The sequence below is a fragment of the Capsicum annuum genome, chromosome 5 (assembly GCF_002878395.1).
Source record: "Capsicum annuum cultivar UCD-10X-F1 chromosome 5, UCD10Xv1.1, whole genome shotgun sequence".
Taxonomy (NCBI): domain Eukaryota; kingdom Viridiplantae; phylum Streptophyta; class Magnoliopsida; order Solanales; family Solanaceae; genus Capsicum; species Capsicum annuum.
In genome coordinates, this window is record NC_061115.1 from 44062365 (window position 1) to 44133621 (window position 71257).

Below are 71257 nucleotides of genomic sequence, written 5' to 3' on the forward strand. Positions count from 1 at the left end.
GAACAAATACTTATTTGTTTCAAATTCTTGAGTGTATTTATTACCAATGGTTTCCATTCCTTGACTAGCAGACATGGTGGAGTATTTAACCCCTTGTCCTTGACCCATCCCTATAGAACATAGACAAATAAATTATATTCGATACTTTATCAGTTGAATTCAAATAAATATATGGCACATAAATTTACCACATGTGTGATCGTTGAATACAACTTTATTTCACAGCTTAGAATATGAATAGCAACCTGATTTCAATCGGTATATAAAATATCTTACTTATTTCAACCTCTTGGAGGTATTGCTTGACAACATTACTAGATTGGGGAAATAAACTCTTAGTTGACATATTATCTTTCTCAGCTAAAGATCTAATCCCTCATCCTCGTCCTTTTTCTATAACACTAGGCGCAATAAATGTATAAATAGTACTCTTTCCAGTTGATCCGACCTTATTTTCAATCTTCAATCCTTTCATCTTGAACTTGTAAAAAAACCAAAAGTGAAAAAAAGAATATGAAAAAATGTGGGATGGTATAGTAATATAGGAAATCATTATGCATGTCATAAGAATGTCTAACAATATAATTATTATTTTAGATAACCAAAACATTACCTTATTAGTTCTTTTTTACCTTTTTTGTGACAAACTTCCCAACTCTACAATATCATCATCCATTTTTTCCAGTTCCTCATAGGAATCACGAGGTTGAGTCTTCCTCACTACTTTCCAACCTTTGTTGGAATTATCATTAACATAAAACACTTGAGATGCTTAGTCCTCTAAAACAAATGGCTTATTTATTTTCAAAAATCTCCCTAGATTAACACTCATGAAGTCATACTCATCTTTTTTTACACCTTTTATTTCATCATACACATCAAACAAGTTACATCGAAATAAGATCACTCTTCTATCTGGTACAAATTACAACTCAATAACCTCTATTAAAACTCCATAGTAATCAACATTCTCACCAGGAGTACTATTATCCCCAACTACAACAACAACACAATTTTGAGTTCTTAACTTTTTATCATAATCTTCTACGTGAAATTTATATCCATTAACAATATAATCATTTCAATGTGTCAAATATTTGGTAGGACCACATGAAAGTGAAAGCAGATCTTCCATGATCCGACTATTATCTCCTTTATAAAATTGTGCGACCTATCAATAAGATTGCACTGAATACTTTAGAACGAGTAATATAATATTAAACTATTAAATTTGATGGTTATGTATTACTTACCCTATCTTTCAACCATTTAATAAATTGACGGCTCCATTCTACATTAGATAATTGTTGAATAGTATCTTTATGAGTTTGTGCAAATTCTCCACAAAATTAAAGTGAATCATAAATCTAATTATAGAAAAGAAATTACCCTAAAGTAAATAATAAAAAGGAGACTACGTGAGTGCTTTCCATACTTGAGATACGGTAAGAATCCATCACAATTCTTTAATATGCATATATGTGCTTGTTCCAATTCATCGGCCTCAATCTCACATAGATCTTTAGCTCCCAAAGTTTTTCCAGGTTGATAAAATATAGATAAACCTCCATCAAATTCTCTTAAACCCCATCATAATTTCTTTCAGGCCGATTGAATTTTATGTCAATTCTATACAAATACCTTGAACACAAGGCCATACACTCATTTGCAATGTAGCCCACTATAATAGAACCTTTTGGGCATACCCTATTACCAATGTGAGATTTCATAAAATACACCCATCGTTCCACAGAATACATCCACCTATAATTAATAGGCCCGACAATCTTAGCTTCAGTAGCTAAATAAATAGGCAACTGCACTATGACATCAAAAAATGAAGGAGGAAAGACCTTTTCTAACTTGCAAAGTGTTATGGGAATTTGCACTTCAATAGGTTCCAAATCATTAGTTCTAAACTCCTTGGATCCAAGAACTATAAGAAAATAAGATAACTCAATAAGTGGTTCACACAGTTCTTTGGACAACATACCACGAAGTGCAAGAGGGGGTAGAAGTTGTAAAAGAACATGACAATCATAACTTTTCAACCCAGATATCTTGCGATCTTTTAAGTTTACACATTGAGAATTATTAGATGAAAAACCATCAGGAACTTTCAAATTCTTTAAGAAAAGAAAAAATTTGTGCTTATTATCAGAAGACAATGTGTAGCATGCAGTTGGAACTTCAACTTTGTCCCCTTTTTGGATGAGGTGTAATTCCGATCTAATGTTCATATCTTGCAAGTCTAATTGAGTGTTAATTGTATCCTTGGTATTTCCTTTAACATTTATGAATGTCCCCATAAAAGCCTCACATTATTTTTTTGATATGCATAACATCCAAATTATGTCCCAATAAGAGATACTCCCAATATGGAAGCTTAAAAAAGATATTTTTCTTGTTCCAATTATCCTTTCTATCTTTATGCGATATCTTCTTCCTTTTCTTTGGATCTATTGGTAATTGTTTCCCTTCAAGTTCTTGTACTTTATTAAGTATTTTAGTACCAGAATAATTTTTTAGTGGTGACCTTTTCTCTTCTGTACCATCAAAGAACTGCTTCTCATATCTCTAATTATGTCTAAGATAAAGGTAACATCGATGAACCATAAAACATTGCTTCTTACTGTTAGCCAATCAAATTGAGAAAGTGTCTTTGTTGCAACATAGACATGCCATTTTTCCTTTGGTACTCTATCCAGATAAATTTTCATATGTTGGAAAGTCATTGATGGTACATAACAAAGATGCATGCAACATGAAATTTTTTTTAGTTGATGCATCATAGGTCTCAATACCAATTTCTCGTAACTCCTTCAATTCCTCTATCAATGGATGAAGATATATATCAATTGCAACTCCTAAACCATTTGGACTAGGAATATGCATTGACAAAATAAAATTTTCTTGTTTCATACACAACCAAGGTGGTAAATTATAAGGAATAAGAACCACAGGCCAAATGCTATGTGAGGTTTTTGAATTTTGAAATGGCTGAAATCTATCACTAGCAAGTCAAAGTCTAACATTACGGGGCTCGACCGCAAATGAAGGATAAAGCTCATAAAATGACTTTCATGACATTGAATCAGCGGGGTGCCTCATTATTCCATCATCAACTCTTTTATCCTTATGACATGTAATTAGAGTAGATGTCTTTGTAGACATAAACAACCTCTGAAGTCTAGGATTTAAAGGAAAATAGCATAAAATTTTTGCTGCTATCTTTTTACCATTTTTGTTCCTTGTTTCCCAACTATGGGTATCTATTTTCCACTTAAATGAACAACAAACTTTGCAAAAATCAAGTAAGTTATCTTTCTTCCATTATAACATGCAATCATTAGTGCAAGAATCTATATTATTATAAGAAAGTCCGAGTTCTTGAATTATTTTCTTTGCCTCATAATATGAGTTTGGCAAATTGGCGCCATCAGGCAACAACTCCTCTTTCAATATTTTCAATAACATTATAAATGATGCATTACTCTAATGGCCCATACTTTTGATGTGAAGCAATTTAATCAAAGAGGAAATCTTTGACGCTTTTGAATTTTGGTACAGTGGTTGCTCGAAATCCTTCAATAGTTTGTAAAAAAAATTTACATCAAGATTTGGTTCCTCCTCAATTAAACCATCACAATTAGTGCGTGTAGGTTCACCATCAAGATTAGGATACATATATCTCAATATTTCTTCCACTTCATCTTCACTCTCACATTCTTCTATTTCATCATCATATTCATCTTCAGATTTAGATTCAGATTTAGATAACAGTTTACCCAAGCGCTCCTTATGGTGAAACAAAAAAGTATAATTCTAAACTATTCCATGTACTTTTAAATGTGTTTCATCTATTTTATGAGTTCTCAAAGTAGTTTTGTAACAGTTGATAATTGGACATCGTAGTTTGTGTTCTTCTCCTATTTTTTGAAAGCATAATTCAAAAACTTTTTCACCCTATTTTTGTAGATTTCATTGGACCGGTCATTAATAAGTTGCATCCATTGCTTACTAGGTGCCATAACCTTGTAAAATACATACAATATTATATTGACAAAAATAACGAATATATTAATAAGATGCATAGACACATAGACACATTTTGAACAAGATAATTCTACATGAGGTTAAGAGGTTAATTCTAAGAAGTACAATGAAAGAAGTTAGTTTGTAATAGCTTTGGAATTTTTTTTGCTATTCTTGAATGTGTCCAATTGATTAGTGTTATATAAATTGAGACGAAATATAAAAAAATATTAGTTTTGTACTTGACTAGAAATAGGAGGACCTTCTTTACAATTGGTGATACTGGGACATGTCAAATACTCCCAAACCCACACCAGGAAGCCCAGACCAGACTTTATTTTCTATCCTTGTAGAAGCAAGTCTTTGGTATTTCATTTTCTTTTTCACCTAAATGTGCAGTAACTTCTCTTGATTTTAGAATAGAAATTTTCTAGGAAGCCTCCAAAGGGAAGTTCTAACATTCTATTGGATTCTTTGAGGTTTTAAGAAACCTATAATTAGTCAAGGTCCCTACATTTCTATGCAATTTATTACAATGATGATTTGAGATAATTTCAATAGTAGAATTAGAAAAATTAGAAAGAAAATGTTGTGAAATTGATATAACATTATTTTTGATTTGCAAATTTTCAGCGAACCATAGAACTTAAATCATGAGGACTAGACGAGAAACTATTAAATCTCAATAATCCATGAGAAAGCTAAAAGGAAGCTATTCTCTTTGCAGGCAACAATTTATCAACATATATTATGCATATAAAAATTACTTTGTATCACACACAGCTGACACAAATTTTACTAGCATCATATGCCATGTCATTAGGAAAGACAATCTATAAAGTTGAAACCAAGGGCGGATCTTGGGGGGAGAGGGTGTTCACCCATACATTTTGTTTTGACTTACATTATATAGAAGTTATTTTGTTGATTCGTAATCTAATCTTTACATTTCATTAGGTTAATACATAATGATAATTGAGGTCAGAATAAAGTTAATAGAGTTACACTAGAGAGCCATGGGTATAATTAAGGGACATCATGAAATTTCCAGTGAATGACAAGTCCTTTGGCCATAAAACTCTAACAAAAATGTGTTCATTTCCAATTTTTTTATACATACTGAACAATCTGTGACCTAGTAATCACTGTGGCACTATATACTAGCAACTTCCTACGATATTTCCCACTACTTCATCATATAATAATCTCATTTTGTTAGCAACTCTCTATTTATATACATCATAAAATTAATCCCATCATCATCAAATCCTATCCGCAAATTCTTAATTTATCTCTCTCTCTAACAATCATCATCTATAGTCTGATCGGCATAGGGATTCTAAAATATATATGGTTGGTCCATCGAAAATGCTTGCCATCACTGGAAATAGCATAACGAAAATACCACTGAAGAAGAAGAATTTTTATGGCCTCTCCGAAAATGCACTAGGCTTGATATTCTCCTACGAGCTACTGATTCGAGGTACAAGCTATTAGCATGGAAAAACTCCCTTTCTTCCTCTCCATAATTTTCACAATTGGTCCAAAAGTGTTGGACGAGGTAAATAACGAGATCCTGATCAAGTATGCTAAGATTCTATCCAATACTGATAAGGAATCAACTCATATAAAAGATCTTGTAAAGGGAGTTATAGAGGGGAAATACGTGTATTTGTTGCTTCAATGACAATGGAACAGATTTTCAAGGGAACAAAGGAATTCAAGCAAGAAGTTTTTATTTAAGTCCAACTTGAATTAAATCAATTTGGTTTATACATTGCTAATGTTAAAAAATTATTAATGTTCTTGGTCAAAAAACTCAGATGGAGACTGCCAACCAAGCCAAGGTACGTAACATTATTTGATAATCATTTAATAGTTGTAAATTCTTGTATATCAACCTAAAATGATTGTATACTATCAATAGTAAATCAAATTTATCAAATATATAGGTTGAACTAAATTTGAGTTAACTAAAATGAGATGCGTTGATAAATGAGAAAGTTAATAATCTGTTACTTAAGTTGGACCAAGTCATAATAGGCTAAACTACTATTAAATTTTAGTTTCTTTTGTTATGTTTATAATTTGTGTAATCACTTGATAAAACTCTTTTTTTTTATTATGACTTTATATAACATGTCAAATGAAAAAAATTTCAAAAATTATTTTCATAATGTTTGTCATGAATCAATTCGGGCTACATTTCAGCCCAACTTTCAGATGGGCTTTATTGTTTGTTTGCAAAAGTTTTGGCTTGAAACTGAACAGGAATTATTCAAAGATACATCCCCATAAACTAATTGATAAATCAAGCATATTTGAACATGGGTCAAAATTTTAACTTTATGTGTTCTAAATTGCAGTGACACTTTCAAACATTAATAGTTGGGTTCTAAATGTAATATATAACATACTTAATAAGTTTCTTAACACAAATACTTTAGTGGAGCAAAAGTTATTAGGTTTCTCTGAGTTGTATCAGCAATCCTTATTACTGTCCTAATTTATTTGAGCTTCCATGTTTTCAATTTATTATTTTGGTTTATGATATCATAGATTGATATGGCAGAGGCAAGTAAAAAAGAAGAAATAGGTGCAAAGCTAAGAGATAGAGAAACAAAGCAAAATTCTTCCAAGATTGATGCAGAAACATTTATCATATCAACTAAAAGGCAAGAAGAAGGAAAGAAGGAAGAATTTGGAATAAGGACTGAAGTGGAAATATTTGAGAACCAAAGAGAAGCTGAGGTTGTTGAAGTAATTATTGAGTTGGAAAATAATAAAGCAAGATGGTCTCAGACAGGATGAGGTGGATACTGAGAACGTGGTGGAGATTAGAGAAGCAAAGCTACAAATGGAAGTGGAGAAGAAGAAAGCTTTTGCTGAGACTGCTAAGATCAAGGATGATCTTTTTAGCAAGGCTAATGTTGAACACGACATTAAGGTACAATACTTCTTATATTTTGAATACTTCAAGTACTAGTAATCATTGTACCTTATGTGTACTTTTATCATGTAGTCAAGCAGAAGAAAATAGATTATTATTGCACCTTATGATACATAGTTCTACAGAAGAAGAAGCTAACTCCCTTTAAGATATTATTGTAACCCCTATAGTTTACCAAGTATGCTTGTTACAGTAATTATTGCTTGGTAGTGGCGGAAGCCAGTCACCCTCTAGTACTTTCTTTGTTAGATCTTGTATTACACATGATTAATATTAACATTTGAGTACCCTTGTGACAGGACCTTTTTCAGACTCCGGACTCCACATTGTAAGTGAATCAAACTGCCTTTTTTAATTACTTAGTAGATTGTTCTATGTCTAAAACTTCTTCATAGGTTTCTAAAATAATTTTATAATCGTAATTCAGTTATAGTTATAAGAATAGTACTTTTTATGTAATTTTTGATCATCTAAGTTTTATCTTGAAAAGATTGTAGTTCGAATTTAAACCTAAAAATTTAACAATTTGACTTAGTATTATGTATTTAAATTACCTTGACCAAACTTCTATATCAAGATTTGAGATTGTCTATTATAGACATTATGTATATAGGAATGATAGAATAAACATTAAAGCACAATGACCTTTTAATTAACATAGGTGCAAGAGGTAAACTCAGAATTATACAAGAGGCAGAAAGATGCAGAAGACACAATATTTGAGATTTAGAAGAAAGCAGAGGCTCAAAAAGTAAATGCAAATGCTGAACTCTATTCTCACCAGTAGGCCATAAATATTGAGTCATACATGAAGTAGAAGGAAGTCAAAGCACTAGAAGCAGTTAGGAAAGAACAAACCATGTATTTAAGATCCCTTTTAGAATTGAATCACAATTACTCGTTCAGACACCAACCAAAATAGAATCTTATTCAGACTTCATTCAGTAAAAAAGAACCTCGAAAAGGATTAACAAAAATTATATGCTATAGACACCAACCGCTTTCTACAGTTCATGCATTTTAAATTTCTCAAACAAGGATCACATCTAAAGAACGAACAAAGGTAGTACTTCTGGACAAACAAACCTAATGCTTAATGATACAATTTTTTTCAAACCTGTCAAACATCTAGAAGCCTAAACTATTGGAATGGAAGCTTGTTGTCATGATCAAGATTGAAGGATCATTATAAACAATACAAAAGTAACACTGAGAAGGATCTTCAGCAATATCCCACGCTCACTACCCAAAAATATTTATCTCTAAATACATCTTATACTTTCCCTGCACAACACGTCATTACTAGGATGGTAATTTCAAAACTCAGGAAATTTCCAAGGGCGAAAACCTAGGGTATTTCAATAATGGAGTAAGAGATGGTGGTGTCAATTGATGGTGCATTCTTACCCCTTATATCTATGGAGGTAATTCAGCAAGTGTTATATTTTTTGAGTGGACTGGCTAGTACTGGAGCCATTCTTTCTCTACCAGTAGTTCAAGCTCTAAGTACTTATCCCGTTATCACTATGGCTCCTAGAATGTAAGGCTTTAGGGATAGATGTTTTTCTTCTTCTGGTTTGGGTTTTGTGATGAATAAAACAAAATATGAGTTGCTTACAAAAATTTTAAAAATGAAACCTCCATTATTCTAGGATACTGAGTTCTGAGATGATTTTGAGTTCATTATTTATTATTATTAGCGGTTAGATAAGATGGGTATTGTGTAGCAGCATAGGGTTCACTTTGTGACCTTTATGTTAGATAAGGCTACAAAATAAAGTGGAGCATGTATGTTGAATGTCGATCACTAGCTTTACCTATGTTGACTTGGGAACAGTTTCATGCCTTGTTCTTAGAGAAGTATGTACTTGGGGCTCTCTATGATTGTACAAAGGATTAGTGCTTAGCTTTGGAGTAGGGTGGCATGTCAGTTATAGCTTATGATTCTAAGTTTCATACCTTATCTTGCCATGCTACTCAGTTGTTGACTACTAAGAAGGAGAGGGGTCAACTTTTTATCAAAGGTTTAAATTATAATCTTTAGGTTTTGTCTGTTCATATGACTTTTGTAGGAAAAGAGTTCAATGAGGTTTTGGATTATGTGAAGAAGTTTGAAGGGGTCACGCAAGCAGGTTAGGCTAAGATGTCAACTAAGAAGTCCCACAATGTAGGAATTTTAGTGGGTCTTACTCCAGGGGCCCCAGTAAGATGGCCCACCAAGCCCGCCTCATTCAGTCAGCTTTGCCAGCTTCTACTGTGGGTCCATCTAAGGTCTCTTCTCAATCCTAAGTTATGAAGAGCTAAGGGGATTTTTATCACATGATGAAATTAATGTATTTACTTTGTGATTGATGAATTTAAGCTAGCTGAAATAATAACAATAATACTAAATGCTCCAAAGATTTTCTAATTAAGTTTTTTGCATTACAAACTAATCTATTAGAAAAAGGCTAAGTAGCTCGTTGGAAAATTATTGTAATTTGTTTGAAACAAAAACCAAGAATAAATTTTTACTGACAACAAACTATAAGGATAGAGAGATCAAGAAGGCAGACGATGACAATGGCACAATGAGAGAATGATACTCTTTTTTGTATAGGAAAGATCATGTGATCCTATTATAGCTCCTACTTTTTGGATTAAACTAGACTTGTTCTAAGTATGTTATGTGATTTTTACTCATGTTAATATATATATATATATATATATATATATATATAAACTTCCACCACTTGATCCAGGAAGAAATTGACTAAAGAAAAAATGGCATTGAGGCGTTAAAATTTTATCTTTCGATTGTCCACCTGTTTTCACCAAAAAATCTCACATGTTATGGTAGCTTTTATATGTAAGAGTATAATTTAATTTTTTCATCTTGATTTTATAGTTATACACTGAATTATCTTCTTTTTTGACCATTATTTATCGACTAGCATAATGGATAAATCATGTTTTAAGAAAAGAGTGAATTCCCCCTCTAATCCCTGTACTTAGCAGATACAAAAAGATGAATAAATGAAAAAAAATAGATTTCTTTAAATGACGAGATACTTTACACATGCTTTACATGAACTACTGTTTAGCTATTTAGAAGTGTTTTCCAATAAGTAAGACATTCTTCAATGGTTGAGGACCTCTATTATCGATTAAATTAAAGTTTATACACCCTACCACTCTATAGGCACGTATGCCTATACCACTCAAAAGACACATATTTGTTCTACAAATTTTTGTATAATTTATAGACTTCATCGGTTCCATCATTCTTTTGTTTTGCTATTGCCAACTTTTTGGGATCATCTGGGAGCAGTACCAAACTACTTCAGTGTAACTTGTTGAGTGAAATAGATTTATCTCATTGATATATTTGGAATCCCACATGTATTAGATTGAATTTGTTTTGATTATTCTCTTTAAATGGTTCCTATATAATACTTCACAAACATCAAATTTCAAAGTTGATAAATGCTTCTTTCAGCATATAATGTTTTAGTTTTCAACTCTGTTACATATATCTTAAAGCAGTGGCTTAATACCCTTCATGTGTAGATCACTATATTTTTACTCACTATATTTTTACTCACTATTGTTATTAAGAAATGTCATTGGTGATTATTTTATAATGTCTCTCAAGGTAACCTTTAGAGTTATTAGAAGATCTTGTATGTTTTCCACACTTACCATGAGGATAAATATCAAACATACCTACAAAGATGCCATGAGAATGTAGATATTTTAAACAACATATATATTGCTTGTGTTGAAGTTTAATAGATCAATTTGTATTATATCATATATATGTTACCACTTGGGATGATTTCTCCTTATGTTGATCTAAATTGTTATAAAGTCATAATGTTGCAATACTTACAACTGAATAGATATTTTTCTGTGACAACTCAATTCTCCTGTGTGTAACATTTGAACCTGCATAATATTTTGGTCTAATGATTAGTTGAGGTCAAATTTTTGTAACAGTGATTTACTATTGGATCTGTGTTGATGTAGGTCATACCCCTCTAGTGGCAGAAAATAGTCTTATTATATATGTGTTATATTTAAATGTCGTATTTATGGTTATTTATTTCTTATTTAAAAATTAAACATATCAATGATGGATTATTTTTTTGTTGTATTACAAGTTTAAAACAATCATTTGGTTAAGATATATAAAATCATGTCGTGGTCCTAACTAACATCCCAAAAGCTAGATTATGGGGGAAGGATTTTCTAAGTATATATAAGCAAACCATCAATTCATTACCCAATCAATGTAGGAATTTTACCCCTCTAACACTCCTTTCATGCTCAATAACCAACTAGCGTATGGACAAAAATTAAATAGGGATGGACCTGACTCTACTACCATATTTAGAAATGGAACCTGGGCCTAACTTAATTACAAAACTTAATTTTACATGGCATCAGAGTTATCTTCATCACTATTTTGTCTCCCAATCCATGCTCCAATTGGACTTAGGTGTGAAGAAGGGGGGGATAAAATAGGTAAATGTCCCACATTAGTTGGGAAATGAACTGGTGGTCTGTTTATATGAACTTGGGAAATCCTAGACTCGTGATCTAGATTTTGGGATTGAGTTAGCGCAGGTGCCATATCCTTACATAGTATTAGAGCCAAGTTTATCCCTACTTTGGGCTCCCAGTCACACGTCGTTTGGGTGTTAGGTGTGAAGGGCGGTGATGGAGTAGGTGAAAGTCTCACATTGATTGAATAATGCATTGGCGATTTGCTTACGTGGACTTGGAAAATCCTCACATCATGGGCTAACTTTTGAGGTTGAGTTAGGCCAAGGATCATATCTTTAAAACATAGAGAAACTTTGCACTATTTCATGTTTAGTTGGGTGGTATGGATTTAGAAAAGAACATAAACATAGAGACACTCCAATGAATGGATAAAAAATTTTCTATGTATTCTAGGAATCTTTGTTTTTTTATTTTATGTTTTAAAAAAACTTTATCAAATAAACAATGTTTATAACACATACCATGTTTAGATATGAAACTTGGGTCAAACAATGAAGGAGAGGTAAAATTATTTTGTTGATTTTCTTACCTCTCCTTTGGAGCTCCCATCTTTTTTACTCCCTCATGACTTGAACCTCAACCTTAGGGTTGGAAGTCATAACGAATGCATACCATCCAAACAACTAACATCTTGTCAAAAAATTTAAGTTTTATGATTTTTTATGTTTCATACCTAAACAATGCTAATCATAATAGAGTATAGGATTGTTACTTTAGCCATCACTTGGTAATCCCTATGCTATATATAGTTAGCATCTACAATTTTGGTGATGACTAGATCTCATAGTTTTGAATGGCCAACTTGGTATTCTTTAATTTTTCTATTGCTATGTATATTTAATAAGAAATTCATTTAATATTTATGAAGTAATAATAGTTATAAACTTCAAATCTTGAATTCACTGTTGAACCAACAATATTAAATGGATGGTCAATTTAAGGAAACTAGGAAGAGATTTACTGAAAGGATTTAAATTTTCAAGGGACCAAAGCATAGTCTTTTCATGTAAAAAAGACTTGATATTTCATTGTCTCCTAAAATTTTATTTTTACTGAGATACAATCAACAATAATTGTATAAGAGTAATGTGTATTTGATAAGCGTTTATGTGGATCCCCTTGTGTCAGCACCCACTACTCTCCTTTATTTTCTTTTCTACTTTCTAGCATAGAAAAGAGATAAAGATGATGACCTCATATAGCCCGAATTCTTCTCTATTCAATTTCAATATATCACATCCATGAGCTAATTTTACATCAAGGTACACTATGTTGTCCTGTCATTAGTAATTGTATCTATTTGAGAAAATGCATAACGACTGAAAGTGGTAAGAGGAGGGGTGAATTATACTTTTTTGATTTGATAGTTGACTCGCTTAGATAGATAGTCAACTATTGAGGCAGTAATGTAAAGTTCAAAAAATAAAGTGGTTAAAATGAATGACAGTATGTATTTTACACAGGTTGGGATATCTAATAAGTCTTACTCCAGTTCTCTTGGGTTGCAAAGGACTCTACTAATTCTTTATTAATCAAATCAAATTACAAGGATTGAGTTAAGATTTTTGTCTATAGGTCACACTCTTTTCTTCTATCTTACTTTTGGTAGAATACCTCACCAACGATGTGTTTTTCTTCTCTCTTTTTGACTATCCATTAAATCTCAGAAGAATACAATGCTTGAATAAAGTAGGGTAAAGAACTAGATAAGGTTGAGACAAAAGTATATCTCTTCCTTAATCTTCCATTGCTTAAATAGTAGTGGTTAGACTACTACTAGCTGTTGGAAAATCTGAATTGGAAGGAAACCCAAGAGATTTGCTCATTGAAAATGTGATATGAGAATCCTATTTTCAAGAATAAGATTGGATCATATTAATGATCCTTAAGTATCCTAAATTCTCTTTCCTTAGAAGTTACAATGCATTTTATGCAAGGTACAAGATTGGGTACTCCTTTACTTTGATGAAGAATGTTGTAATTAATTCTTGAAGGAGGACATATATTTTTTTCCTTTTTGGAAGAATCTTGATTGATCTTTTTTTTTATTTTGTAGTCAAGAATTCTTGATTATTTCTTTTACCATAGTCCTTGAAAGAAGTTATTCATTAAAACCAAACATTATCAATGTCAATATTTCCCTCTCTACTTTATAGAGCAAAAAAGAGATAAAGATGATGACCTCATATAGCCTATATTCTTCTTTATTCAATATCAACATATCGCAGTTTTGAGCCAATTTTACATCAAGGTACATTTTCTTTCCCTGTCATTTGTAATTGTATCCATTTGAGAAAACATATAAAGATATCATAAAGTTATCCCAAATTTTTCAAAATGACACTTAAAATTTGTGGTGGTCCTATTATCCCCTAATAATTTTAAACTGATATTAGTACCCATATGTCCCACACAGCATAAAAAGTGTAATGACCAATTTCGTCATTACTAAATTATCTGTGATAAATTCATGAAAATTATAAATTTTCATTCCTTAATATTAACTTGAGTCTAAAATAGCCAATATTTTATTTATTATGTCACCTCAAGTATTTTGGCAAGGATTTTAGCTTTCTGATGTATCTAGATAGACTCAAGCCCAATGAATTTATTATTAATGAGTAGTCAATACTTTAGTTCAGAAACTCTTTAGGTATGAATTAAGGTCATATAATATCCCCAATATAAAGTTAAGTCAAAAATTTTCCTAGTGACAGAGTTTCAAAATAGGTTTTTATTTGGGACAACTTTAATTGACCATATCTCCTAGAATATAATGATTTAAGGAGCTCAATACCTACAAAATAAAATATCTTTGATTCATCTTTCCAATTCAACAAACGATTCATCAATCCAAGTTTTGACTAAAATGTTATGAACATTTTATTGAGCACTGTCTAAGCTGAAATAGGAATTTTGCTGTAGCGAGAATTCTTATGGTATTTAAATCATTTTTAGCCATGTTTCAAGTCTAAAAACCCCAAACTTTTTCCGACCTAGATAGGTGATTTTCCAAATTTTAGGTTGAAAGTCCTTAGTTGGGGTAAGTTTTTCCATCATCGTCTTCAGCTTTTAATCCTCTAACATCCTAGAATCATTAGAAAGACCTTCAATGGTGGAATTTTGTGTTAGAGAGTTAAATGATGGAGTTTTGATAAAAATTTATGGGGGTTCTTAATATCACCTATAACAAATTCTAGATTATAAATTAATGATGTGCCATGGTTTTATGCCACTTTAAATGCTTACAACCGTAACATATACAAATACTTAGGTCTATTTTGGGAGATATGATGTCTTTTTGTGCCTTGTTTTGTAGAAACCTAGGTTTTGGAGCTTAACATAAAGAAAAGGAGTCAGGATTGCAGAAAATCCTACTTATGAGGCTACCTACACGCCGTAGGTAGCACATACGTGGCATAGGTGGTTGGTCATAGGTTCCAAAAGATTCAAATTCAGAGAACCTGAAATATAAAATTTTGACTAACACTTATGATGGTCCACTTACCTAGGGTAAGTTCCACTTACGATGGTGGCAGAGACTAATGTTTACTACAAATTCCCCCCATTTACTTTCCTGTACTTTTGTCTACTTCATTAAGTTTGAGAGACAAATTCAACCTATTCCCTGTGGTATCAACCCGCATTGTATCTTTTTGGAGGGTATAGTTTGGGCGACATCAAATTTTGGCATCGTTGTTGATGAATGCAGTTGCAGATTTATTGATTAAAGTTGTTGAAGTTTTTAGCTTTTATTTTTCTATTTTTCTTAAGGCCTACATCAGTGTATGCCTAGTACTAGGAGTCAAGGCAATTCCTTGATCCTATTTGATCCAGAGCCAAAAAGAATACTACAACAGAATCCTAGGATATCACAACATGGTCGTGAAGATCATCATGAGCTACCTGAACATGATCCATATGACTTGCCTCCTCCACCTCCTCAGGAGATAGTAGAGCAAACCATTGAGTGGTTACTAGAAAAAACTAATGTAAAAAAGGATAATGAGTTTGCCTAGCGCGTAGCTCAAGAGGCAAAAAAAGCAAGACAAAGACCGATAGTTGATCATCAAGTAGAAATCCACAGAGGTAGAAGAGATAGAGCTCCAATACCCCTAGCTTTTCAGTACTTTCTAGCATATGAATATCCAGATGAAGACTTTGGGTATGTTGAGCCTATTTAGACAGGAGCCATCATTTCTTCTACATTACCCCTGGGGGTGAAGTTCGACATTACTAGTGTTATGATCAAATGTTTAAATCTAAAAGGTGTGCTTGTTGGTTTGCCATTTAATGATGCAAACATGCACCTTATTAATTTGTTGGAATTTTCATTTCATACACTATACCTAGGGTGGATTAGGAAGCTCTCAGACTTAGGTTGTTTCTATTTTCTCTAACTGGTGATGTTATATTATGGTTAGGACCTCGTGGGTCCATTACAACTTGGAATAAGTTGCGAAAGGAGTTTTTAGACTATTTTTTCCCTCCATCAGGATGATATAGTTGAAGAATAAGATATATAATTTTAGGCAATTGCATTCTGAATTAATGTATGAGGCATGGTTTTAGTTTAAGAAAAAGTTGGTGATGGTGTCTAATTATAGAATTTTAGGGAGAAATTTGCAAGAGATTTTCTATCGTGCCCTGAATAAAATTTCTAGAGCTATGGTAGATATTATTACTTGCAGAGTGTTCAACCTGTGGTAGGAATTAACATCAAAAGTCTTAGATTAGATTTCTCTTACCAACTGAGGGTGGCATACTCAGGAGGCAGAAAGAGGTGCAGGCGATTATACTAGTGGTGCTTCTAATGAGCCTATATTGGAAGATAATTTAGTGGATTAAGAGGTTGCACAGCTGAGGACGAAGATTGGGTTACTGATAAAGAAGTTTACAACAATGAATACCGAGAAGGTAAATGTCTTGGGAGTAGTGGGAAAAGCTTTTAGGTCATATAATTCTAATATATATGAAGAGGCAAAGTATCTAGATTGAGAGTTGGCAATTTTTAAGCCAAGGGCCAATAGTCTACTCAAGACAATTGGAACTCTAGTCAAGGGAATTAATGTTAAAACTACTATAGGAATATATATGAGTAGAGAGAGAGATGGTGACTGGATATGTAAGGATGATTATAAGGAGAAAAATATGGTTTACATTCTATCGGGGAACAAAGATGTTGATTCTAGAATGGAGGCTATGTTGTCTAAGCTAGTAAAAGATCATGAGGGTTAAGAAAATTACCTTAAGGATATTAAGGCTGAAATTTCAGGCTTGACCCAGAAAGTGGAATCACATCTAACTGCGATCAAGTAACTTGAACAGTAATTTGGCCAAATATTGGCCATGTTGAATCAGCGTCAATCGAGTATTCTTCCGAGCAATATTATGCAAAATCTATAAAATACAGTGACTATCTAGCCATCACCACTTGGAGTGGTAAGGCTACTATTCATCCCCCTATGTCTGTGATTGATGAGGTAAGGAATGGTGTGGTTGATATCAATGAGGCACCGGAAGCGAAATCTAAAAATTTGATGACTACTGGTGAGTTATCACAAAAATTGATTGGTGTTGATAAACATGTTGAGAAGGATAAAAGAAAAGGGAAAAAAGTAGAGCCTATATTGAAAATAATTCCATGACCTCCCCCACCTTGTCCTTAAAGGTTAAAGCAAAAAAAAGGGAGTATAAAAAGTTTATTGTTATGCTGAAAGAGTTGAGTTTGAATATCCCTCTTCTTAAAGCTCTTGAGTAGATGCTTGGGTATGCAAAATTTATGAAGAATTTGGTAACGAAAAAAAGATCTATCACTTATGAGGATGTTGGTGGGTTGCACCATAGTAGCGTGATTATGTCTCGATCTCTGGCACCAAAAAAAGGTTGATCCCAGTACTTTCACGATTCCTTGCATTATTGGGACATCTAGATTTTCCAGAGCTCTATATGACTTGGGTGCCAGAACAACTTGATTTTGTCGGCAGTGGTCAAATAGTTGGGCTTGATACCTCCCGAACCAACGATGATGTGGTTGTTGATGGCAGATCATACAGTAAAGAAGTCTGTGGGTATATCATTTAATATTTTGGTAAAGGTGGACAACTTTATCTTTCTAGCCCACTTTGTTTTCTTGGATTATGAATTTGATTTTTAGATGCCCATAATTTTGGGAAGATCGTTTTGGCCACTGGTAGTGCGTTAGTGTATATGGAAAAAGGTGAGCTTATGTTCAGGCTTAATGATGAGAAGGTCACATTTAATGTTTGTAGAACCATGAAGCAATCGACTGACATTAGGGTGGTTTCGATAATAAGTTATGTGGATGATTCTAGAGGCCAATCCTTTGTCTACCTTGACAAATTTGGAGTAATGAAGGTACCCGCGTCATGCCGCGATGTTAAATCAAGCGCTGCTTGAGAGGCAACCCAAGGTATATTTTGTGCATTTATGCTAATTCATGTTAGTGTGATTGACGTCGGATCTACACACCTAAGGTGCCACAGGTATATTTCTAGCTCTCTTGTATTGTAGTGACCTAATGAATTGGGGACAATGTATGCCTATTTGATAAGGGTGGGCTACTTGTGGGTCAAGATGTCCTTTTGGGATTTTTGTTTTCGTGTCTCTTTTCCCCAGAGTCTGTTCTTAGTAGAGCTAGCATATTTAGTATGTATTGTGTTTTGTTTCAAAATGTTTTGTGTTGTTTTTGTTTAACTTGGAGAAAAATATTTGCCTAAGACAGTTGATGATGTATTCTAATTGTGCTTAAACAATTTTTGAGAAAAATGATACCACTTTAAGAAATATTTTTTGAACTGTGTGATGTATATATATGTGTGCCCACTGTTAATCTCATTATGGCATTAGGATCAGGGATATGATAATCATAGTTAGCATTTTCATGAACCGGATAAGTAGTAGTTTGTGATGCAACCTTGTGTCATGTGTGTGTGAGATGCTTACATAGTTCCTATTGTGAGTTGAATCCAAAACTTGCCCGATTAATCTTGCCTAGATTGTAGGATAATCAGTTAGGAAAGGATCATAGGTCGTTCTTGAATTAGTCCTCTTTTAGCATAAATGACCTACCAAATGTGATTAAGTATCCCTTGATCCCTAATTTGAGCCTATATAGACTATTTTTTTCACTTTTCACCTTCCTATTTTAATTATAATGAATCTATTTTGTCCTTAGTCCTCCTTAGAAATTGTGCACCTCAATTTAAGCAAATTGCCTAAGTTGAGGGTGGCTATCATAGGGGTGCGTGATTAAAAGTGGGTACGAAGAAGGGCGTAGTAAGAAAAAAAAGTAGGGTTGGGTGTGGTAGAAAAAGAAAAAAATAAAGAATATACGAAATTGCACCCAACCTGAATGAGCATTAAAATAATAAAAAGGGAGAAATAAGGACAGAATAAAAAAAAGTTGGTTGATAAGTAGACCCCTAATGTAATTGTAGTGTCAAGGAGGCTTAAGCACTAACTTCCTAAATATACCATACCAGCCCCCAAGCCTACGTTACAAGCCGAATAAAGTCCTATAGCAATCCTAGTCTGACTGTTCAAAAACTAGGGTAAATAAAATAAGGGCAAGCCTATGGTATTCTATGTACATTGTGGAACTTCTTTTGAGAGTGTGAGTGTCTTGCTATCGTCCCAGCATTAACATGCATTATTCTACTGAGTGAGTAGGACTTCTTTATTGTGAGGGTGCATGGGTTGTGTTGCTAGCTGCTTATTTGTTCGAGTAGTGTGATTTATACATATGTTTGATTATGTGTTGCCACTGTAATGCCATATCTTGATTCCCTTATGTCACATTATTGTGCTACATAGATCCAAACAATTGGTTTTAAAAAGTTAAAATAAGAGGGGGAGATGTGTTTGAGCTGAATTTGAGATTGAATGTCGTAGGTATCCTAGGTTTGTCTTAGTTAAGAATCATTGTGTTATTTTGTTATGCTTTGTTTCCTGAGTACATGCAAAAATGCTAAGTTGGGGGTATTAATATGTCATGGTTTCATGGCACTTTCGATGCTTAAACCCAAAAAATATGCAAGTACTTAGGGCTATTTTAGGAGATATGATGTGTTTTTGAGTCTTGTTTTGCAGAAAACTAGGTTTTCGAGCTTAACATGAAGAAAACGAGTCGATATTGCAGAAAATCCCACTTACGAGGCTACCTACATGGCGTAGGTAGAACTTATGTGGCATAGGTGGTTGGTCGAAGGTTCTAGAAGATTCAAATTCAGAGAACCTGAAAGATAAAATTTTGACTAACATTTATGATGAGTCACTTATCTAGGGTAAGTTCCACTTACGATGGCTACTTACCTAGAGTAAGTGGCAGAGACTGAAGGTTCTGAGAAGTTGAAGATTTCAAACTTTGGACACTTCTGATGGCCACTTACCTGGGGCAAGTGCCACTTACGATGGCCACTTACCTTGGGTAAGTGGCAATCGACCCAAGTTTCTCGGTTAGTTTTGGTTTGTATTTTAGGATTTTTATGTAATCTATAAATAATCCTATGATGTTTTTTAGGTTTTAGAGAGAATTTTATGCACTTTCATGTACATACTATTCACAAATATATATTTGATTCTAAGATTGACCTTTGAGCTTGGAATCTCTTTGTTCTTGGTTTTTGGTTGATTAATTGATTTGAGACTTTGGGTTTTATTATTCATTGTTGTGAGATTAATTTTATGCTTTCTTTACTGAATTTCATGGCATTTCTTGCAACTATGAATGACATCTCATAGCTAAGGTTGTGGGAACCCTAGTAGAATAATAAAGTAGAGGAAGCGTGAGGTCCTTCTAGATCACTGTTTACACTTGCATTGTGATGTTCTTCAGTTTAGTTGCTTTATTAGCGGTGTCCAACACTGAGAACCTACCTGTATTCAAGATCGTCTTCACAAATGAGATTGAGATTGGGAAAAGAGGATTACAACAGTGATTCGAGGCTATCAACTCTCGTCTAATAACTTGATACCCTCAAGGTGATAGTTAAACTGGGATCAAAGACAAGGAATAGTAAAGTGACACCTTGAGACTTACAAGGTAAAGGGTGAGATTTATCAAAGCGATCACAAAATGGTTGGTAATACCTAGCTTGTCAGATTCTGCATGTGAGTGTAACGACATGAACCAGGTCCTGGCCGTGATGGGTATCTCAAGTCTACTGAGGATAGTGGACCACCCCCTTTGCCTAGCAAAATAGAACATAACATACCCAGCAGTGGCTGAATTTCAAACATATAACAAGATAGAAAATAAAAAGCTCAAAGACATCTAAGAGTGTTTACATCAATACACAATCCATAGTAATATCCATAAAGCCTCTACTAATCCAAAAATAATCTAAGTTGGGAAATTCCCCCTGACAATAACCAAAAGAATGCAAAAATAAAATAGTTTAAGACATACTAAACCAAGAAGTAATGGGCCTTCCGGAAAAAAGAGGCTCACCACTTCAAGATGACACACGAACAACTCTGAGATAACCTATCACTGCGCAGGAAAAGTAAAAGTTCCTTTGAACCCTGCACCGTATGGGGATACAGCATCCGGGGACTGTTAGTAGGATGAGCAATAGCATGTAACTCAAGGAATAGGGGTGAAATATTGTCATGATTAAATCAGTCCAAAATTATTCAAAACCAATGCACATAATCATATACATATATATAACATTCTGAGATAGGGAACAATATTTAGCATGATAGTAAAACGTTATTTTGGACAATATAGCTCAACTGTCATAAACAGGCATCCACAGGCTATATGGGTTCATCTCCCCCTACCGAAAGGGCCACAGTGCGTGTTTGCTGCACGAATCGGAGGTATTAAGAAGACTAGGGAATGCCCCGACTCCACGTCAATCCTAGATACAAAATATATCAATAGTGTGAACCATGCACATGGTCATCAAGACCAACCCTAACGTCGGCAAAAATGAGTTTCAATATAAGTTATTTGAGACCCAAACATTCACGGCTTAGCTACATAGCCCCCATTAAACCCAATAAAAATAAGTTTCACATACCCCATTCATTAACCAAGGAATTATACATGAAGGCACACTACAGATATCGTCCAACCATTCGCTTGCAAGCTCATCAGTATGCCATTACAATTCCATCAACTTAGGAGAATGTCTCGACCCCCTTTGTTCATTAAATCAAAACTTAGCTAACAAGGCTTTCAAAATCCATGTTTATTGTTTAACCATTTATACAATGCAATAGGATAGGTGAGTGAGTCAAACCAAGAGAAAAATCCACAATTTAAAGCCATTTATACAAGTGGGTTGAAGGAACACAATTATCAAAGACCAATTTCAAATCCAAAGACATCAATTTGGGAGAATACCTCGACCCTTATTCCAATTTCCACACCTATGCACCCCATTAGTTCAAAACATTCAATTTAAAGCATAAACAACTCATGAAAACCATGGGAAAAACGATTCAAGGGTCAACCATTCCAAAACCCTCTACTCATGTCAAAACCCACATTCAAATCAATATAATTAAACTATTTAAAACACATGCTTCTCATAAAATGATATTTGGGGAAGAGTAACATGCCTGAAAGTATCACAATCGTGGAAAGAAATCACCCTTGAGAACCCTAATTGACCAACTTCTTGAAAATCCTAAGTGTTCTTGACCTTGGAGATTTGACAGGGTTTGAGAAGTTATTTTGATTTGTTTTGGACTGATAATGATACCCTAAAGGGATTTTACTTTGTGGGTCATGATTGGGGAAGAGGGAAAATGTCCAAAGTGCCCTTAATTAAAAGCTGAAAATGGTTGCCAGAGGCTACGCGTCAAGTGACCCTATGACTCGTAGTGTCCGAGTTGTAATTAAGACAGATACCTTTGGGTACACACTAGTCACACTACGACTGGTACTTTATGACTCATATAGATCCATTACGACTCGTTGGGTCTAGTCGTGATCAAGGCAGCAAATTAGGCAAACTTTACTGGTCAGACTACGGTTGGGGACTATATGACTTGTATAGAGTCTTTACGACTCGTAACCCCTAGTCTTAGTTACAGCATAAACTTCAGGCTAGCACATGGTCTGGATATGATTAGGGTACTATGATCCATATAGACACCCTATGACTCGTAGGGAGAGTCATAATTTGAGCAGTGAGCTCAAAGGTCAAGAAATTTTTAAGGACCAAAATCTGAGGTGTTACATTCTCCCCCCGCCCAGGATTATTCATCCCCAAATGATGAAGCAAGGCATCCCTTAGCACGATTTAACACAAAACACAATTACACTTTCCCTTAACAAAGACTAAAAACAAAGATATTAAGGAATACACATACCTCAAGCACGATTATCCAAAGAGATGAACAAGAACGGATATTTGGAATTCATGTCTTCTTTAGCTTCCTAAGTAGCTTTTTCGACTTTATGGTTCCTCCATATAACCTTCACTGAAGCCACATCCCTAGTCTTCAAACGACGAAGTTGCCATCCAAAATCTGAACCGGGACATCCTTGTAAGACAAGGAGTCCGAAACACCCACACTTTTCAAAGAAACAACCAAAGAAGGATCACCCATGCACTTCTTCAACATCGAAACATGGAAGACTGGATGAATGGAACTCAAACTAGGTGGCAATTCCAATTCATAAGCAACATTGCCCACTCGCCTCAAAATATGATATGGACCAACATAATGGGGATTGAGTTTCCCCTTCTTCCAAATCTGCATCACTTCCTTTATGGGAGACACCTTCAAGAATACCAAATTATCCACATCAAACCCAAGTCCCTTTGCCTCTCATCCGCATAGGACTTTTTGCAACTTTGAGCGATCTTAAGCCTATCCCGAATCACCTTTTCCTTCTCTATAGCTTGTTGAACCAAGTTGGGACCATACAACTTATTCTCACCAATCTCAAACCACCCAATAGGATACCTACACCACCTACCATAAAAGGCCTCGAAAGGATCCATATGAATACTTTAGTGATAGCTATTATATGCAAACTCAATGAGAGGCAAATAATTAACCAAACTACTATCGAAATCAAGCACACAAAACCTCAGCATATCTTCCAAAGTTTGAATTATTCTTTCTGCTTGACCGTTTGTTTGAGGATGAAAAGTGGTGCTAAGGTTCACCTTAGGCCCCAAACATCTTTGGAATAAGCGCCAAAAGTGAGACGAGAACTACGTACCCCAGTCAGATAAAATGGAAACTGGAGCACCATGCAACTTCACGATCTCCTGAATGAAGAGCTTAGCACAACCCTCTATCGAATAGTTAGTCTTCACTAGCAGGAAGTGCGCAGACTTGGTCATCCTATCTAAGATGACCCAAATCAAATCAAACTGATGGCGAGACCACGGAAGATCGGTAACAAAATCCATATTAATTACTTCTCATTTCCACACGGGCAACTCAATCTCTTACTACAAACCACCAGGCCTCAAGTACTCCACCTTCGCTTGCTGACAAACCATACACTTGGCCACAAAATTGGCCATATCCATTTTCATGTTATTCCACCAATAAACCTCTTTCAAGTCATGGTACATCTTCGTCAAACTAGGATAAATGGCGTACTTTGAATCATGAACCTCAACCAAAATCCTTCCTCGCATCCCATCAACATCGGGAACACACAGTCTGCCTTGATACCTCAAGATACCATCACCACCAATCTCAAAAGCCATCACCTTCTGGTGACCCACATCATCCTTGATCTGCATCAAAAAAGGGTCAAAAACCTATTTCTCCTTTACCTTTACACCAAGAGACGACTTCGCCACCTCTTAAACAATTATACCACCATCCTTAGAATCCAAGAGACGAATTCCAAGATTAGCCATCCAGTGAATATCTTTTATCAATTCTCGCTTATCCTCATCCACATGAGACAAGCTCCCTATGGACAACCTACTAAGACCATCAGCAACCACGTTAGCTTTACCTGGATGATAATGAAGACTCATGTCATAGTTCTTGAGCAACTCAAGTCATCTCCTATGCCTGAGATTCAACTCCTTCTAGGTGAAAACATACTGCAAACTCTTATGGACTGAGAGGATGTCCACATGAACTCTATACAAATAATTATGCTAGATCTTTAGAGATAAAACCACATCTAACAACTCCAAATCATGAGTTGGGTAGTTCTTCTCATGCACCTTAAGTTGCCTAGAAGCGTACTTAACAACCTTGTCATGTTACATCAACACACAACCCAATCCCACACAAGGCGTATATCAATAAACAACAAAACCATTGGTACCCTCGGGTAGGATAAAAATAGAAGCAGAAGTCAACTTATCCTTCAACTTCTCAAAGCTACCCACACAAGCATCGAACCACAAGAACTTTACCTTTTTTTGTGTCAGTCTAGTGAATCGGAGCAGCAATAGATGAGAAGATCTCCACAAACCTCCTATAATATTCGGACGAACCCAAGAAGCTCCGAATATCGATTTGAGTCGTAGGTCTAGGCCACTTCTTAACCACCACAACTTTTTGTGGATCCACTATGATCCCCTCACTAGAAACAATATAACCCAGAAAAGTAACAGCATTCAACCAAAACTCACACTTCGAGAACTTAGTATATAATTATTGACCCTTAAGAGTCTGCAATACTATACGGAGGTGATTGGTATGATCCTCTTCACTTTTCAAATACACCAAAATGTCATCAATAAACACAAAGATGAATAGGTCTAGAAACTAATAGAATACCGGGTTTATAAGATATATAAACATTTTTGAGTCATTAGTCAATCCAAAAGACATAACCAGAAACTCATAATGGTCATACTGGTATGGAAAGTAGTCGTAGGGATGTCCACCTCCCTAATCATCAACTGATGGTAACCTGAACAAAGATTAATCTTAGGAAAGTACTTAGCACCCTGAAGCTGGTCAAAGAGATCATCAATCCTGGGAAGAAGGTACTTATTTTTCACAGTCCCTTATTTAGCTGATGGTAATCTATACGCATTCGAAGGGACCCATCATTCTTATGCATGGAGAGTATAGGAGCACCCCACCGAGAAACACTAGGGCTAATAAAACCTTATCAAGGAGATTTTTCAACTGCTCCTTAAGTTCTTTCAACTCCATTGGGGCCATTCTATAAGGAAGGATAAAGATAGGATGAGTGTTTGGTAAGAGATCAATCCCAAAATCAATTTCCCAATCGAGAGAAACACCAGGAAGATTATTAGGGAACATTTCAGGAAACTCACAGACCACATGGATAGATTGTAAAGAAGGACCCTCTGAGTTAGAATCTTTAAACCGAACCAAGTGACAAAGAAACCTCTTGGAAATTAACTTTCAAGCTCCAGGATAAGAGATGAACCTTTCCTTAGGCACTAGGGAACTCCCTTCCCACTAAATCATTGGTTCATTCAAGAATTGGAAACTGAACCTTCGGGTCCTATAATCAAGAGATGTGTAGCATGAATCGAGCGAATCCATCCCAAGATAACATCAAAATCTAATATCTACAACTCTATCAAATACACCGACGTCTCCCTATCACAGATAGATACCACACAACCCCTATAGACTCTCCTACCCATAATAGAGTCACCCACAGGGGTTAACATAGAAAAGGGATCGGGACTACACTCAGGAGCAAACTCAAAATGAATAGCCACATAAGGGGTCACATACGAAAGGGTAGACCCAGGATCAAGCAAACAATATAAATCACGAGAGAAAAGTTTTAGTGTACCAGTAATGACATCGGGGGGACACCTCAAAATCCTAATGGGTAGAAAGTGCATACAGATAATTTCAACCAGTGTCAGTACCAAAAGTAGCACCCTTTGGTGTAGGAGCTGAAGAAACAGCATTAGGGACCTTATTAGCCCTAATAGCAACGTGACCTGAAGGACAGTTCCTCTGAATATAGCTAGGCTGGACACACCTGAAACACTTATTCCTCCCTTCAGCGCAAAAGTCACGGTATAACTATCAACAAAATCTGCAAAGAGGATATGATGGAGCTAACTGGACCCCAATGGCTAAGTATTGGGCACTTTGTGCCTTAAACCCATTGTTGTTCTCAAAGTGGAGATCACCGAACGGCTTAGGATATGGAGCACTAGCCGTAGAATAAGAACTAGAATTTCCCCACTTCTTCTTAGACCATTGCCTCCACCTTCACCACTATTCTGCTAACCTTCATCCTGCTCAGAATATCGGGATCTCTTACTTTTGCCTTTCCCCTATTTCGACTTGTTTCTTCTTTTCATCTTCAACCAGCTGAATATACACCAGAATCCTAGAGATATCCATATCACTATTAAACAAGCCTTGTACTCCAGCACCAAGTCCAGAGACAAGCCCGAAGCAAACTTTCTCATTTTAGCCCTCATGTTAGACACTAGCTGAGGAGCATAACAGGAAAACTAGTGAAATTCCAAGGCATACTCTTTCACAGTCATCCTACCCTGTTTCAGATTGATGAACTCCTTTGCTTTAGCATCCCTCAACTCCTAAGGGAAAAAATGATCCAAAAAGGCACCAAAAACTTATCCCATAGTGCCAACTTTGTATCATCACCCCTAGACTGATCCCACTCTTCATACCACTGGTATGTCACATCCTTCAATTGATATGCAGCAAATTCCATGCCCTCGGAGTAAGAAGCATGCATAACTCGAAAGATCTTCTCCATCTCATCTATGAACCCCTGAGGATCCTCCTACACCTTAGAGACAGTAAAGGTCAGGGGATTGAGTCTCATAAACTACCCAACTCGAGTAACTTTAGTAGAATTCATAGCATTACCAACAAGACCCGACTGACATGACTAAGATGTCACCAAGTAGGTCAACATATGAATAAAACGACAAAACTCGACATTACTAATATCTCCTAGAGGTACTGAGCAGGAGCGTCACCAGTGAGAGAAGAATTAGTGGTAACCAATGGAACTCCACGAGGGCAATTAGAAGCAAGGACCCTAGGTAGGGTATGTACCCCAAAGGTAGGATGAGTTCCATCCACATTGTCCTCAGGCAGGACAGAAGAGTATCCAAGGGCATCAGATTTTCTGGAAGGCATGATCCGAAATGTGAACAAATGGGAATTCGAGGAGATATCCTAGACTCTACAGCCCAAAAATATAACACAAGAAAGGGAAACATTCCTAAGTGCCTCGTAGCCTCTCCCATATAAGTGTGACACGCTATACACCCATAAAAGAGACTCTACTTGACATGGCTTTGTGGATAATCAATTGACCATGAACCTAGGCTCTGATACCAACTTTGTAATGACCCAAACTAGGGTCTGTCCATGATGGGTATCTCAAGTCCATCGAAGACTGAAAACCACCCCCTTTGCTAGGAGTGTGCAAAAATCAAACCGACCGATAAATCGAACCGATAAAAATATTATTAGTTCATTGGTATTGGGTTATTGGGTTAACAGTTCTTTAATGATTTTATAAAAAAAAAAATATTAAGTTATTGATTCGATTTGATTTTTTCTTAACCCAATAAGAAATATATATATATATATATATATATATTTGACTTATTACCTTGCTTCAATAAAAGTGGTGAGCCATCATTGTTTATTACTTGTTCCTCAGATCTAGTGGCTTAGACTCAAACTTAATGTTTTTGTATTCTTTAATATGTATAATCTGAACAGAAGCTTGCATTTGTCTCTGTTAGCTAGAAATTTTTGTTCATTGAACTGCAAAAATTTTCCTTGATGGTCGGTCCCTTAACCTCTCGTCATTAGCTCAATAAAGTATTAAAGATATGCCCGAAAACGTACGTAAATCATACATGAACATGAAGTTGCGAATTGGATAAACTACGTGCATAGGTTTATCTAGCAGCGATAACAGCATTGTCTGTTGCATACTTGCATATTGTTACATGCCTGCTGTGAGGTCCACAAGCAATTTAACAAGGGAAAATGCAAAGAAGAAAGCAATGCAAACCGTTGGGAAGACTTAAGAACACTATCCTTTTACTTAAGTACAACCACTAAGTTACCGGGGAAAAAAAATACTCTACTGTAGTAAGTAAACTGGCCCATATTTTTCACCACTAAAGCTTAAGGAACCATCATCAAGCAACTTGAGATTTTTGGCGTTTCATATACTGAAGGATGGGTTCTTTTACCTGTAGATAAAGACGAAAGGAACAGAACAATAATAAGAAATATTTCCAAATACTTCACTTCAGTCACGATTCTTAACTAAGATTTTCTGGAAAGACTGATGGCATACCATGCTTGCTTTCCTATTTCGTTTTTCCTGACTGGACCTGCTACAGAAAATTTCATACTCATCAGGTTTGTTTGGTTTTCCATTAACTCTTCCATTCTCCTTACCAGGAACAAAACTCTCCCGAGAAGCTACAGGCTGCACAAACATCATATCTAATTATTTGTTACTGCAATTTCATTAGGTGATCAACTAATTAATTACCTCCAGATTATTGAGGTAATCCACAAATGAACCAACCTCAGCCTTGCTTGATGGTGTGTTTTCATGCTCCTTTCTCTTGGAGACAGTCTGATCACTCATGACAGATCCATTCCTGTATGCATCAGATTTGCCTCTAGTACGTGTGAGATCCGATCCAATAGAGTGGAGACCACCACAAGTGGATAGATTTCTAACATTGTTGTCTAGTAGCCATAAAGTAATATCAGATTGTGTTCTAATCTTGATGAAAACTATAGCAGTAACTTGACTAAGCGTTATCAAAATTCAGATAGTTAGAATCATTACCTGATTCATGCATGTCAATATCCTAGCCATTTATCATAGTTAAAGCAGAGTTAAAATAGTAGAAGTGCAAGAAACTGTTCTAACTTATATTTAATTCAAGACTATTACCGTACTGTCTTTTGCTAAGACCTTCTTAACTTCAGCCAGCTTTTCTTCAGTCAGATCAGAGTGGATCACACGCTTCCCTGCAATGACAAAATCAGTCCATCATTGGGTAACCGGTACTTAGTCTTTCTGCTCCATACAAAAGCAGGAAATATGATGCCTGAGGCAAAGGCTACCTAGTCTACGGTAGTTCTTAGCCTCAACGAATCCATCTTGTGTCATTTTATCAATTAGCCTCTTCACTGCAGTTTGGTTGGCTTCTCCTTCCAGTTTACTTTGAAGCTTGGCAACAGTTACATAGTTCATTGGAAGAGCATGAAGCAAAGCCTGAAACAAGAGACTGTTTTTGTTAACATGCAATCCAGGAAGTAACATTCAACTTCATGCAAATCAGCATTAGCGAACTATCACAAGATTTTTGTTTAAGCCTTTGAAAGGGAGTTGTTTTTTATACTCCCTCTAAAAGGAAAATTTTTATTCATAGTCCTTGTAAAAGGAAAATCGCTATTCATACTCCTCTTTTAACTTCACCGGACTTCTCTCCTTTGTTTAAGTTGCTAAATGACAATCTGGAACTTCTGTCTCCTCAATCTATAGGACATTATTGGGATATGTACTATTTCCAAAGACCTTAAGAGAGGACAAATATAATACTTCTCTGTACTTTCACAAATGTTATCTTCAAGCTCCCGAATTGTATGATGCTTTAGCTATCAACACCCGAGTAAGCAAGTAGTAAAAACACGCACACATCCCTCAATAAACTAGTCATCATGCAAGAATATATGTTATTTTCTTGAATATAAAGGAGGAAGGGAGAAGGGGCCGTAGAAATTAAGTGACCAATAAGCACTGTATAATAACTTCATATATATTACTGAAATGTGAAGGAGCAGTCACGAGGTAGAGCAGTAGTGTAATCACAATCCCCTGGTAATGAAATTTATTTCAGAGGACCACTTCCCAGACAGAACAATTAGAGAAATAGGAAAAGTAAGTGGGCAAAATTCACAGGCTTGTGTAATCCACAAATACAGTTAATAAATTAAGAAAATATGGATCAACTTTACTGAAGAGGGTAGATGCAATTCAGAAGGTTGTAGCACACATTCACTAGATACTTTTAAGCTCGATTCAAATGATATTAATCAGAGCTCACCTTCATGTACATGTAATCTTCACCCTTGCCATGCTGAGATTGGTTGCCATGGTGGTTTTGTTGGCCCTCTTTTTCTTCTTTCACAACATCAAACTCATAGTCGAATTGCTGCATTTGAGGAATATGAAATTTTGGGTGTTGGAAAATGATATATTATGATTCACGAGAATAAGATGTAAACAATTAATGAATTAAAGAAAACAATAAGAAACCTTTTGCTTCTTAATGATGTAAGTGCCTGTGCCAGCATTTGAAAGAATTCCTTCTTTAACAAGCTTTTCCATAATATCTAAATTAAAAAAAAAAAAAAAAGATTAAGAAACTTTGGACAGCTTAAAAACCAGAAAGAATACCTCTAATCATCTGATTATTTTATTTGGCACAAAAACTTTGGGAATTGGTACGAGGGTATTCTATCACTGCTCTCCTCTACTGGAGATTAGGTTGAGAACACCTTCATCATCTGCTTAAAAGGTCATTTCATTACCTTCAACCAAGGCCTGTAATCAGGATGCAATATTAGGTGTAGGACTGGATAGTATATGATGGATAAACCGGCACTTATAGGAAAGCCAGCAGAAGTATCTTACCACTGAGATGTCTGTGAAATTTGAGAGAACATCTGTCACTTCAACTTTGTCAAGGTGATATGCACTGATCCAGTCCTTAACCCGGCCAAATTGTTGTTCATCTTCTGCAGGATCTTGAGTATCATCTTAAAAACCGATAAACGCATTAGAGTTCTTGACAACCTGGTTCAACCAAAAAGTCGATAGTATTTGCTGCAAATAAAAGTACCTTCATCAACCATATCACCTTTATCCTGAACATTTTGCTTTTCTGTGAAGAAAAAAAAATTGTCACTTTAAATTTATGATATTAAAAATACACCGACAGAATGAATGTATGTACAAGGTGGGTTGAATAGAGGAATATGCATTACCAACTGGTGCAACTATATATTGGTCTTCATCAGAGTCACTGAACTGAAATTGATGGATATTTAAGAAAGTCAGTGCATGAACATACTTAAAAGGATAGCAAACAAATTCAAGCTTTATAAAAATAATTGAGGCAAGGGGAACAATATTCTACCTCACTATCAGATGAACCATCATCTTTCTCGGCAGAATCAGCTCCCAAGCTCATAACATCATCTTGATTGTCATCATTCTCATCCTCACAAGGATCAAGCACACTCTTAACCTGTAGAAGAAAAGATATCATCATCCTGAACTGATTGATTAATGAAACAGTGAGTAGTTAATATTCATTTTCCTGTGATCAGGCCCTCACCTTCAGAGCTAACACGAAATGCTTGCTGTTGACATTTCCAACCTCCAATTTCAGAGGATTTTTCATCCATGAATTAGGAGTGTCCTCGTCAGTGCAGCCTCTAAAGAAAGGAGGCTCATAATCAGCAGGCTGCACAACCAGCAATTCTGTTACAAAAGTTTTATTTGACTAAAATATGACAAGCTGAGTGACTTTTGAAACAAAATGATATATAAACCGTGAACTGGACTTAAGTAAGCTAGGGAAATTCTATGAAATGTATTTAGATATGGCTAAGCATTGTTTTCTATGCATGAGCGGCCCAAGAACACAACTACACGAATAAATTTGTGGCTCAAGCTCAAATTAACGTAAGCTACAAAATTACAGAAGTGAGATGACTTCTAATAAGGAGCAATCTTATTTCCCGGATGTCAAAAAGAGATGATAATAAGTGCAGCTTCTTAAAGGCAATGTGCTTATAGATGCAAATAAATAATTCGCATGGCTACAATATATGAAGGCTTACATTTCCTCGAAACTCAAACATCAAGAGGCAAGATAAAGGAGGAACGGGGGAAGAAAAGACATATAGAAACAAACAAAACCGAGAAAAGGGTATACCGTGACATCGTCATGATAAAGAAGCTTCATCAGTATAGTTCGCTGAGAAAAAACCAAGAGAACTGAACCTTAGCAACAAGATGATAGCAGACAATTCAAATGTCAATAAACATGAAACCATGCTTTTTAGGAACAATAGAAAGCTTTACCTCTTCTGGCATCTTATCGAGAGTTCTCATCAACTGAATCAATGTACGAACCATTTTACAAGCAGAATTCCTGAAACATACTTTCCTTTCAACACAAAAGGTTCTTGTAATCCAAAAAACAACCAGCATGAGACTGATAAAGTGAAAAAAATCATTAGACCAATAGTTACCTCATTTGATTGGGTGTTATATCAGTGGTTGAGTTACACTTGAATGTTCCCCCTTGCTTCGTTCCAATACGATTGATATTCATTGACACTTCTTCAGAGTCGGAACTTGAATAACTGAAAGAAACTGCAAGTAGACAACTAAGTGTATAAGCCATTGTTACTAGCCAGACTACTGAAAGTATCAGCTCTTCTTTTAGCAATTTCTTTGTCTCAGGAAACAGCTAAGTCCTAGATAGTAATCTAGTCAATTGGCTGGTGCAAATATGATACTACAATACAATTGAGGTCATAATTTGACCAACTTATCCTGGATCTTCTTACATGCATATTCCTCAATCATTGGCCCATCAATTGCTTCACACACACAGAACATAAGTGTTTTCAGGTATTTCTTCTGTAATGCATCATAAACACCTAGGAACAGAGAAGAAAGTGGGGGTAAGAAATGAACTGTACGGATCAGTTTTTCAAACTAGCAAAAGATCAACATACCTTTTTCCATCCAATCAATAAGTCTACGTGACTCAGCATCCATTGGCATTAGCTTCTTGATCTTCATCTCTGCTTGTGATGTAAGTATCCAGTAAATTAATTCGGAAAACTGAAATAGACCGATGTTAAAAAAAATTATAGACAAAAGTTACCTAAAGCTGGAACAGATTTATCACTGAAATATTTCTCAGGAAAGAGGCCTCTGATGTAACTAATGTTGAATATAGCAATACGCAGAAGGTTCCTTGTCTGTTTTTGATAACCATGGAGAAACAGTTAATCCAGATAATTTGCATGTCGTATTACTTAATAACTGCATGAATAGGGTCATTTGCTGACTAACTCCCGCAACAGTAAACAGGAAAATTTACAAAGTGACAGACAGAAGTTGGTTTCACATGACTGCAGTAAATTAGCATTAACAGACATACTTAGCAGGCAGTCTGCAATAAATTTACTAGAAAAGCCGTGTGGTGACAGTAGAATATATAGCTGTTCATTTGATTGTAACTAAATCATGCAAAATTTTCAGTCACTAGAATACTTCGGCGTCCTAAAGATACAAAATAAACCAGACACTAGATGATAGCATGCAAAGCAGATTATAACGTTAAAAGCACCGAATTCCAAGAGACAATGCAAATTGAAAAACCAGACGAACTTAAACAACTTATACTTATTAGCTTCTCAGATCACGTTCATTGATCTAGATCATGTCTTACACCTCTCTTTATTTAGTTTTTTTAATTCATACAAACAGATTCAATTAATGATATTCTACAATGACCAAAAGCAAAAACAAATTAACGATCTAGGGAGAAACAAGCGAGGTGAGTCAGTCAGAATTCACCAGCTACAAACAAATATAATTACATTTATATTTGCATCACACATCAATAATTGATTGAATGAAATAAAACTCAACATAGAAGTGGTTACAAGAGCCAGAAAAATCCGAAGAACGAACTCAAATTACACTCACACGAAACTAATTCAATCACAAATAAGTATAAAAAAATCAGTAATCATAAAAATCAAAGTATAATAAACACCAGAATTGTTGTACAAACTATACAACTCTCAAATACTTCTACAGAATGTGTTTCATCAACATTATATAAACACAAACTCTTCCAAAAAAACATAAATATCTGATCGACGCTAAATAGAACAGGGCAAAGATACAACTCTCTTAACGCAAATATGAGATCGATCAATAGTTGGTTGACTGAAATGAAGCTCAAAATAGAACGAACTCAAAATTACACACACAAAACTAACTCAATCACAAATAAGTATAAAACATCATTAATCATAAAACTTGGGAGAATCAAAAAATTCAGAAATGTTATTTAAGTATCATTGTTGCTTTATCAAACAATACAACTCCCAAACACTTCAATATAAAGTGTTATTAAACACAAACTCGTCAAAAAACGTAAAAAAATCTGATCGACACTAAATAGAACAGAGCAAAAAATACAGCTCTCATAAAGAAATCAGAAATGTTATTTAGGTAACAATCGTAGATCTATCAAACTATACAACTCTCAAAAGACTTCGATATAATAAATTTCATCACATTATATCAAACATAAACTCATCAAAGTAGTTAAGAAGAGGTAAAAATCTGATCGAAGCTAAGTAGAGAGCAAAAAATACAGCTGGCGTAACGCAATCAGTAAGATATTGGTCGTTTACTAGGAGTGGTGAATCCTGCTCAGTAATCTCTGAGTCGTTCAATTTATGAAGAACAAACTCAAAATGACAAAACCAATCTAATTCGATCACTAATAAGTACAAAAAAGTCACTAATCATAAAAATCGAAGTATCTAAAACATTAGAAATGTTAATTTAAGCAACAGTCGTAGTTTTATTAAGCTACACAACTCAAAAAAAAATTGGAAATAGTAAATTTCATCACATTATAATCAAACACAAACTCATCAAGGTAGTCAAAATCGCAAAAATCAGATCGCCGCTACATAAAAAAGAGCAAAAAATAGAGCTCTCGTAACACAATCAGTAAGCAAATATGAGATCTATCATTTACTAGTAAGTGTAAAAAATCATCGATTATCCTCTAGATTTGACTCACATGTAGTCCTAGAAATCATAAAAATTGACGCATCGAACGCATCAGAAATGTTATTTTAAGTAACAATCATCACTCTATCAAACTATTCAACTCAAAAAAACTTCAATATAACGCGTTTCATCAATGTTATATGAAACACAAACTAGCTCATCAAGGTAGTCAAAACACGTAAAAATAGAACAGAGCAGGGAAAAAAACGCTCGTAACAAAATCAGTAAGTAAATATGAGATGGATCATTTACTAATAGTAGCGAGTCCTGCTCAGTTATCTCCGATTCCTTCAATTTCTGTGCCACAACCTGGAAAAAAAAAAAAGCACAATATCAACGTGAAAATTAGGCAATAAGTGAAGTAACAAGTGATTAAACTAATTCGAAGACCGAATTGAAATGGCAAAAAGCTTTTGTTCACCATTGTTGGACGAGAGAAACAAGACTTGAGTGGAGAAATTGAATAGAAGAGTGAAAGTTTTGCTGAGCAATGAAGGCGGGAGTAGAGTGAGAGAGTATTTATATAGGCGAGAAAAGTAACTGTGGTTATATAGGGAACTATGGTTAACTGAGCAATGCAGAATGCGTGATGTAGTGGCATGTTGAGTAATTTCAAGAAAAGGTCGGAGTTTATATCTTCAGCTGTAAGAAGTGTTATCAATTTGTTTAACTGAAAAGCATGTGTTTAGCCATGAAAACTAAAAATAATTGAAGTTGAAATTGGCGCTGAAATTGAAATTGGAGATTGGAGTCGTATTTGATCATGAATATAAATTAAGTTATTTTTAAATTTTTGTGAGAGAAGTGAAAGTGAAAATAATTTTCACTTTTTTCCACTATTTCAAATACTAGTTTAGCGTACGTGCTTTACGCATATATCTCACGTCAAACAATATAATTATATATATGAAGAAAAGTATAATCTTGATAAAAACTTTTGTTGTGATATTGATAATATTCCTTAAATGCGACTTATATTTATCCATGTGAAATATTCAAATACTAAATAATTTTCAATACTGTTTGAGTTTCGAAAATAATTTGTCTAACTGCACAAAATATAAATATTTTTGCTTAGAAGAAAAAAAGCTTGAAAATCACAAACCTAGAGACCTATTAGCAAAAGCTACTCTCTAACTTATAAAGTTTTATAACAAAAATAATATTCATAACCTAAAAATAATATGTTTTAATGTATAAAGTGCAAAATCAAATTATGTTAGGACAATTTATCTTTCTATAGTAAAATAGAAAGACATAATTGAAGAGCACCAAAATAATACTAATCAAGTTGCATATTAACAACTAAAATTATTGATTTAAGAGTCAAGGTTTTACAAGTTTCATCAGTACGTGCCTTTATTGTGACATAATTAAAGGCATTCACCTTCGCTATATGGATGAATCCATGTTTTAATTTTAAGGACCTTTTTCAAAAATAAAACATGGCTAATAAGCTTCAGCATAATCTTTTTCATCAAAAATCAATTAAATTTATCTAAGCAATACTACCGAATTCTTGTGTGTATATATATATATATATATATATATTTCTTACCTAAATCAAATAAGGACTTTAATTAATTTTAACATATTATTTTTTATATATATAAGGTAAAATTCTAATTGATTTAGAAGTGTTGTATGATTTCTTACCTAAATCAAATAAGGACTTTAATTAATTTCAACATATTAAATTACGAAAAATTATTAAATGACAATAATTGGAAAAAAGGTGAAAAGATAATTTTATCTATTGCGGAGTATTTTAATGAAGGTCAAAAAGTTCAAATCACTTTTATAAGGGTCTTCACACTTTTAATATATTATAGATAATTTGAAAGTAGTTTAGGCGCGTGTACCTCACTTTAATGAGTTCAAAAATTACATTAAATAGGATATTTGTTTAAATAATAAAGATGAATATAATAATTAAATTTAACATCTTTTGAGTATGTAAAGATGAAGAATTTATTTATTAAATCTAATCTTTACCAAAAATATTTTTAAAAGTCGATCGACATTCATCTACCATCTGTAAATTGCAAGAAAATAATACAATGATAGAGACATCAAAATAATACAATTAAATTTAATCTTTACACACAAATTTTTTTTTCAAAGTCGTCCGACCCTCATCTACCACTTGTAAACAATAAAAAAATAATACGATAATAGAGATATCAAAATAGGAGTCCCATATATTTTAGAAAGTCTAGTTAATATAATAAAAAATAATTAAATAATAAATTAAAAAATAGTGAAAAGACAATTTTATTTAAAGAAGAGTCTTTTAATGAAGGGTAAAAAGTTCAAATCACTTTTCTGTAGAAAAATTAAAATTAACTAATAGTTTAGGGAAAAGTCTGATTACCAAAATTTAGTTGATTTGTCATCTGTAATAATAAAATAACTTAAAATATAATTACAATTTTATTTAATAGTTATATGACTTGGCTAACGTGACTTTATTTTCTTACAATTATAACGTGACTTTGCCGTTTGAAATTTTATTAAATAGTTAATTGATTACAATTTTAAGTTAAAGGAAATCCTAACGTGATGTCGCTATCTTTTTTCCTTACAAATATGGTATATTATTTAGTTTTATGGTATATAATTCAAACAAGGAAAGGTTTAAGGACTAAATTTGAATGAATTCAAACAATGAAAGTTTTGCTATAAATATATTTAATTAATTTTGAACTCTTAAATGTTAAAAAAAAATTGGTGAAAAGACAATTTTGTCTAAAGCGGAGTCTTTTAATGAAGGCAAAAAGTTCAATTTACTTTTCTAAGGTTCTTTACACTTTTAATATATTATAGATATAAATTCTTATGATCAAACATTGTAATTTGCACTAAAGTAAAAAAACTTTTTTTTTTAAAGAAAGTGAAAAATTCTTATAATCAAACAACCTTAACTTCTAATTTTGTAATACTATTTAGGATAAATTACTTAATACCGCAACTTAACTTATGTAAACTACTTAATATCCTTATCCTTTATATTAATTACTAAAACTCCTGGTTTACATTCTTTCTATAAATTTTCGGATACACCATTATCTCCCTACAAAATCGAACAACTAATTGTCTCTCTAAAAATTTGACTAAAAGTTTTCTCTCCACTAATTCAATATCATTAATGTTTAACATCCCTCCTACTATGTATCAATGTTTATTCAAAAACATAAAATAAATTCAAAAATAACACAATAAACTAAATCAAATTACAGAATAAAAGCTACCACAATCAAACTAAACACCTAAATCATAATGTTAGAATCACCAACACCCATTATATGCGGATGATGCACCACTAGAAATTTTTAGAACACCCAAAATCCCAACCTCCATCTCCACAACACTGTTTTCTCTTTGTTTTCTCCATTTTCATCCTTTGTTTTCTCTTAATTTTTTCTTTTCTTTGCTTTAATTTTCGTTCAATTGAATTTTTATCAGAAGACGTCGTAATCAATCATAAAGAAATTGAGTAGCAGAACAAGAAACTTATCACTGTCAACTAATATTGTCGAGAATAGATCTCCGAACGACACACATGGCCATCCCTAAACAAGGTACAATAGTGACATATATGACTGAGATTTAAGGTCCTAATACATAAATATTATGTATCAAAAGACGCAAAAAAAGCAGATGTTCTAACCTAAAGAGAACAAAGGCTTTGAAGATACATTGAGAGATTTTCTTAAGAAGGTAATAAAATTATGTATCGAAAGACACAAAACTTGTGCTTCAAAACAAAAAGATATTGAAGTTACAACAAGAGAACCTCTTATAAGGTAATATTTGTTTGTATCAAAAATAAAATACTCTCAGATACATCAATAATGTATCTCACTCGATTATATTTCAGATACATCTATAAATTATGTATCTCTTAATTTACGTCAGATCTATGTATAAGATACATTTCAGAATTGATTCTATGTACTATTTTTGTTTATAGAGTAATGTATCTAAATCAATGATTGTGAAATATAATGTATCTCAAACATTATAATCTGCAGATATATTTATTAACAAATTGATACATTAATTGATGAGTAACCAAATAGTAATCTAAATTTTCTATATTATAATGCATCTCAACACAGAGTATGAAGTATGAAAGAAGAAGGGGATGCAAAGAACAAAGAAAAGGGAGAAGCTTGTTTCTGCTTGAAAAATGAGGATTCTTGTTTTGAATTTTTAAATTTGGACTGATTACGTTATTCTTGAACTTTGAGAGTACAATACAACAGATGTCGTGTGATTTGCTTCACAAATAATTTTTTTTTGTTATTTATTTTTGTTTAACATCAATTAATTTATTGTTAGATGTATATGTTAGGATGTATCGATTGTCAAATAATGTATTCGAAAAATCAAAATCACAAATATTATGTAATATTGTTTAAAGAAGCGATAGGAAGTAATTAGGGATAGACTTGTTGAAATTTATGTAAATTTTACTATAATTTATGCTTTTACTTTTTGTGGCATAGTTAAAATTATAAGATTTAAATTGTTATAATTTGACGGTGAACTCGAACATAAAACTTAAAATTTTTCTAAATAAATTTTATAAATTTGAAAACTAGGTTAAAAATATTATAAATCTTAATAATTAATAACTTAAAATATTTAAATACGTCTCAAGAAGTAAAGTAAATAGTTGAAGTAACAAGTGTTTAGACGAATTGAAAGAGCAATGAAATAAGCACTTTTTCAACCATTGTTGAGAGAGAGAAACGAGACTCGAGTGGAGAAATTTGAATAGAAAAGTGTGAGGCTTTTGCTGAGCAATGAAGAGGGAGGCGGGAATAGAGTGAGAGTTTTGGTTTTTTACTATTATATATATATAAGCGTTAGTTAGCTGGTAGCTCAATCAGATAATTGACGGTTGTCATGCTTGTTTTTAGATATTTGTTTACTCCATAATTATACTATATCACTCTTGATTAATTATGAGAAAGTTTCAAAACTAGTAGCAGTTGGCACAAAATTCGCCTTTGATGGTCACACTTTATAATACTATCATTTATAGTCGATGTATTCGATTTATATTCGTTGTATTCACTTTTACTCAATAGTCTGTATTCATATAAAACATAAATACATTAATCACATTTTAAATTATTTTTTTTCAAAAAATATAACTACATCGAATACAAGTCATGGATGATGAGGAAAACATCATAACCGTGCATTGTATTTGTACTTACCATCATTTTTTTAATTTTATTCTTTTCTGTTTTTTTATTTTTTTTATTTTTTCGATTCTTTCTTTCACTTTTTGTAATTTTTTCATCTTTTTTCTTTTTTTTCTTTTCTTTTAATATTTTTGTTTTATTTCTTTTTTTTTTGTTTTTTTTTCGTTCTTTTTCTTTTTTTTTTCAACCTCTATCTTCTTCTTTCTTTCTTTTTTTGTGTTCTTTTTGTTCTTTTTTTCTTTTTGATTTTTTTTTTATCTTTTCTATCTTATATTTTTTTTATTTTCGAAAAATATGGCTACTCGAGTACAAGTCACGAATAATAATAAAAATAGCGCAATTGCTTATCATATTTGTATTCACATCATTATTTATATTTTTGTATTCATTGATACAATTATATTTGTATTTGCATTTATAGTTCACGCTTGTTTTTGTATATATATATTATAGTTCACATTTGTATTTGTATTTTATAGTTCATATTTGTATTTGTATGTTATAGTTCACATTTGTATTTTATAGTTCATACTTGTACTTGTAAGTTATAATTCGCATTTGTATTTGTATGTTGTAGTTTGCACTTGTATTTGTATGTTATAGTTTGCATTTGTATTTGTATTTTATAGTTCACATTTCTATTTGTATGTTATAGTTAGCATTTGTATTTGTATTTTATAGTTCGCACTTGTATTTGTGTCTGTTAGTTCGCACCATCATTTATATTTTATACAATTCACACTTGTATTGTATTTTTATTTTGTGGTTTCATTTTATTTGTATTTGTGTATTATTTTTATCGGTGCACTTGTATTTTTAAAGAGCTATTTTATATGTATATTTGTTAGTTGACCGCATATTGTATTTTTATTTGTAATTAATTTATTTCATTTGTTTTTAGTTGACGAGATCATTTCTAAACAATAGTAAAAGAAATTATATTTTTCTTTCTAAGAACACTTGTATTTATAAAATTATAAATTATACAAATACAAATGTTACATTTGCATCAAATGAGACATGTTTATACAACATGAACCATGCGCATACAAAATGATACTTACTCATATGCAAATACAAATGATAAATTTGAAATACAAATACTAACGATACATTTGCATTGAATGACACATTGCATATTTATATATTTAAGACCCAAATAAAAATAACTAATTCATATACATTTTTTATATGCAAATACAAATGATAAATTGTACATATTCATGATTAAAAATTCAACTATAAATAATAAATTTATTTAAAATATATAATATGATATAAATAAATATAAAATATAAAAAATATAAAATACAATAACAACAAAAAAAAAAAGAAGGAGAAAAAGAAAAAGAAAAAGAAAAAGAAAAAAATGAAAAAACGGAAAAGAAAAAAATGAAAAAAGAAAAAAGAAATAGAAAACAAAAAAGGAAAAGAAAAAAACTAAAAAAAAAAAAAGAGAGAAGAAATTAATAGAAAATAGAGAAAGAGAAAAAATAAGTGAGAGAGACTATGAACTGTAATTAGGGATAATGCTAAGTGATATAGTTATCCCATTAATTATTATATGGTATTTACGTATTAAAATAGTAATAATATTTAATAAAAAAAGGTAAAATAGATATTTATAAAATGTTTGTTTCAGCTGCTACAACTGTGATTTTACTATATTATCTTTAATTAATTATTATAAGTTATCTAAGTATTAAGAAATTAATAATATTTAATAAAAAAGGTAGAATAGACATAAAATGATAAATTAACTATTGATATTTTAAATTAATTTAACATCTTATATAAGGTCCACTTAATTTTTTTCACAAGTAATTTTTATAGCAATTTTGCTATATCACTTCTAATTAGTTATTATGAGTCATTCAAGACATGCACGTTTCACTACTTTAATGTGATATTTGATTGACTCTCGAAATAATATTAGTATTGCTTAAATTAGAATAAAAGAAAAAGTATTATAAATCACAATAATTAAAAATTTAAATTACTTTAAAAATATAAATTGGTTATCAATACCACAAAAGTTTGAACAGGGAGACTATTATAAATTATAATAGCTAACAACTCAAAAAATTTAAAAACATATTAAAAAATATAATTGATAATCTAAATTTTATTTGTGTCACATAAATTGAAATAAAAATAACATAGACAAATCCCTTGATATCTAGTATTGGTGAGAAAAGTAACCACGGTTAGATAGGAGACTAAGCTATATGATTAAACTGAGAAATGCGAAATGCATGATGTAGTGGCATGTTAGGTAATTTTGGGGACAAATGGTGTGTATATATATACTAATTTAGGTGTACGCGATTTGCGTGTCTCACTTTAATGAGTTCAAATATCACACTAAATATGACATTCATTTAAATAATGAAAATGAATATGATAATTAAATTTAATATCTTTTGAGTAGGTAAAGATAGAGAATTTATTTATTAAACCTAATATTTATCAAAAATATCTTTAAAAGTCGATCGACATTCATCTACCATCTGTAAATTGCAACAAAATAATACAATGATAGATACATCAAAATAATATAATTAAATATAATCTTTACACACAATTTTTTTTCAAAATCGTCTGACACTCATCTACCACCTGTAAACAATAACAAAATTATACAATAATAGAGATATCAAAATAATATAACTAAACCTAACATTTACATAAAAAAAAATCTCTCAAAGCGGACCAACATTTATCTATCACCTGTAAAATGCAACAAAATAATACGAAAAGATTGATATAAAAATAATACAATTAAACTTAAATTTTACACACAAAATTTTTTCAAAGCCGATCGAGATTCATCTACGAATGGTAAACTACCACAAAATAACAAACTAATAGAGATATTACGATAATACAATTAACCCCAACCTTTACACAAGAAATTATTCAAAGCCAACTGACATTCATTTACGACCTATAAACTATAAAAAAATATATATAATAGTGATCGCAAAGCTTTAATTTTGATCCAACTAATTCTTGTATGAGCGAAAATTTTGACCCTAAAGAATGATTTTGAATGAAAACAAAGAAGACATATATATATATATATATATATATATACACATGTTGAATTCTATAATAATTAAATTTAATATATTTTTAGTATGTAAGCAATAACAAAATAATACTATAATAGATATATTAAAATAATACAACTAAACCTAACCTTTACATAAAAATTTCCTTAAAGCCGACATACACACAAAAAATTCTCAAAGCCGATCGAGATTCATCTACGAACTATAAACTACCACAAAATAACAAACTAATAGAGATATTACGATAATACAATTAAACCTAACTTTTACCTACAAAAAAATTTCGAAGCCAACTCACATTCATTTAACATCTGTAAATTAAAATAAAACAATAAGATAATAAAGATATCAAAATAGTACGATTGAACCTAACTTTTACACAAGAAATTCTTCAAAGCTAACCGACATTCATCTACGACCTGTAAAGTATATAAGAAAAATATAATAGTGATCACAAAGCTTCGATTTTGATTCAATTAATTCTTGTCTGAGCAAAAATTTTGACCCTAAAGAATGATTTTAAATGAAAACAAAGAAGATTATATATACGCACATGTTGAATTCTATTATGCTGACAAAAATAGTGAAAAAATTGAGGGTTAGGAAATTAATGATTCACCAATCTAGATATGCAATCGAATCAAGTTAGATGAACATCAATCATATTCTTCCAATAGGCAAATCGGTTTGTTCTGTAGTTTAACGTATATCTCAATATTTATAAAAGTATTTCCTTAATTTAGAGTCCTATTTTAGGAGTATTTTTTTCTAATTGAACAGTAGAAAGAAAAATATTAATTAATTCTCCTACTATATATTTTAGGAGTTCCATATATTTTAGGAAATCTAGTTAATATAATAAAAAATAATTAAATAATAAATTTTAAAAAATAATGAAAAGACAGTTTTATCTAAAGAAGAGTCTTTTAATAAAAGACAAAAAATTTAAATCACTTTTTAAAGGTATTCACACTTTTAATATATTAATTATAGATAACTCTCACTATTTTTACTTATTTAATCAATTTGTTTACCTCTTTAAGTTCTACTTTAAAATATAACTGTCCTAATTTATGTGACATTGGAATTTTAAAACTTTTTAAGTTCTACTTTAAAATATAATTGTCCTAATTTATGTGACATTGGAATTTTAAAATTTAAAATTTTTAATTTTAACAGTAAATTTTGGCCTAAAAACTTTAAGGGGTCATTTGGTAGACGTATAAAAATAACTAGTTTAGAATACGTGCGTTGTACGTGACCTATATTTATTAGTATACCATTCAAAAATAAAAGAAATATTATTACATATTGAGCCTGAATTATAAAATTAAAATTAAAATTCAAAATGTAATTTCTTGTAAGGCCTCGATTGTCTTGACTCTGGATTTTTCTGGAATAGGATTACTCTTATCATTACGTTCTAAAGATAACATTTGGTGTTGTCCCTACTTAGTCACTATTGACCTCTTGCAGCGTAGCGTTTCTTAATTTCCCAAGTCTTAAGTTTGATTTTACCCCATATAGTTAAATTGAATAGAATTTTTTTGTTCATTTGTGATGTATGGTGTATGAAATTCTACACGCCTTCATTATATTTTTTTTAACCAAACGCGTATGTCAGCTTTCTCATTCTTCAACTATTGCACTACCTGAGAGTTGACATTAATGGGCCGTTCTTGTATATTGACTAATTATAGGACTTTAATTTTCAAGTGATATTAAATCACTTCTAATTCAATTGGTAAAAATTCTGGGCAAAGTATAAGACGTATAACTAATTTCCTAGTGAAAGTTTCAATAATTACAAATTATAGACAAAAGTAGTTAATAGTTATTTGTATATATATAAGAATTATACAAATCAGAAAAAACATAAACTAACTGAAATAACAGATAAAAAAGAAAATTTGAAAGCAGTAAATTACCTTAAATTATTTCAACTTCCTACTAATTGTTCATCTATTAATGAGCATTAAAGCTCGTTATCTGCAAAAATGGTTGTATTAAAGCTAAAAAAAATATTTTGAAAAGATTTGAGAGAAGAAAGAGAAGTTATTCAACAATAAATTTTAACAGGTATTTTCTCAATTCAAATTTCGTTTAAAAATTCTTGAAAGAAGATTTTTTTGAAAATCAAAATTGTGTATTTGCGCTTATATTTATGTATTTGTTGTTTTCGACTAAATTATATAAATTTCAATATATTTTGATTCATTATTTTTTGTTAATGTATACACGATTCATACTGCAATTTCAATTTGTGATCTAACACAAGGATTTTTACAATTTTTGAAACCTTATAATTGTTAGTTTATTTTGAATTCATAGTTACTGACAATTTGTGTACTATATTTGTTTACAGAATTTTTTAAAAAAATATGGGGCAATTACCAATTGTTCTGAAGCATTTAGGCGTATATAATTGTTATAATGAGTATGGACAGTACGAGTTGGACTCGATTGCAATTGAAGAAACAGAAGAATACGATGGTTTGATTCAATTAATTGGTAAGCAACTTTGTATTGAGTTGAATTTAAAAACATTAAAAGTTGAATATAAAGTTGAATTTAGCAGGAAAAGAATTCAATATGAGACAATCAAATACAGTCGGGTAAGTGTATTTATCGTATTAAAGCATTTATGTTTTTATTCTGTACATGATTTTGTCTTATGATAAAAATGTATTTATGTATTTATGTATATATAATATGGATAAGTTTATTAAGTTTATTCATATTATTGTCTAACTAGATACATACAGTTGTTATTATATGTTTCTATTCATACAGAATTGTATACGTTAGCAAATCAGTTTTGAAGTTTTTTAAAATACAGATTTTTTTTTGTATAAATCACTAATAGATAACTTTTACATCGCAGATATAATTTGGTGTGTAAATCGAAGGGATGTGTTTGGTTGCTAATGACATCTAGTAATAAAAAAACTGACTTCTTTAAGATTCGTCGATTTTGTCAGGAGTATACTTGTCCTTTAAAGGATCGGGTGTACGAGCAGAAACATGTTAGTAGTACATTGATTGGCAGCATTGTGAAGCAGAAGTTACCCAACCATAAAAAAGTGTATAGGGAGAAACAAATACAAGATTTTGTTATGACTTGTGATTGATTGTAGTTCGAATAATGATCAATAACATGACACATTTTGTTATATACTTTGTTTGCATATTAAATTGAAATTGTAAGTTTTCACGCTATATACTTTGTTATATACTTTATTTTCATGTTATATACTGACTGTAAGCTTGCATATATATTTTACTTTACATTATAACTGTATCAATATGCAGCCTAATGTAATAATTTTAGGTTCTAACTATCCTGATGTTTAATATATTCTATGCATATGTATTTTAATTTACTTGAAATGTATATATACATATATTTATACCTATACAATTTTCAGATTGTATATGTTTCAAATTAAATTATATAAAACATACTTGTTTAATAATATGAGTAATACATTTATATGAATATATGTATTTTCAGTTAAATTAACGTATACCCAAAAATGTCAATTCATAAATATGTATGTATATATGTGGGAATGTCAGTTGATATGTATATATGTATATAAATATATTTAGATAACTGTATACATTTTAATTTGTTTATGTTTAACTTTTATTTGAATAACTCCAAATGTATAAATAAAATATCAGTAATGCAGTTGTTAACCATATATGCGGTTTAATGTAATATGCAGTTGATTTTAACGCTCATTTAATCTATCTTATGTATATATGTATATTAATGTATGTATAGCATATTCTACAAGATAGTATATGTGTCAAAATAAATGTCAATTACAACTTAAGAGATTGAATTTGTACATTTAAAAACATAGTATTAACCTATAGATAACAATTGAAAAGATTGGTAATATTCCATCATGACTTGTTTTATTAACCTATAGATATACAAGGTTTTATATAAAAAATAATTCATAATAAATGTATAATCATAAACAAGCACTAATTAGTCAATAGAGATTTCAATTGCTAAAACGGCAAAGACTATTGTAAATATGTATTACGTGGCTCATCTATGAGACATATTCAATTACCCAATACATACACATTATTATGTGTACTATTAGTATTCTTTAGACAACACACTTATAACAAAGACTAGTTTAGCATTGAAAAAATATGCCACTGGACAATTTCCAACAAAATGAAATATCATACTTGATATTGGAATTAAACAAAAAAAAAAAATTGAAGATCAGTTTGTATTTTCAACTAAAACCAATTAATGTAGGAACATATGTACTGTCTAAGGGATAATTATCATGTCACTACTCTCACACTCAAATTGAGGCCTCACTGACTTATCCGGATTCTCATCATCACTAACTGCGCTACTCTCATTCTTCTGAGTCTCATGTTTACATAGAAGTGCAGCATAAAGGGTAGGAAAAACTTCCGCATCAAAATATCTGGGTGGTATACCTTTTCCATGGCTAAGATACTCCGCATATGTAACAATGAAGACTCCACATAATACGCAACATGTAGGGACTTCTTAGGAAAATCTATGATGACAAAACTATTATCCTGTTGAACAAAAAAAAACACAAATGATCAACCAAAAAAAATACAAATGATCAAGAAAAAAAATTATAAAATGTATATAAACTAGTTTTCAACTCAAGGGACATAGCACACCTAAACAATTGGGACTGAACCCATGATTCCGGCATAGTGGCGTATTGATCAAAGCATGTTCCCATAAATCTTCTAAACTGAACACCGGATAGCTTTTGTTTTAAAGTATCAAATATCTTCATCTCCACATAACACGAAATATGCGGGGACTTCTTAGGAAAATCAGTGATGACAAAACTACTATCCTGTTTAACCAAAAAAACACAAATGATCAACCACAAAAATACAAATGATCACAAAAAAATTATCAAATGTATATAAAGCCTCATCCATAAACTAATTGTATACAACTACATATCATAAAACAAATAAAAATTTTATATGCTAACCGAATTAAATATATATATATATATAATTTTATGTATATATGTATATATGTATATATATATGTGTATATATGTATATGTTTACATACATAGTTATATTTACATAAATATAACTATATGGTGTAGATATATGTATATATCTTTACACCAAATATAACCGTACAAATAGAAAATTTTAATAAACTATAAAAAAGTCTAATTGATAAATATACAAAAATATTTTATGTTGAATCTCAAATCAAACGATGGAGTACCACAATTAGTCTTATCTACATGTTTAATACCTCTTGTTATTCTCCTAAAAGGAGTTTCCCCATCAATTTAAAAAATTAGAAATTGGTTACTTTCACACCTAATTAACACTGCATATATATGAAAAATCGAATAAAATTAGGGTAATGTAGAGAATAACTTAAAAGAAATAAAGAAGAACAAACATATATATCCGTAAAGATATAAAATTTACCGTAAAAATCTTCAAATCAAATCTATGCGATTTTATAGGAATTAAAAAAGCTTCAACGTAATCTTCAATGGACAAAAATAAGCTAATCTGTAGTTGAAGAACACAATATTTGAGAAATTTTGGGAGAAGAAATATATTCTATGATATTTCAATTGAAAGAAGTTTGAGATTAGAACAATCTCTTAAGTATAAAAATCTATTGCCGCCTAAAAAGTAAAAAAGCTTCAATGTAATCTTCAATGGACAAAAGTCAGCTTATCTGTCAGTGAAGAACATAATATTTGAGAAATTTTGGGAGAAGAAATAAGAAGAAATATATTCTAAGATATTTCAGTTAAAAGAAGTTTGAGATTAGCACAATCTCTTTATCATAAAAAAACCTATTGCTGCTTAAAAAGTCCAATAAGAGCAAATAAGTAACCTATTGCCGCATATTACTCCAATCAGGTAAGAGTGGGAATACAATATTAATTATGAGAGAGAAAAATTAATTTACCTTTGTTATATACATTAGAAATTATATTTGTATAAATGGGCCCACATAAAACTGAATTTTAACTAACAATTACCTATGAATTATAATTATTTAAAACATTACCCATAGCATGTAATTATGAAAGATTTTTACCTATAAACTGTAATTTTTTCATTATTTATATTATCATTATTAAATACCATCAAAATTCCCAACATGTTTTACCTTTAATTAGGCATTGATATTTTTATATACTTTTTTCCATTATTTATATTATCATTATTAGATACCATCAAAATTCCCAACATGTTTTACCTTTAACTAGCCATTGATATTTTTATATACTTTTTTTTTGTATGTAACTCAAGCGATTATACATGTCAAAATCTCTCAAATTTTCTTTATGTAGGTAATAAATATTTTACTTATCTATCATCAATGTAAAACATACCAATTTAACTGATTTGCAGTTTTTGTTATGATTTATAATACTACGCTTACCTTTAGTATTAATTTCTATAACAAATCTTTTACTTATTTATCGTTAAAATGAAAATAGTAATTTAACAAAATTACGTAGACAATATAAGTTTGGCCTAATCAATTAATTCTATTAAAAATTATCTTCTTTCATTAAGTTTCATTAGAATAAAAGCTTTATACTTACGATGACTTTTAATTTAAGTTGAGCTATGTATATATCTGAAACAATACATCATTTATATATTATTCCTAAAATAAAATACAAAATAAACTCCATATACAATTATTTAAATTAAATTTTAAAATATTAAATCTATCATTTCTTTCGGTGCTAAGTAGGGGGACTTAAATTTACAATAATATTTTCAAAATCAATTTAACATTATCAAATTTATCAGTAAAATTCTAATTCTACATCTATATTCAAAAAAAGGAAAAAGGAAAGTGTGTGATCAAGAAGCATGCCTTGAAGTCTCTGATGTCGGAGTTTCCTCTCTCTCTCTAAACTAGATGGCCTGTCCCCGTGCACAGCACAGACATTTGCTCAATATTGGAGTATTGTTTATTTACTTTGCTGATACACTACCCAAGTATGTACTAAGTAGTTGATTTAACAGATCACACCCTAATTCTCCAATCCAAACTCCAAGCTCAACTTCAAAATTGAAGAGCTACCTAACTTTCCTCCATGAAGGAAAATCAAAGCATTCGTCTCAAGGTTGGTCTACCTGTAATGAATCTATTAGAATTTAATATGTAGATTCACATACAAGACATTTACCAACTAAAGATGTATTCAATCACTAATGACACCAAGTGATTCTACACATTAATACCAGCATAATAATGTGGGACTCATCTTAAACTTGCACAAGCAACCTGCAAGCTTTCTTGTCAGCAACATCGTCATTTTCTCCCAACCTTATCGAAAGAAGAGCTACCTGTCAAGAAAAGTAAAATTTAAATGTGCTTTATATCGGCTGTAAAATTTAAATGTGATTTGAAGGGGAGCCTTGGGGTAACTGGTAAAGTTGTTGCCATGTGACCAGGAGGTTACGGGTTCAAGCCCTGGAAACAGCCTCTGGCCGAAATGCAAGGTAAGCCTGCGTACGATATACCCTTGTGGTGGGGCCCGTCCCCAGACACCGCGATGCACCGGGCTGCCCTTTTTATCAGCTCTAAAATGTATATAGAAAGCAAGAGTGCAATTCCTGATTTAGATGGACGGGTGATCCTTACAAAAGAGAGTGAGATTTTTGCTTGCTTCCCATGTTCATCATATAATAGTAGTCACTTAGATCAGTAGGCATAGTTGAAGACAAAAGTTAATTTGCATTGAAAGAATTTGTCTTCAACATTAAACTTTTGAAACAACATAGAAAATCACAAACATACTACTAACAATCTTTAAGGTCCACAACAGTTCAAACTTTTATTGTACCTACATATATGACTGGACAATAGTCAAGTCCGAAATCATTGTTATATATAAATTTCTTAGTACTAAATTCAAAGAAGAGATCGAATGAAAATTAGCTTTACCTTATCTAGTCTTCCTTTTGCTAGTCTCATCTCCAGGGAAGCGCAAATGCTTTAATTGGTATAGCATTATGATTGAAAATTGTGTTTACCTCGTTTACTCTTACTTCTGTTGGCATCTTCTACAAAGAGAAAGGTTCAAAACTTTAATATGTAAGCAATTTCTGTCATATCCTTGAGATAAAGTTGTACGACCAATCACCATTTATGGAGAAAACTAAGTTTTCTGGAAGAGTCCTTAAATCTCAACTTAGGTATTATGCAATAACCAAAGAGACATCGAGACCGAAATTTCAATAGGATAAAACCAAGAGTTTGAACTAAAGCTAAAACAACCTTTGATTTTCCTGCACATTATGCAATTTGTGCCAAGTTCTTTTGGATCTCTTCTTTTTACCTTCCTTTTCTTAAGAAGGTGACATCTCTTCTTTTTACCTTCCTGAAGACCTGAAATGTCATAACAAAAAATAATTAAATAATCTAAAATATTTTTGCTTCGAGTCAAGAGATAAAATTTTCTGCAATAAATATCAGCCACGAGGGGATGTTCTTCCAAAATGAAACTCAAGAAAAGACATGAACAATGAACCAATAGTGACTTTTCAATGTAGCTTATGTCTTTTTGTTACGTACTGCTGTTAATCATCTAAACAACAATTGACCATCCATAAGCACAATAAAAATTTTCAGAAAAAAAAATCTAAACCTCATTCACTCTCCCTAAAAATCAATCAATTAGTCAAATTTCAATCTTGGATTAATCGGGATAACTAAATAAAGATAACAACAGTATAATCCCACAAAGTAGAGAGGCTGTTTCAATAGTTCCTCCGTTCAATTAAAACATATATATTAACTAAATAAAGATCAGACTAACAAATTCAGGTGGCACTGTATGAAGCTCTAGAAACTGCAAAAACAACTATCATTATGTTTAAAAGCAAAGTGTTCCATTGGAGCTAATTTGAAAATGTAAGTTCTATCCATAAATTTTTTGAATGAAAAACAAACCAAGAAAACAATTAAAGTTACTTATTTTTTGAAAATATCAAATCCCCATATTTATAAACCTTCAACAAAGATAAAAACTCTAATAACAAACATGTCTTAGTCTAACATTAGAAACAAGTTCTCAGTACAAATTAGCAAATAAATATCCAATTCACTAGCTTCATCTGTCTTCTCTCTTTTTCTATTAGTTTAAGCAGGAGTATGATGAGTAGAATCTAAGTTGCTCGGACTCTCCAAAATATTGACGAATCCGTGTCGGATTCTTAAAAAATACACTATCTGACACACATCTGTCGACAGTTTTGAAGAGTCCAAGCAAAACAGAGTAGAATCTTCCTCCCTGGCATATCACTCTCCACAAAATTCACGATTAGAAGAGTAACTACCCTATTTTGGTCAATGAAAAATCTTAATTGAGTTAAATCATTAACCAATAAATGTCATTACACCTAATTTTTCTTCTTAATTTCTCACCCTACTTTCCTACATCTAGCTAGCAAATCCACTATTGCAAGCTGATTTTCTCATTATCAGCTTAGTTCCTTGTATAATTATCTATATATAAGTTCCCATCCCTAGGAAACCAAGCATTGCTTGCTCAAACTCAACCAAAATTATAAAGCGTCGTCTAATGTCATTAAAGTCATCCTCGTCTTATAGAGGTTATATATTCTTTGTTTCAACAACAAGAAGTAGGGTTCGGGAGGATAGAGTGTATACAGACCTTACCCCTTCCTCGAAAGGTAGAGGTTGTACTCTAATAGACCCTCGGCTCAAGGAAAGTTGAGGCTTTTATCATGTCAGCAACAGAACGAGGCAGAAACATAAAAGATACACCCCAATCATTAAAAGGATACTTAGATATACCAGTTTTCAATCACATGATCAATAAAAAGGAGGGAAAAAGAAAAGCATAAGCGCATTTGACACGGTGGTCATACAATAACATACTAATTCAAAGACCAACTCTGCTTGAACAAATTTCTTCAAAGGAATGAATTTTAGTGTTTAACGAAAGGCTACCAAAAATCCTACGCAGAACAAATGTGAAGTCCCGGATGTGATCTAAAAAATCTCCAATAACAGAATAAACTTTTTTAAAAAATAGTTAACGAACAAGCACCTGTCAACTTGAAGTTTACTAAGAAGACATAGCTTTCATCCTTTTCAGCCGCTTCATGGCGGGGAAAACGGTCCTTAGTATCTTGCGGCCTTTCCTTTTCTGTTTCATCTTCTTCGTGGAGGGAAGCAGATCTCTTATGGGGCCAGGAGGCACTCCTTTCTTCAAAACACTGCCTCGGGGAGTAAGCGTAGGTGGCAACCGTAAAGTCTTGTGGAGGCATTGGACTGTTTGGCTTCCACACCAGGTTGTTCTTCATAGAAAACCTAACCTTCTTTGGACTTTTCTCCTCACTCTTTGTACCAGCATCCCCTTCACCACTTACGACAGGGATACAAGACTCATTTCTCTCAACAATTTTTCCTCTTCTTTTTCATAGGAATTGTAGGCGTGTAAGATGAATCATCATCATCATTTTTTCTATAAGGAGATTTCAAACTTGCAACGAATCAAGACTATGCAAAGAGCTCTGCGACTTCCACTAAAATATGTGATCCCACATATTCCAAAGTTCAAAATCATTTGGAATGGATCATATCTAATCTAATAAATTAGAAAAAAACAACAAAAGAAAATGACATTAATACTCACCAACAAACATTCCAGACAGAAGATAGCACCACCCTCGACTCAAAAACATGATCTCCATGGGGCTTAAAGCTTTCCAGGCAAAATATTGCATGCCTTTATAATATAAAGAAAAGGTCCAAGTATTGGCACAACATAATGGTGGATATAATCCTCATCTTCATATTTCTAGTTCCCTGTTCCATCGTTTCTCCATCTCCAAAAGGGGTGAGCTTGCTTGATTTTTCGATACTTATGTAAATTCAAATAAGAAACTTCTAAAAATATTGAAGACGGAAAATCCTCTCTTAATATTAGATATCTTATTGTCCAACAAACGCAGCCATGCAATACATTGTCTGGTCAAGTAGATTTTAGACAATCTACTCAGTTCATGGATGATGTGAACCGTGATTAGTCTGAAAGAATAAACTTATTAACTTACGTATAACTCATGACACTTAACAGTTGCCTGCAAATAACAAAATCTTTAGCAAAGCGTGGTGCAAGTATATTTTAATGATGTACCTGAAAAACAAACTGCTATTCACATATAGAAGTATCTTTCTAAATCCTGAATAAACACAAGCAACCTGACAACATGAAAAAATGATTATAAATTATCAAACCTTTGATCATCACTTCTATAATCAATAATCAATGAGAAAATTAAATAGTTCAACACAGTGGCTTCAAGTAAAGCTACAACATTCATTGTATGCATATTTATAATCCACTATAAGATGGATGAAAAAATCGAAAGACATAAAGAACGATCACAGACAGCAAGGTCCAAGTATTACAAAGTAGCTTCCTATGATCATAGAATACCATTATTTTAGTCCACTAAAGACAACTGGCTTTAACATTCTCATTCGACTTTATTTCGTGTTTCCATGACCATTTCTTCAAGAATTTTCATGTGCCCCTTTCAAGTTCTCATTGTCAAACAACAAATGGAGGCTTAAAGCAACAAAATGGTGTAAAGTCCAAGGTCTCCATCTCCAAACAAGGCAAAATTTGAGCCCTCACTTCACTCCTAATTTCTACTGAATGTCAAGTTGGGTTCGTTTGTTCCCCAACAAATCTCATGTCTTTTTTTCTCTTGTTTTTGTCTTAGCTCCTGGTTCATAACAAATTTTCAATTTTGATTGGTCGAGTTTCTATTTGTTTCAATGCTAAAACTACAAATTTTGTTGGACCCATCCACAACTTCTTGAAACCTAGTGTATCCAATCCCTTAGATTGAATTTTATAATTTCAGGATACATATAAAGAGTTGCATACATAAGGATACTTCCTCTTAACAAAAAAAAAAAAAAAAAAAAAAGGATTTAGAGTACTTTCCGCGATACTGTGGATTATCGTAGGAACATATAATGAATAGTATACCTTATACTGTTGAGGGATGGCCTTGGCTCAGCGGTAAGCTTGCTTACCGTGGTGTACCAGGGTCAGGGGTTCGAAACGCCCCTCCAGCGAAGCTGGGGTGAGGGCGCGTAGGTCAGGCCCGGAGTGGTCCCCCCCCTCCCCGACACCTACGGAGTAGGTATGAACCTGGTCGTCCCCTATACCTTATATTGTTGGCTGAAACATAACATGCGTGGTTCAATTTATTCAATTTTTTTAATCTTAACATCTAATTGTCCATACAATACACACATCTATAAATATAACACGAAATATAGAGCACACTCACTTAGCATTAAAACTAAACATATGCTATTAGAAGGAAAAAGTTAAATTACCTCTTACTCTTAAGAGTCAAAGTCATGTCCCTTTTTTCCATGATGAGCAATTCTCACTTGTAAAAACACGAGAAATAAAAAATCTGCAACCATGACATTCTAACTGAATGAATCAAAAAAATTCAGCATGTCACTTATTAAGGAATCAAAATCCACTAAAACATCAAAATAGAAATATAAAAGAAATAGAAAAATCAGAGCAGAGACCACAATCAAGATACACATTCAGTTTTATAATTGGGTTATAATGTATGGAAACTACTAAAATTCTCTTAGTTTATTTGGAACTATAACAACCAGCAAAGTGGATTTTAAAGAACTTCATTACACCCAAATCTAGATTCAATAATGTGTTAAATTTAAAATGTTTACATTGTATCACAAGAACATGTGATAATGTACCAAAAGCTCCAAGAAATCTAGAGAAATCCTGACAGTTCATAGCATAAAAGAAATAGAAAATGTAGGGCAAAGACCACCATCAAGATACACATATTTACTTTTGTAACTGGATAGTAATTTTGGAGAACTTTCAATATCATTCTTTCGAAAATGATAAATCAGAAATTAAAATTTTAAACCCATTTACCCTAACTGATGCTCATAATTCGATCTCTCAATGATTTCAACCCCGTCGCACATTTTCTAGTCCGCTTATATCTAAGAGCCAACATCATAAGAATATTATGAGAATGTAAGTAAAACTGGTTGAATGCGAGAAAGAAAAGTACCCACGACCAAATCAATAAAAATACACCAACATGCATGTTGAAAATCAAGCGAAAAACTACTCAAAATTCAAGATGCGGCAAAATTTATTCTAAAACACATGAAGAACTGAGAAATCAAAGGTAATTCCAGCGACCTCAACGATTTCAGATGCCGATAAGTTTAGTTTCATTTTTCTTTTCTGAATTTCATGAATACCTGTTGATTTCATAGTCTTACTTGATTTTGTGCTTGCATGTAAAAAATCGTCTCTCACTTGCAAATGTATATCTGAGTAGTGAAAAACGAAGGAATCACAGGGATAAAAGAAAAAGGGAGAAGGATAAGAATCTAAGAGAGCAAAAAATAAAAAATTAAGGAAAAAGAACAGCATACCTTTGTGAGGAATTTGCAGATGTGCAAAAATTTTGAAAAATGAAGGAGCAAAGCAAAAATGGATAGAAGATGAAAAATACCATTCTGGTGGATCATCCGCACACAATTATGAGACGCGTTATGCACTTAGGATCGTCTAATTGGGAAAGAATTATCCGGAATAATTAATTTAGAATTATTTGGAATAATTAATTTTAGAATTATTCAAAATAATTAATTTTAGAATTAGTTATTTCAAAATAATTCGGGATTGATTATTCTATTTTGTATAAGAATAATCAATCCTGTATACAACTTATTTTATCACAATATTATAAATGATGGGATAAATAATCTTAACTATAGCAAATACTTCAAATCAAATATAGAATAAAATAATATTTTATTTTATTTCCGAGATTATTTATCTCTATACCTCATACCAAACAATCATTTAATATACAAAAATAGTGTATTTACGGTTTTAGTCTTCATAGTACTTGCAAACCTTCACTTGTATATAAGTGTAAGAATTCTAGGGACAAGTGGATCCCACAAATTTGTTAAAAAAAAATTAATTATTTTTGAACAATTGAGATAGTTGTTGGACAACTATACTAATTGTTTGAACAACTTCAGGCAGCTGTTGAACAACTTCATGCAGTTGTTGAACAACTACCAAAGTTGTCAAACAACTGAAACAAGTTATTGGAACAAAAAAACTTTTAAAAAAAAAAAAAAAAAACTTGTCCCTCCCACTTAATTAAAAAAAAATTGAACGACTCCCACTTAACTGGATAACTTAAAAGTCCTTTTTAATCCAAAGTCCCGATAATCAGTGCTAGTTAAGAATTCTAGGGACAGATAATCAGTGCTAGTAAAATATTATGGCTTTACTTTCACCCTCTCAATTGTATTCTTGTTCAACTACTATAAAACATTGTCATCTCTTAGTCCTCTGTATATAATAATTCTCACCTGACAAATTTTATCTAATTCCGCTCGTGCCAACTTTGTCAGTTTATCAGTGTACCAATGAACGATAAACCTAATAGTATGGCTGTTAACCGGGTTGGTCCGATTCAAACCGGCATCAACCCAAGTAATTTTATCGGGTTTTGGGCTAGTCCGATTCCGGGTCAGTCTTAATGGGCTGGTTCGGTCCGAACCCAAACAGTGAAATTTTTTGAAATGGACTAGAATCGGCCCACTTAGCGTGCATCCGGTTTGAACCGGTCAAAACTAGTCAAAATGTAAAAAAAATAATTCAAAGATTTTATTTTTTTCAATATATACACACCTATATACATTTTAAATACGCTAAACAATATACATACAACATATATACACTAAATCTATATTACTTTAGAAAACATATACATACAACATATATACACTAAATATATACTACTTTAGAAAACATATAGACATGTATACATTAAATATATACTATTTTAGAGTGTACAGAAAATATATAAACATATATACGTACATTATAATATATATACTACTTTAAATACTACTTGAAACAATATACATACAACATGTATACACTAAATATATACTACTTTAGAAAACATATGCACATGTATACTTTAAATATATACTAGTTTAGATTCTATAGAAAATATATACACATATATACCGTATACTTACAATATAATATATACATATACTACTTTAAATACTACTTGAAACAATATACATACAACATATATACACTAAATAGAAAATATATACGCATGTATACTTTAAATATAGGATAAAGGGTCAAATATACCCCTTAACTTTGCGAAAAGGTTCAAATATATCCTCCGTTACAAGTTTGGTCTAAATATGACCTTACTGTTAAAGTTTAGGAGCAAATATACCCTTAAACTTTGCGAAAAGGTCCAAATATACCCTCCGTTACAAGTTTGGCCCAAATATGCCTTCGCTGTTAAAGTTTAGAAGCAAATATACCCCTTAACCCTGCGAAAAGGTCTAAATATACCCTCCGTTACAACCCATAACCCGACCCACCAATTTGGACCAACCCATAACCCGACCCACCAATTTGGACCAACCCATAACCCGACCCAAATTTTGTTTTCCATCATTGAAGGCCTCTTTTCCAGCAACAAGACTATATCTCTAATAGTCATCTAAACGAGGATCATTCTTTCCGTCTATTTAGACTTCGGAGGAGAAATTACGAATCTGTTTCGCGAACCTAACTGTGTAACTTAAGGCATCAAATTTGTATATTAAAGTGATTCTACTCTGCCCCTCGAGAAGTTTGTTGTAAAAGTTATCGATATTACTTCCAAAGATTGAAACAAGGCCTATTTCGGATATGACAATCCATTTTTTTGGGGTTTGTCTCTCTCTTAGGAGCTTAAACAGCTGAAGAAGCCATGACCCTGATTCTTCCACATTTTACAACTATTTTAAAATATTTCTGTAGATTAGAGTCTTTCGCGATAAAATCAAACAACATGGAAACAAACCAAAGTTTGAAAAATGCAATATCAACACTATATTTGAAGTAGAACACACTGGTAATAAGAAAAATGCAACATTAACATAATATTTGAATATTCATTGAACTGATGAATATTTTGATAACATTATAAGATTGAAATTTTGATAAACAAAATTTGGTTCGGTTTATGGGTTGGTCCAAATTGGTGGATTATGTTATGAGTTGTAACAGAGGGTATATTTGGACCTTTTCGCAAAGTTAAGGAGTATATTTGCTCCTAAACTTTAACAGTGAAGGCATATTTGGACCAAACTTGTAATGGAGGGTATATTTGGACCTTTTCGCAAAGTTTAGGGGTATATTTGCTCCTAAGCTTTAACAGCGAGGGCATATTTGAACCAAACTTGTAACGAAGGGTACATTTGGACCTTTTCACAAAGTTAAGGGGTATATTTGACCCCTTTCCCTTAAATATATACTAGATTAGATTCTATAGAAAATATATGCACATATATACGTACAATATAATATATATATTACTTTAAATACTACTTGGAACAATATACATACAACGTATATACACTAAATATATACTGCTTTAGAAAACATATAGACATGTATATTTTAAATAAATACTAGTTTAGAGTCTATAGAAAAGATATACACATATATACGTACAATATAGTATATATACTACTATAAATACTACTTGAAACAATATGCATACAACATATACACACGAAATATATACTACTTTAGAAAACATATATACATGTATACTTTAAATATATACTAGTTTAAATTCTATAGAAAATATATGCACATATTTACGTACAATATATACATTACATATAATAATTCTTTAGAAACATATACACATGTATACGTGAAATATATATACTATTTTAGTCTAAAGAAAATATATACACAAATACGTAGAATGTATACTACTTTAAATACTACTTGAAACAATACACATAAAACATATATACACTATATATATACTACTTTAGAAAACATATAGACATGTATACGTTAAATATATACTACTTTAGAGTCTATAGAAAATATATAAACATATATGTAGAATATATACTACTTTAAATACCACTTGAAAGTTGAAAGGTATATACATTATATGTTATAGTACTTTAGAAAACCCATATATACATACAAGATTACAATGTATGCTACTTAATATAATAGTACTTGATGTTTTGAACATATATTCATTATACGTTTTCATTATATTTGAACTTAAAAGATATTTATTTTTTCATTATGTGTAATTGTGTATATATGTTTGTTATGTTTATTACTTTATTACTTAGTGTAAAGTTTGATAGTAATATATTAAAAGTATTTAATCAAACTAAATATTCAATTTAAATGAAAAAAAATTACAAAGTAAGGAGTGAATGAATGTTGTATTTTATTGATTGCAAAATATCCTAAACTTATAATTTACATGAATGAAAAATCTTTAAATTTTGCATAATTTTTTTCAACTCGTTCATGTAAATATTAACGAAAACTGCCATAGGATAGTCAAAATCAATGAGGGCAAACCCATGCATTGGACTTGTTTGTGTTGAGTTCTCCCTTGAAGTCAGAATTTCTTCAAGATTCTGTTTGTCTTTTGGCTCCACCTCCATTCCTTGATTTCTTCGTTCCGCTCTAATCTAATCTCTAAGGCAAAATAAAACATTCATTGCATTACTTCCCAATGAGTGTCAGTTGTCTCCAAGCTTTTGTCGTTTCTGACTAAAAACGCTCTTTGATGCAACGGTTGACATTGGAACATTCAAGATATCTCTAGCTAATCTTGAAAGCACAAGATATTGTCTTTCATTATTCTTCCACCAATCCAATGCGTTGATCCTTTCTCTATGATCCTCGATCGACTGTCAAAGATAATACTTAAGCTCTTCCCGAGAAGTTGTTGTATATGTTGAAGTCTCAACCCTGTCCCAGACATTTAAATCATAAAAGTAATTAGGAAAACCACTATGTGCCGGCCTTTTAGAAGATCATGGCTCCTCGGGAGCGACAACTGGACTGATATTTGTCGGTACAACTACATCAAGTAAATCGGCATAATGGTTATATAATGCTTCTATGTAAATGTTTGCATCACATATAGCTGTAAACAAATCTGATTTTTCTTCAGGCTCTATCTCTAAGGAAGTATTAATAATAGAACTAAAGTCGCACATAGTATTATATTTCATACATGGATTTAGTATAGCATCAACCAAGTAAATTGGGGGAAGCGGATAATTTTTTTTTTAAATTTAGCAAACATAGCACTAACAACTTCTTTGTAACCTTCTCTATTCTTATATTCTATAAGCAAACAAGAAATGTCAGCTAAATAAGCTAAAATATTGCAAATAGTAGGATAATAAGCACCGAAAAATTCAACAATAGCTATATAATTTTTTTTCAAAAACTTAACAAGACCATCAATTGCAGCCCAATCAGAATCATGTAGCATACATTCAGGAAAAGAACTAGAATATTGATTAAAAGTCATTGTAATAGGAACTTTATAAGTAAGACAAGTTTGTTAAATAAGTATAAGTAGCATTCCATCTAGTATCACATTATTCCGACATTAATATCGGTCTAATTCCATTTTGTTCATATTTAACTTTAAATTCTCTCACTCTTTTTCTTTGATTATTTTCTTGAATAAAGCCAACAGCAAGCCGGACCTTTTCAATATAAAACTCAAAATATTCAAGACTATCTTTTACAATTAAGTTATATATATGACAAGCACGCTTAACATGAAATATTTCAGGTAACGGTGGAGAAAGGTCAGCTTTTAACTTGTCAATATCAGCCTTGTTGTTAGATGCATTATCAAAAGCAATACATATTTTTTTTTTTCAATACCATAATATTCTGCAATTTTAATAATAGATTCAGAAATAAATTTTTCAGTATGTCTACAATCTTCATCATACAAAAAAGCTAGAATACGTTTTTGCATAGTAAAATTATTATCTATTCAGTGACAACTAATGGTTAAATAATTATTTTTATTAATAGCACGACCAAGATCGAAAGTTAGAGCAATTCTACATTGAATATTTTTAAATAATGTAGATAAATAATAAACATATTGTGCATGGAGTCTAAAAATATCGGTCCGACAAGTACTTCTAGGAATATGTCACGACTCGAACCGGGGCCTTGACCGTGACGAGTATCCCGAACCATAAAGGCCCGAAACACCCCTATCTGTCTGGTAGCCATGCACATAATTCATATGATAAAAAAATGCGGAAGATAAACAATATTACGAAAACATGGTCAGAAATCATACGAAAGCAATAATAGGGAATAATATCCCACAATGTCAACACAACATCTCTATAACGTCTATGAAATCTCTACTACATGACTGAAATAAATATCTATCTGAAAACTGGGACAAGGCCCCCAGTAGTCCCAAAACTAATAAATGATAATATCAGGCCTTTCAAAATATAGAAGGCTCACCAAGTGACTCTGCGAATCTGTCTGAGGAAATCTACTGATTTTCTGGACCCCTAGACTGTGCCTCTGAACCTGGGAGGGAAGGGGGTCAATACAAAAGTATTGGTACGCAGAGATATCAAAACGAAACATAATATTTTTATAAAATATAGTTGAGAGCCATTATAAAGTAGTTTCATAGCAAATCATTTGAAAACACATGGGCGTAATGTAATTGTTTTCAACAACAATGCAATACAGCTGAGCTAGGTGGAATACCCTACATATCACATTTACACCAACTGTCAAACCTCGGTTGCCACCGATATTAGAGTATAAGTGAGGTGAAGACACACAAGATCACACAGTAGGGTGTCTCGACCCAATGGTAGTGCACAAGATCACAAAATAGGGCTCCTAACCATAGTCCCAATTTGGGAATGACATAAAGTCAGATACGCAAGATCACAAAGCAGGGTACCAAATTCCTATGTCGACAAACATGGTTTCCAGCGATGAGCCCTTACACTTAAATGCCTTCTTCGGGCATCCACCTATCTCATGAAAAATCAATACATTCAAATTTCATCTGATTCAACCACATATCATATTCTGTAGGGTATCGTCATACTCGACTTGCAAGCCATCAATATAACATCATTCTTCTCATTCAACTATTGTATTCAACATGTTTCAACACAAACCCTCTCATTTTCAAGTCAAAATCATATCAATTCTCAAAACATTTCATGTCATTCTTTTCAAGATGTTTTCAAACAATTTACATCATATGTACATTCAAAACAAATTCACATCAAGAGAGGGATTCCATATCATTCATGCTCTCAAGTTAACATCTTTTTGGAATACATGCATATAAATATATCATATATCAAATCACTTTGGAATTAGGCCTGAAGACCAAATCAATATCATAAAAATGCTTAAAACATGTTTATATTCGTAATTTCAAAACCCCCATTTTTAAAAACATGAATTTTTAAGCCCATGAGATTTTTGAGATAATCCCACGTACCTCTATATGCGAATATGATAGGTGCTTTTTGAAGCCTACGTTGCGGAGATTCTAAATCTTCAATTTGTTTTAAAAACCCATGGTTGAATCTTGAACTACTTAGGTTTTTATTTTGAAACCCTAGAGAGAGTTCTTCAACAATTTTGATGAATGAAGGTGTATTTTGGGGTCTTTGGGAATTGAATTTCGTGTTTATGGATAAATAAGGGTGGGAAAAGGACCATTTTGCCTAAAAAATGGAGTGTTTAAGTCACTTGAAACCTTTACATAGGTGCTGCCTATGCTATCGCCTATGTTTACATAGGCGCCGCCTATGCTATTGCCTATGTTTACATAGGCGCCGCCTATGCTATCGACTATGTTTTTCAGGTGCCATGTGCGATTGGTTAGGTGACGCATACTACTTTGAAAGGCCATAACTTCTTGCTCGGGTGCCGGATTTTAGGAAAATTGGTATCGTTGGAAAGCTAACTCGAAGACCTATTATTTGACACATAGTAGGCTCTCTAATTCGACATATACAGAGAGTTATGGTCAATGGAAGCTGACACAAATTACAACATCCACTAAAACTTAATCGATCGAAATGGTTTCAACTCGTCCTTGAGTTAAAGGACTCTATGGTCTAAATTTAAGCTTGAATAGATTCACATACTACACAAATAATTAACATGCCATATTAGTATAGGATTTATGGCTTCGGGATTATCAGCACATCGGAATCATGGTCTATATTGTAGTTCGAAATACAGGGCGTTACATTATCTCCCCCTTGGGATCATTCGTCCCCAAATGATGGATAGAATGTCGAAGTCTTAAGGGTATGGGATAACGCGGACATGATATATTCCCTAAGAAAGAATACACTGATCGAAAACATGACTATAAGATTAGAACTACTGATCTTTTAAATGCTTATGCCGGGCATGCATATCCGAGGCATGGAATACACAACTGAAGCGACTTATAGGCTGAATTATCATAATAAATCATGCATATATGATGCATGGATTTGTTACTGAGTTGTTCTCATGAACGCAGAACGGAATACACTGATAAGCTGAACTTTTCTATTAAACATGTATTTCTAATGCATGCATATCTGACTGAACTGACGTATGATGTATGACTAAATACACAATGATAACTGGTGCGAAGCTTGTAATAAGAATCTATGCATGCAGCTGAATGGGGTATCTCTCCCTTGGGACCCTATGTCCCTCTATGAATGCTCAATTCACTAAGATACTAGAAAAACTGAGGCAATGCACAGGGCACCTACAAATTGAATCATAACTGAACATCTGGAATATGAATTTAATACATGATGCATGAACTGGGCTATACTCACAACTACTGGTATACTCTATCTTGGAATAGTAGCATGTCTGAGATTTCGAGTAGCATGAATAAGTGCAAAGAAGAGAAAACAAGTCATCCGAATCTGACTGCTAAACTGACTTATTGGCCATATAGATTGAATTATACTACACCCTCATACTTAACTGGAGTATCTCTTCAGCACAATTCTCTAAAGAAATTCTAGCGGTAATAGGGAGCCATGAATCTTGGGTATGGATTATACAAGACATCCAACTGAGGAAATCACAACATTGACACTACTCTGCAGTCTGGAATATAGACATATAACTCCTAAATTAGGATAGAATTTTCAGACCTTTGGCAATACAACTTCTTACTTTCAGGCTTAGCGCACTTCCCTAATATCCCTTAACTATACTATTCCCTATAAATATCATATTCATTCAACTCAGCTTAAAATTCTCATATGAGCATCGACAAATCTTTCTACTAATGTCGGAAATAACTTAATTCCTTCGCCATGATCAAGCCTAAGTCTAAGTCACAAAAAAATACAACATGCCAGACCACGCTATTATTCTAAACCATATGATGCAATCTTCTATATCTCCTTTAAAGATCATATCCTAAGTAAAACATGCCTTACCACTTCAATGACTACTTTGAACTCTTAATATGAAGTCGCTAATGCATATTGCGACCTTCCACTATAATCCCAAAACATCATTCAAGCCTAATTTATAACCATATGTTAACTCCAAGGCAATCACCCATAAATACATACTTCACATATTTTCTAAACTATTATCAATATAACTCCCACGCGCTATCCTAAAAACATACACACACTAACTTTTCCACTAACCTTCACATGTATCAAAGACTTGGCCCCAAATCTTACTTCGTACTTATGACCTTATCTAAACAAGCATACTATGATCTTTCATCAACAAGAACATTTACATCATCACCACTATTATTGCATAGGAAGGGTCACTAAAAGGTTAAAACATAAGACCCTCAAGCGTGAAAAGATCTTTATACGGGACTGAGCATACTATAAAGAGTGAGTACATGCGTCATGAGTTGCATGACCTCAACTAGAGTTCATAGCATAAGGAATGTGATTCCGACTACTTGAATGAACTAGAACTTATTATCTTGGAACTGGAAGAGTACGTGACTCTCTATCATATATCGAAATCATGAACTATGATCACGGAACTGAATCGTAAGGCATGAGTAAGCATCCGAATAACTAAAAAAATACTGAGGTAGGAATAGGTTGAGATCCACCCTCACTTTCTGATGTTCTAAATTATACTGCATCACTACTAGAATCTGAGAGCCTTACTTGGTCATTTGTTCTATCATCCCCCCCTCAGCTTTACGTCATCATCTAGAGTTTGGGAGATCCTTTACCAGATTCTAACTATGGGTGTCAAATGGGTTGGGCTGGGCCAACTCGAAACTGACCCTTCTATTTTAACCGAGTTGAGGACTGGTTAAGGACTGGTTTTGGCGCTACACGGGCCGGGCCGGGCCGAGATAAACAGTAGAAAAATTAAAACCCACCCTAACCCGGCCCACTTAACCCAACCTGGTCAAACCTACCAAAACTCGATCAAACCCGATTAAAAAATTGGTCAAACCCAATCAAAAATATAAAAAAAAACTTTCTTTGAATATACATTACATATACCCACCTATATACATTATAAATACGTTAAATAATATATATACACTATATATATAGTATATACTACATTAGAATTTAAAAAATATATACACATATACACAATTAGTCAATTACTCATATATACGCACCATTCAATGTATATGTACTACTACTTATAAAATATACTACAATATATATACATTACAATATATATAGATATACTTATATACTAATTCATAAAACATATAGACATGTATACGTTAAATATACAAGATATAGACACGTGTATATGCACCATACAATGTATATATACTACTACTTATAAAATATACTACAATATATATACATTACAATATATATAGATATAGTTATATACTAATTTATAAAACATATACACATGTATATGTTAAATATACACTTCTACAGAAGATATATACATGTGTATACGAACTATTCAATGTATATATACTACTACTTATAAAATATACTACAATATATATACATTACAATATATATAGATATACTTATATACTAATTTATAAAACATATACACATGTATACGTTAAATATACACTTCTATAGAAGATATATACACGTGTATATGTACCATTCAATGTATATATACTACTACTTATAAAATATACTACAATATATATACATTACAATATATATAGATATACTTATATACTAATTTATAAAACATATACACATGTATACGTTAAATATACACTTCTATAGAAGATATATACACATATATACGCACCATTCAATGTATATATACTACTACTTATAAAATATACTACATTATATATACATTACAATATATATAGATATACTTATATACTAATTTATAAAATATATAAACATGTATACATTAAATATACACTTCTATAGAAGATATCCAATTTATAAAACATATACACATGTATACGTTAAATATACACTTCTATAGAAGATATATACACGTGTATACGCACCATTCAATGTATATATACTACTACTTATAAAATATAATACATTATATATACATTACAATATATATAGATATACTTATATACTAATTTATAAAACATATACATATGTATACGTTAAATATACACTTCTATAGAAGATATATGCACAAATATACAAAACATATGCTACTTAATATAATAAATTAATAATATTTGGTAGTAAATTAATAATATATTAGAATTAAGTTTTTAATTTAAAGTAGAAAACTAGAAATTCAATTTAAAATTTTAAATCGTTAAATGAAAAAATATAAAAAGTAAGGACTAAGGAGTGAATGAATTTGAAGAATTTTATTAATTGCAAAATGATCCAAAATTTATAATTTACATGAATGAAAAATCTACGAATTATGCATCATTTTTTTTAACTCATTCATGTTAATATTAACGGAAACTTGCATAGGATAGTCGAAGTCAACGGGGGCAAACCATGCATTGAACTTGATTCTGCTGAGTTCTCCTGTGAAGTCATAATTTCTTCTAGTTTCAGCTCGTCGCTCGGCTTCCGCTCTAATCCAATCTCTGAGGCAAACTAGAACATTCATTGCATTGCTTCCCAATGAGTGTCGATTATCTCCAAGCTGCTGTCGTCCTTGACTAAAGGCGCTCTCTGATGCAACGGTTGACATTGAAACATTCAAGATATCTCTAGCTAATCTTGAAAGCACAGAATATTGTGTTTCATTACTCCTCCACCAATCCAACGTGTTGATCCGTCGTCTGCGATCCTCTAGTGTCGTCCGAAGATAATATTTCAGCTCTTCCCGATAAGTTGATGTGTAAGTTCTCTCATCAACACTGTTCCAACAATTTAAATCATAAAACAAATCAGAAAAACCACTATGTGCCGGCCTTTTAGAAGATGATGGCTCTTCGGGAGGATGAGGAGCGATATTTGGAGTGATATTTGTAGGTACGGATAAATCAAATAAATCAGCATAGTGATTATATAATTTTTCTATGTAATCCTTTGCATCAGCCGTAGCCGTTTACAAATCAGGTTGTACTTGTTCAGAATCATGGTTAGTATTTATTTCTAAGTTAGTATAAATAAGAGTACTAAAGTAGCACATATTATTATATTTCATGCACGGATCTAGCATAGCACCAACCAAGTAAATAGGAGGAATCAGAGAAAAATATTTTTTAAATTTTGTAAACATGGCGCCAACAGCTTCTTTATAACCTTCTTTGTTTTTATATCCTTTGAGCAAACTAGAAATATCGGCTATATATGCCAAAATATTACAAATAGTAGGATAATAAGCACCGAAAAATTCAACCGTAGCTGCATAAAATTTTTCTAAAAACTTAACAAGATCATTAATTACAAACCAATCAGAATTATGTAGCATGCAATCAGCAGAATCAGCAAATGAACCGCAATGTTGGTTAAAAGCTAATGTAATAGGAATTCTATATTTATAACAAGTTTTTAAAAATTCATACGTAGAATTCCATCTAGTATCAATTTTCTCAAGCATCAAAATCGGTGTAAGTCCATTTTCTTGACATTTAACTTTAAATTCTCTAATTCTCGATCTATGATTATTTTCTTGAATAAAACCAACGGCAAGACAAATTTTTTCAATATAAAACTCAAAAAACTCAAGACCATCTTTTACAATTAAATTATATATATGACATACACACTTAATATGAAAAATTTTAGGCAAGGACGGAGATAGCGTAGATTTTAATTTTTTTATAGAAGTCTTGTTATTAGAAGCATTATCAAAAGCAATACATAAAATTTTATTTTCGATACCATAATATCCGGCAATTTTAACAATAGAATCAGCAATAAATTGTCCAGTATGTTTACGATCTTCATCATATAAAAAAGCAAGAATACGTTTTTGCATCACGAAATTACTATCCATCCAATGACAAGTAACGGTTAAATAATCATTTTTATTTACAGCACGACCAAGATCAGAAGTTAGGGACAATCTACATTGAATATTTTTTAACAAAGTTGATAAATAAAAATAATATTGTGAATGAAGTCTAAAAATATCAGACCGACAAGTAGTTCTAGGAATACTGTTAAACATAGGATTATAAATTGCTTGTATATAACGAATAAAGGCATCAGAAGAAGAAAAACTAAAAGGCAAACAACCCACAGCTACCATTTTAGCTATTTCTTCCCGGTCCCTCAATTTATTATACTTCTTCGTTACGTGACCGGTTGCTGGGTCCATTCTAGTTTGCGTTGGCCCACCAACATCCCCACCACCTTGTGCAATATTTAACACTCTTTTGTGATCTTCAGCTATATGTCTCATTAACTTACCCGTACCCCCTTGCTTGCCTCCACTTCTATGCTTATATATTTGTTGACAAATATTGCATTGCACCTCAATATCTGATATACATTCAAAAAATTGCCATGCAACACTAGTTCTTTTACGAGGTCTTGGGGCACTGGGAGGACTGGGAGGGAGATTAACCGATTCAGATCTAACGTTAGCATCTCCTACTGCGGGTGTCTCAGCAATATTTTCATTATCTTCGTCTAAATTAATCGCATCTACTTCATTTTCTTCTTCTATACCGTAATTTTTCTGAGCTTCTACATAATCCATATCGTGAGCACCTACACCTATTTCTTTCTCAAAAGATGTACCAAGCGGTACCGGAAGCGAAGGCACACGGGTATATCTACTACTTGAACTACCTCTACCGCTAGTAATTCGCTTTTTACTACCACTACCGCTTCCGGGATAAATTTTTTTAACACCTTTAGTAGCGAGGTTTCTTAATTTATCCATAATATAAATTAAATTAAACTAAAAATATTTTAAATACACAATTATAATAAAATTAAATATTAAATAATTAATAAAATAAATAAAAATTAAATGTAAGAGATGAAACGACAATACCAAATTTTGGAAGTATTTGAAGGTTGCGACTTTAGAAACTTTCGCTTGTACTTTGTAAACGAAAAATTAAAAAATTAAAGTGAACACTTTAAGAAATTAAATATATTGAATATTTGAGAATTGAGAATTGAGATTTGAGAGAGTGAAAAATTGTGTGAAAAATGATTTAAAGTTGTAGGGTATTTATA

General features: G+C 32.2%; 2 protein-coding genes and 1 pseudogene across 25 annotated transcripts; 1 reads left to right on the forward strand and 2 right to left on the reverse strand.

The window, feature by feature from the left end:
- Positions 1-5385: 5385 nt before the first annotated feature.
- On the forward strand, positions 5386-7907 carry LOC107871851 (annotated as a pseudogene).
- A 20465-nt stretch (positions 7908-28372) lies between these two features.
- Positions 28373-35950, reverse strand: LOC107870756 (meiosis-specific protein ASY1). Its single transcript, XM_016717385.2, has 22 exons — positions 35794-35950; positions 35625-35681; positions 33436-33532; positions 33284-33352; positions 33113-33205; positions 32792-32915; positions 32622-32691; positions 32473-32514; positions 31870-31998; positions 31669-31779; positions 31517-31559; positions 31372-31413; positions 31164-31288; positions 31061-31073; positions 30786-30862; positions 30574-30681; positions 29591-29741; positions 29418-29494; positions 29310-29331; positions 29040-29206; positions 28803-28937; positions 28373-28695 (listed from the first exon to the last, which is right to left on the reverse strand). Exons 1-22 carry the CDS (start codon positions 35794-35796, stop codon positions 28642-28644), a joined length of 1809 nt encoding a protein of 602 aa, XP_016572871.1. The 5' UTR covers positions 35797-35950; the 3' UTR covers positions 28373-28641.
- Positions 35951-50402: 14452 nt separating this feature from the next.
- On the reverse strand, positions 50403-57352 carry LOC107870757. Of its 24 annotated transcripts, none has more exons than XR_007055711.1 (8): positions 57200-57351; positions 57044-57094; positions 56096-56178; positions 53784-54940; positions 51986-52096; positions 51653-51771; positions 50947-51051; positions 50403-50838 (listed from the first exon to the last, which is right to left on the reverse strand). XR_007055711.1 is itself a non-coding variant. In XM_047412986.1 (5 exons), exons 3-5 carry the CDS (start codon positions 54037-54039, stop codon positions 51719-51721), a joined length of 420 nt encoding a protein of 139 aa, XP_047268942.1. In that variant the 5' UTR covers positions 54040-54940; positions 56096-56178; positions 57044-57306; the 3' UTR covers positions 50403-51718. The 24 variants fall into 24 exon arrangements, 7 of the variants coding, with proteins under 7 accessions (XP_047268942.1, XP_047268944.1, XP_047268945.1 ...); XR_007055710.1 differs by having other exon boundaries at positions 57023-57094; XR_007055714.1 differs by having other exon boundaries at positions 50403-50849; positions 57023-57094.
- Positions 57353-71257: the final 13905 nt, after the last annotated feature.

Excerpts from the sequence above, each read along its gene's own strand:
- LOC107870756 (XM_016717385.2), bottom strand. Across the intron at positions 33,206-33,283 it reads TATTGATTGGATGGAAAAAG|GTGTTTATGATGCATTACAG; the intron begins GTATGTTGATCT and ends CTCTGTTCCTAG. Across the intron at positions 31,780-31,869 it reads ATTTCGTGTTAGCTCTGAAG|GTTAAGAGTGTGCTTGATCC; the intron begins GTGAGGGCCTGA and ends TTTCTTCTACAG.
- LOC107870757 (XM_047412986.1), bottom strand. The coding sequence starts at position 54,039 with ATGAAGAACAACCTGGTGTGGAAGCCAAACAGTCCAATGCCTCCACAA. Across the intron at positions 52,097-53,783 it reads AGTAAACTTCAAGTTGACAG|GTCTTCAGGAAGGTAAAAAG; the intron begins GTGCTTGTTCGT and ends ATGACATTTCAG. Across the intron at positions 51,772-51,985 it reads AATGTGCAGGAAAATCAAAG|AAGATGCCAACAGAAGTAAG; the intron begins GTTGTTTTAGCT and ends TTCTCTTTGTAG.